Source organism: Leuresthes tenuis, unplaced genomic scaffold, assembly GCF_036924035.1.
Source record: "Leuresthes tenuis unplaced genomic scaffold, fLeuTen1.0.hap1 SCAF_5, whole genome shotgun sequence".
In the NCBI taxonomy this organism is placed as follows: Eukaryota; Metazoa; Chordata; class Actinopteri; order Atheriniformes; family Atherinopsidae; genus Leuresthes; species Leuresthes tenuis.
The window spans coordinates 17624847-17695707 of record NW_027325359.1 but is presented as its reverse complement, the minus strand read 5'-3'; the positions used below and the strand labels follow the sequence as shown (position 1 = coordinate 17695707).

The 70861-nt window shown below is 40.3% G+C and overlaps 5 protein-coding genes across 5 annotated transcripts; all 5 read left to right on the top strand.

The window, feature by feature from the left end:
• Positions 1-11068: 11068 nt before the first annotated feature.
• Positions 11069-12341, top strand: cunh11orf96 (chromosome unknown C11orf96 homolog). The gene has a single exon (XM_072386342.1). The coding sequence runs from the start codon at positions 11446-11448 to the stop codon at positions 11824-11826; it is 381 nt and encodes a 126-aa protein (XP_072242443.1). The 5' UTR covers positions 11069-11445; the 3' UTR covers positions 11827-12341.
• Positions 12342-18024: 5683 nt separating this feature from the next.
• ticrr (TopBP1-interacting, checkpoint, and replication regulator) lies at positions 18025-33424 on the top strand. The gene is made up of 21 exons (XM_072386341.1): positions 18025-18857; positions 19407-19644; positions 20038-20270; positions 21256-21490; positions 22013-22151; positions 22691-22818; positions 22998-23201; positions 23331-23476; positions 23847-23947; positions 24065-24158; positions 24508-24590; positions 25119-25340; positions 25498-25585; positions 25807-25879; positions 28350-28481; positions 28574-28664; positions 28800-28855; positions 29164-29441; positions 29661-31848; positions 32277-32402; positions 32802-33424. The coding sequence occupies exons 1-21, from the start codon at positions 18183-18185 to the stop codon at positions 32915-32917; spliced, it is 5646 nt and encodes a 1881-aa protein (XP_072242442.1). The 5' UTR covers positions 18025-18182; the 3' UTR covers positions 32918-33424.
• Positions 33425-38686: 5262 nt separating this feature from the next.
• LOC140307444 (creatine kinase U-type, mitochondrial-like) lies at positions 38687-52254 on the top strand. The gene is made up of 9 exons (XM_072386340.1): positions 38687-38969; positions 41969-42167; positions 44952-45047; positions 46457-46678; positions 47231-47316; positions 48664-48787; positions 49793-49927; positions 50261-50386; positions 51330-52254. The coding sequence occupies exons 1-9, from the start codon at positions 38824-38826 to the stop codon at positions 51441-51443; spliced, it is 1248 nt and encodes a 415-aa protein (XP_072242441.1). The 5' UTR covers positions 38687-38823; the 3' UTR covers positions 51444-52254.
• Positions 52255-57140: 4886 nt separating this feature from the next.
• On the top strand, positions 57141-63999 carry pdia3 (protein disulfide isomerase family A, member 3). Its single transcript, XM_072386339.1, has 13 exons — positions 57141-57455; positions 58382-58460; positions 58549-58666; positions 58797-58904; positions 59136-59265; positions 59399-59515; positions 60207-60332; positions 60573-60752; positions 61261-61369; positions 62618-62746; positions 62896-62975; positions 63239-63296; positions 63382-63999. Exons 1-13 carry the CDS (start codon positions 57322-57324, stop codon positions 63490-63492), a joined length of 1479 nt encoding a protein of 492 aa, XP_072242440.1. The 5' UTR covers positions 57141-57321; the 3' UTR covers positions 63493-63999.
• A 1903-nt stretch (positions 64000-65902) lies between these two features.
• isg20 (interferon stimulated exonuclease gene) lies at positions 65903-69402 on the top strand. The gene is made up of 4 exons (XM_072386338.1): positions 65903-65969; positions 66791-67462; positions 67866-68066; positions 68258-69402. Exons 2-4 carry the CDS (start codon positions 66821-66823, stop codon positions 68459-68461), a joined length of 1047 nt encoding a protein of 348 aa, XP_072242439.1. The 5' UTR covers positions 65903-65969; positions 66791-66820; the 3' UTR covers positions 68462-69402.
• The last annotated feature ends 1459 nt before the right edge of the window (positions 69403-70861 follow it).

Genomic DNA, 70861 nt, shown 5'->3' with positions numbered 1-70861 from the left:
TCACAGAACTAATCTGTTTGTCAAATTTTAGCCTGCAGTCGAACATCACACCAAGATTTTTTTATGTGTGTTTTAAAAGAAGGGGCCAGGATGCCCGAGGTTTCAGCAAAAGTGCTAGACAGTGGAGATGTACCGAACAGAATACATTCCGTATTGCTGTCATTAAGGTGCAGGAAATTCTTTCCTAGCCACTGCTTTACATCATTTAGATAGTCCAGTAACTTGGTGAGTGCAGAGCTTTCGATGTGTCTCAATGCCAGATATAATTCCACATCATCAGCGTAAAAGTGAAAGGACAAGTCACGTTTTTTTATAATCGTACTCAAGGGCAGCAAATACAGGGAGAACAGGATAAGGCCAAGAATCGATCCTTGAGGGACCCCACAGGTAAGGGGAGCTTGAGAAGAGCAGTGGTCACCAAACATCACAGAAAAGGTCCGATTTGTCAGGTATGACCTGAACCACTGGAGGACGGTGCCTCAAACACCAACGTACTGCTCCAGTATACTATTGTCTACTTTTGCAGTATACAGTACACATACACATACAGCACACCTGTATTTCCCTCTTATTGTTTGTGGATGGTGTGTCGCTGTGTGTGTCTTTGAAAAAGTCATAAGTGTGGCCAGAAGTCTTGCTGTGCTTTGCTGGGAAGCTGCTCTGAGAACAAGCTGACCCATTCTCGCCACTCTCCCAGCTCCTTTCCCCTCCTCTCACCCTTCATGGCTTCAGTTAGCTATCCTTTTTACTAATTTCACCCATGGCTCTGAGTATCTTTCCATCAGTCCTTCAGTTATATCTTCCTTGGCTGTTCTAGTCTATTTTATTCAGATTGGTCTTGTTGATAGCGTCATATGACAGCTGCCTTACTGTGTTTAACCTCCAATGGAGATCAATAGGTTGGTGCCTCCTATACAAAATTTAGCTGGAGACTTACTGGACTAAAGACATATATTTTTTTCTTTTTTTATGGACAGCTTGATAGGTATGAGATGTATTTACTTAAAAGAAAATTGAGAAGATCTTTTGACTTTATGTTCTTGATTATGAGGACAAGTACATCGTCTTCTGTTCATACACTCATGTGTTCTTACCCATTACAGTATTTTTCTTTTTGTCACTTGATATTAGATAGGATTACCTACATCTTAGCCTACATTTAGTAAATTATCTGTGCTTTTCAATATAAGGCTGTATTAGACTGTGTCCTTTGAATATGAAGGCAAGAGAAATTCTGTTTAACAAGGGGGAACTTGGTGACCCTCATTCAATAGAGTTGCTGTGTTACCATTAGGATCTGTGCTTATTTTTAATGCTGGTGGTGAGTAATTATTGGTTTCGGTCAAAACTAAACAGCTTCACAATTATCCTCAGAGATGACTGGCCTTTCCTCACATTTAGTTAAAAGCAGCCTAATATTTAATGTGTCAGTCCTTCATATTTTGATTTCAGGGCTTTGTCCTCAATTTGGTGTCATGGAAAGCATGACGTCAGCAGATCCCATAGCGTCTCTTACACTGTTATCACTATCCGCCCCCTGGCCTCTGAAGCAATGTCTTTCCGGTGTGAGTTTTAGCAGCTGGCACTAATCTAATGTCATCTCATTAATGATCTCATTAACGGCTACATGATAAAATTCTAACTGATTGTAATGCATCACCAATAAAGTAACAGTGACTGCATAGACTGACAGGCTTACAGTGCTGCAAACAGTGAGTAATTAAAGAGACAATTCTGTGACCAGGACGTCACCAATGTGGGTCCACTGAAAGCAGACGCTTATCAAAACATCACTTGCCACAAGTCACAAGACCTTAATCTGTTTTGTGAAGATTTAGGCTTAGAGACACATTTCATTCTTGGAATCAGTGGTGCAGAGACAAGGACAGGACCTCTAACTGCTAATTTATGTTGTTGGAATGTGTTGTAAAACCAGAGGTACAGCCACTGAGAACCAAGCTCAAGATGTTTGCGTAGGAACTAAATACCTTCTCCACTTGTGTGCCCTTGACAAAGTTGTTTAAATTTTTATTCTACTCTAGTTGATACTAACTAATTTCTCCATTTACATGTTAGCTATATATTATGGATAATGCAACTTTATCTCCAAACAACTGCGACTCAAACAAGTATTATTCAATAGTCAATCCACATTGAAAGCTGAAGGTGCATTGGCTTAAACTTGAAAAATATGGGCTCAGACTTACTGATACAGAATTACTATTCCAAAATAAAATGGAAATTGTAAAAGTCTTACTTAAATATGTTTATAAGACTTAAGACCATGCAGCATAAACAGACATAGTGTTCTTGGATGAAAAGCTTCCCACTCTCCAAGTCTCTATCTATAAATAACTATGTTTTCTTACTGACTGAGTCCAGGAGAGGACGGGAACTAGGCCAACCCCCAGATTATTACTGTTTATTGATTTATACTTGCATTACCTCTGTTGTTGATATTTGTCTATATTTTCACAAAGAACTACAGCTACTTACCAACTGTGGCATCCCCTATTCACCAACTCATTTTGCTTGAAGTGTTGTATTGATCTGATTGTTTGAAGACATTGATAGACTCTGATAAACAGATATTTCTTCCTGTCACCTGGTAAGTACTCTTTAAAAGTGCTTACACCTTCTCTAACAGTTTAACAGTTTCTGTGGGAGACATTAATGATGGTTCAGTGTTATAAACCATCAGAGATGTCAGATTAGAAAAGCTGTCTGTCATTGTAAATGTTCATCAGCTAATAGTGATGTCATCTATATACCATGTGCTGCACTTAGTTGTATGAATGTTAACTTTTGAAACATTGGCTGGTATCACGGTCTAGCTTTAAATAACGACTGGAAGCAGGTGGATTAGCAAGCTTTGCGTTGTCCAAAGTCCAAAAATGCCTTGAGTAGTGCCTCTAAGAATGACAAATGTACACAGTGTTTATTTGCCTGGGTCTCAAATGGAAATCTAGAATTGTGTTATAGTTTTGGTCTCTCTACTGGCAGGATGATACCAAACCAAGTGACTTTACAAGCGCGAGCTGCAGCACATGTCTCCTTAATCACTTGTACAGTAGATGTGCAAACTCACTGTTCCTCGTTAGGAAGAGGGAACATACTGTGTGACTTGACAGCTTTGATTCTGCTCCTTTCTGTTGTCCCCTGACATTTAGGTTGCTGTGGTAACAGGAGAGTCCATAACCGTGGGCACAGGGAGATTTGCTTGTCTGGGAATGTGTCCTGTGGTGTGTACCTCACCTTTTGACCCTGTGGACCTGCTTAATGGATTTTTCTCACTTTTCTCCCTGACTTATTTTCACCCATTCTCTTCATCTACACAAACTCATTAGAAGTAGTTATTTTTGCCTGAGCTTACATTTTATATCATTGTACACAAATTAGTTTCATGTGTCTCGCATTTTATAGGCTGCAGATGGTAAATGCTCTATATTATACATATTTAAATATTATAATGTTTAAAAAGTGATCTACCACAGACGAATGTGTATGTCATCTCAGATATATTCAAAGCATTTTTTGCACTTCTATTTCTTTAGTACTCATCAGAATTGTGTGTTAATAGTTCCCAGTTGTTGGTTGACCAAAGGTCTCCACAGTTTTAGCTGGCAGTTTTGTGGAGAGGATCAAGTTGGGTGACGGCTCCATGGTTCTTGATTCCTCTCTCTGCACTGTAAACATCAGATTTAAACACACTCTAAGTGCAAGATCTGTTCTCTGTTGTGCGTCTCCGTGACCACATGACCACAGTAACAGAGTAACTGACACACCTAAGGCGACAAAACAGCAATCGAATGTGAGGAAAAAAGACCGTCATGAATAGATTCAGGACACACATTAATCCAAATGACTAATCTTTCTCAGGACATTATCCAACATTTAAGAAAAAAACTCATGTTTGATTGTTTTTTTTTTTATGATGATGTTCTTTTAAGTGTTCCTTTAAACATTAACTTGTTTTCTGTCTCTTTGATTTTCTATCTTCCTCTGTCTTCTATTTCAACACACTCTTCTTGTTAGCAGTGTACACAGATAAACACTCTTTTCATCACTCTGTGTCCTGTGTCTGTGGTGACGTAACTTACAACAAGGATGTAGGGCAGTGTGACCTAGAATATATTGCAGGCTATTTTGAAATGTTTTTATAGTATGAGACAATAACGGAGTTCAAAGTGAAGTAAACGAGACTAAGAGATACCATGGTGGTAATTCTGAGAGGCTGTAATTATTCTCACAATGAACACCAGTGTGTTAGCATACTCACTATTTTAAGTAGCTTATTAGCAGTTACTGGAACACAAAACACAACTGCATCTCATGGAAATGTCATTAATTTTTCAGAATTAATCCTCTATACAGATTTTTTTTAATGTTTCCTTGAAATGACCTGATCATGGAACTAGAAAGCCAGGAGGCCTCCAAAGTCATTTGGATTCACCCTCCAGGCTACACAAATTTATGTGTAAAATTTCATAGGAATGTATCTCTTGGAGAAATCTTTCTATTTACAGCTCTGTTCTGCTGCATTTCCAAGTGTGCCAAAGAGATTAATTGTGTTGCTTATATCTGACTGTCTCATATTTTTTTGTACATTAGGTTTAGCACCTAGAATATGCCTGAATATGTTGCACTAATACAAAAGCACTTTCAGTTGTATCCCTGACATAGATATTGCATCGCCAAATACTTGCCTTGTTATGTATCAATACCAGTATGCCTGTGTGAGGGTGTTGAAAGCCAGTGTCTGACATTTAGTCTTGTAACTCTACCTTCCACATGCACATGACACACTTACATACACACACTAAGGTGCCCATATACCTTTTGCTGGCTAGTAGATTATCAATATTCTTTGTATATTCTATGTAAATGTGAGGATGTGTCAGATCACATGGCTAAGGCAGTGGTGAATCTTTACATCCTATCAGCGTAAATATTTTTCAGGTCTACGAGAATGTCGAGCCACGCAGGAAAAACAAACTGATTACTGCCAGATCGGGTCTGCCCTGAGTCATAGTGGATGTAGTTTTGTATGATGTATTATCAGAAAGATATTAGTAAGTAGAGCTTTAAAGTTGAAAGAAAAACTTTCAGAATATTTTTTAAGTATCATGTTTAATAGTTGATATTGGTCTGCTTCATATGTGTTTTTGTGTTTAAGGGCCTGTGTGTTGTAGGTAATTAGGTGGGATGACTGGAGGGGATTATTTCTCTGTTGCTTCTGTCCTTGCACCCCGCTGGATGTATTCTCCACAAAATGTCATCAGCTGCTGGATACAGGATACAGTGTAGCAAGGAAGCAGTCGGGATAACCCTGTTGGTAACTAATATGAATTTTGAAGCAGAGGAAAAGTCTTGATGTAGTTGCGGTACAATAAAGGTTATAATTGTACTGAAGGTGGCACTCAGATCCAGCCTTTTGGATGTAAAAAGGATGACAGGCAGCAAAATTCAGTGATCATCAGCAACATTTAAATTTGGATTTCCATCTAAAAAAAAGAACTTCATGAATGATTCAGTTGAATATTGTCAAGTTTTTTACTTTTACCTTACTCATTTAAATATTTCTTTCTGTCTTTTAAAATTACTTGAAAATGAATAACAAAGTGTTTGTAAAAAAAAAAGTATTCACCAGAATGGAAAGTAGATTTTCTAAAAGTTGTTTTTGCCAAACCATGTGTACAGCACGTGCTGTCTTGTCCATGTCTCAAGAAAACAAGTGATCCCAAAGGACACATACTTCCCCGCAAGCATGTCATCCAACACGTACACTAAACACGTGACTGACAGGAAAAATGGAAAATCAAACATGCATCAAATCTGTATGAAAAAACACCTTCACATTACACATGGAGCCCTGTCATATACACACAAATGTTGAAATGTCATGTGATGTCACATGACAGTTGGCAACTGTTGGCATGATCACTGTTGACCTTAGAACTACTAAAAATAGAGCAAGGGTGAATTTGCAAGGTCACATCCACAAGTTATACCGACTTTATGTAGTTATGTTTGCAATGGCAAAGTTGCATGTAGGAGAAGAGAAGCGGGATGACCTGGTCTCCATCTAAACTCCCCTGAGGCACCATCAGAGGAATGCATGACAAAACGGGGGGGGTTTAGGTTGTAGTGTCACTCCTGAAAACTCTGGAACCACACTGAAGAACTGTATGAGGTCACATTTTCAAATGCAATAAAAGTTGTCACCTCGGTGCGACTGATCATGCAGGGAATGTTGTACATGCCACTGTTGATGGCCCTGAAAGTTAATATTAGTATGTATGGATGACACTCAGGTTTGCCCCTGAGTTTGCTTTCTGTTGCCTTGCCTAATATGACATTAGCTGCTGTAATGGATCATGATATGACTCGCCTTCCTGTGACTCATCACCCTGTTTTTTTGTGTGTGTTTAAAGTTAATTTGATGGTACTGGATGTTTGCATTATGATTATCATCCTCTCAGGTTTGTAATATTTGAAAGTCATTTATTTGTTTTCGTTCACTTGTCCGTCTCCTTTGAGGCAGTGGTGAATATTCTCTAATAGTGAACTATCCAATTACTATTCATTCATCTTTCATCATTCTCATGACATTAATGTATATGGCAGCAGTAGATTTGACCCGTAGCAGCTACCTCTTTGGAAAGACTGCATAGTGACGATGCATAATGACATGTAGTATGATAACAGCAGATACTACATCTGTTTCACTGTCATCCTTATGTCTCTCCCTGCTGTCTGGTGAGATTTGTTCCTTTAATTTATCGTGCAAGTCGAGGTCCTATAATTTAGCTGCCTCTTTTCTCTCGTATTAACCTTTAACTGGATTTCAAACAGGTTCAGTGAAGCTGCCACTGGAAATGACATAAGTAATTTCTGCTGCTATTCTTTTGTTTGTTTTTGGCTTTTTGTAGTTCTTTCTTCTTACATAAGCATGGTTTTGCGATTTCTGATTGGTAGTGAGAAAGTGTGTCTCAGCACAGATAATCTCATCAGACAGCATCTGACCTGTGTCACACTGAAAAAACCTGAAAAAATTATTTCAGCTGGAGTGTGAACCGAAACAGCCAATCTACACCAGCCCTGACAGCAGTGACACTGATAAATATAGTCATTACAGTAACAGTTGAGATGACGTGACATGTTGACTGGGGTGTTGCTGGGATTGCTGATGAGTCTGTGGTGTCTTTTGCTTGTCTGCTCTGATTCTCACTACATATAAGGCCAATCCTATGTGACCTCCTGTGACCAATCATCATTTTGTCTCATCTGCAAACAAGGCCATTCCCCTTTCTTTCCAGATACATATGTTTTTATTAACTAACATGACTACAGCCCTGATAATAGTACATTTAGAGTAAAGAATTATTAATGTTTCTTAAATAGCAGTTTACTCTTTATTAAGCAAATAATTGGATTCTTCAACAAAGTTTTCATTGAATGACTTTTCTAGTTTTGCTCCCACCACAATATTTATTGACTTTGTAATGATAAGAAAAGTCAGTATAGTTTTGAATGTTCAATATTTGTATATTACAAACTCAGATTTACTTAACAATTTAAATACTTAAAAAACGCAGAAAACTGAAAGGGATTTAGTCATCAGCCTCAAAAGGAAGCCAACCAGCAACAATATTGCTAGGCTTGAAATGGGTATATTCGCCAGTTTTGAACCAGAGTTCACACTGTGTCAGTTATCAGTAGAGCAAAGATTAAAGCATAAATTTTGGATGTTTGCTTGTAAATCAAATGCAACCGTATTCTGTAACAGGATTCTTAATTTTGCGAGCAAAGTTTGATAAAAGGAATGAAAGATTTATGTGCATAAATATGGTCTGAGATTACAGTATTAAACTTTTGATCCAATTGACTGCATTGGCTATGTTTACATGCTGAATGTTTCCTCAGTCTTATTGAAATCATTCTGATTAAATATTCAAATATTAAGTGTTTTAACATGCCTCATAGGAGGTGTAACTCATTCAGGTGTAACTCTTTGGATATGTTAGAATTTGGCCAGCCCGTTAATCTGTGGAACATCTAACAAAAGAAGAAGAGCTTTCCCACCTTACTGATAAATTTGTATTAATTTAGTTGAAGAATATGTGCAAGGTAGAGACGTATTGTACCTGTAAACAATTTTTGTTTTTTCTGTGGCTCTAAATAACAAAGCAGCAAACTCAATGGCAGACAAGGTTTTGTCTCCTGCTGTCACAGTCTGTGTTTACTGTCAGAGTGAAAGTGGTCCTTTTCTCCTCCTTCCAGGAGTCTGTCGATGAATGTTCAAAGTTAAGACTGGTGGGAGTTTCTGAATTTCAATCTAGGAATCATTTACTCTCTGAACATTTCTAAGATAATCCTTAACTTTTTTAATGTATCAAACAAAAAGGTTGTTTCAAGGCTTCATACACTCCTCACTCCTCATGTCACCTTATCCCCAGATGTTTCAAGCAGGAAAAACATATTTAATAAATATCATATGCACATATGGTAACATTTTCCTCTTGAGCAGATTATCAAAAGATATACACCACCCCTCTCAATCTCATTAAGAATTCACTCTGATTGAGCTGAATTAGTTCTCCTTGATCTAACTGAAGTGTTTACATGACCCATTTTGTATTGTAATGATTGGATTATTATTCAGCGTACCACTAACAACTAACTATAATGAAAAGTAGTTACTGACCAATGGTTTTAGCCAGAAAAACAGATGTTGCTTATCTTTTCTCTCCCTGTCTGCCACTGCTTGTGTTTGTCTATGGAAACAGTGAAAAACAGTCACAGGGTCTTCTTGTGTCAACACTGCTGTTATATGGGAAAAAATCACAACCCAGCCTTTCAAAGAAATCAAAGCATACATCATTTGGTACAGAAACAGAAACTACACTGACTCACACTTCCACATCACTGCATTTTGAATGCAAAAGAAATGTCAGTTCCCCGCAAATGAGATGGATGCCAAATCTGTCATGGGAATGGGATGTAATATCATGTTGATGCCAGCACACTCTGAAGGCTTTTAGGTTAGGCAGTCAAGTTGCCAGAGAATACCTGCCCTTCTCGGCATCTTTCAGCAACGAGTCTGCATGTTGTGAACATCTATTCGAGTCTGGTGTATTTGCTATGTAGAAGGTACAAGGTACTCTATCAAATCATAAGTAGTTTTATTACCTAATTCCAACAAAAGAGTTCTGTTGCTTAATCTTAACCAAGAGATTGGAATTGTGATGTCTAATGCTAAAATGAAGTTAAAAATCTCTCCTCATACTGGAATCAAAAGTCCATCAGCTGATTGAAAGCTGGATTATACCTGTTGGATCTCACATGTGTACCCTGTTAGAGCAAATTTGATGAAGGTCAAATGGTAACATGAGAAATGTTTATACTAATTATCTTCTTGCTGTGAGGCAACAGCACACCACTGTGCAACCTTTTTGTTAATATTAATTATGTCAATTTAATGGTAGTATTTCTTTTTTTGTCTTAACTGGTTTCAGAACTGCTGTCTCAATGCCAAAAAGTCCTTCTTTACATTTGGACAATATTCAGTTCAATTAAATACTTTAAATAAATTATCATTATTAAATACTTTATCGACAGAAAAGGAAAATGTATTGCTGTGGTATTGATTATTACTAAAGATTGATGCTATTGTTATAGATAGATAACAAAATAAAAAGTAAATCAGCTGACAAACGTAGTACGTTGAAATGCAGCAGAGAGGAAAGTGTGGTAGAGATCCTCTAAAGTACCATCAGTGGGTTATGGTGGTGTTTTTGTAGCTTGGCAACAACTTAGCACACAATGTCACACACAGTATTAGTAGGTAACACAGGTCAACTCTCTCTCTGTCTACAGTCTCTGTCTCCCCATATAGTCTTAAAGCTAAATAGAGTGATGTTAGAGTTGTTCCTGCAGCCATGTCTCAATAAAAAAAAAATTGACCTCCTGATATTCCTGCTGTGTCTTCATCAAGGGGTCTAAGCATGTCCATTTTATTTGCCAGTGATCTCAAACTTCCCATGATCATACAGGGAAAAAATGGTTTAAACTTCCACCTCATTTTGTTCTGGTGCTGCATCCTAGACGTCTCCTCTTCAGCTCATCTGAATTCGGTGTCTTATTCCAGACATTACTTGGGCTTTGGAAAGCTCAGCTGGCTGCTTCAATTTTTCCGTTGACACTGTTATGCATCATAATAAATGGAAGAATTGTCAGAGTTACCAGTCATTCCAGCAGCACAGCATCCAAACCACCACAGAAAAATGCTCAAGAAATCTTGTGAAAATGTGAAAATCCATCTTTCTGCAGAAAAAAAGCACATCAGGAAATCTCAAGAAAATGCAAAGAAAGATACAGAATGTCCAGAGCTGCTGCTACAGGCGGCCTGCCTCTGGGACAGGTCCATCATATGTGATATCAGATGTATATGTTTATATGATATAAGTTCTCTCTGTTCTGCGTGTGCAAGTACGCATGTGCAGCTTCCCGGCGATGATATGTGAGACTGATGTTGTATCAACACAGGGACTGTTATTTTTTTGTGTTTATATATTTACAGTATTAACACTGTAAGTGGGCCGTGTTCCTTTTCAAACACATGGGAAAGTCCTCAAGCATATATATGTTTAAATATATATATATGTGTTTCTAGTACATCTAACTAATAAACAAAGCTGATGGCGAGTAATATACTACAAGCTGGTTCAAATTGTCATTGAAGGAATTTATGACTGGTCAGCATACCTACAGACAGGGCCATCTCAGCTTTTGAATCTCAGCTTAGTCTCCCAACCTCTCAATCCATTTTTTTTCCAATATCTTTATCTTTATCTCACTCTCAAATCTCACTACAAATCTATCAAAGTCCAAACACCCCCTGTACACACAGATACTGTCTTTTCACGTGTTTATTTTGAGGGGCTGACTGCTACACAGGCCGGAACCATAATGGAGAGGGAAAGAGGGGAATGGGAGGGACTTGGCAAGCACAGGGAGTAAGAGAGAGAGAGACTGAGTGGGTAGTGAGCTACTATAAAAGGGAAAGCTGGAGCTGCTTGTGGCATTAGCTTCAGCGGACTGAGACTGACACATACAAAACGATAGACAGACCAGAGACAGCGGGCACCAGCAGAGCTGATACTCACTGAGGTGACAAGAGAAGAGACTGACAAGAGCAGCTCAAAAGCAATTCTTTCTTCAAGACTAACATTCTTCAGTGTGGCTGAGTTTGGAGGTGCGTGGACTGGTTGTTTGACTTGACTTTGGATGGACTCTTGCTTTGTTGATTCTGACATAAATATTTCTCTTCAAGTTGGACAAGGCTCTTAAAAGAGCAAAGCAAAAGAAGCTTGAGACTGTTTCTACGGAGAGAAGAACTGAAATTTTACGTTAGATTTATTTTCACTTATCTTCTCTTCTACGATGGCTGCTGTGCGTCCGATGGCTATGGAGGCCTCTGGCTTTCACGTCCTGTCAGCTCATCTTATGGCCTCAGCTATGGAGGAGTTCCCCCAGCAGCTGCCTGTCCCCAAGGTCCCAGCAAAGGGCAAGAGCCGCTCTCGCCGACCCCGTGAGGCTCGCTTCAAAACACAGCCTGTCACCTTTGCTGAAATCGCAGAGGTAGAAGAAGAAGGTTCCTCTCCACTGGAAGAGGAGAGGGCACGTCGCTCCTTTTTGCAGTCCCTGGAGAACCTGCGGCGGAGCACACAGACCCTCCACTGCCCACCGGCTGCCCATTGCAGCTGCACCCCCACACCCACACAGACCAGCCTGGACTCCAGCGACTCCGACTCCACTCAGTGAGGTGTTTGACAGACCCATCTCTGGGCTCCTAATTTCTCCACCTTACCATGACGCCGCTTCAGACGGCGGCCAACTGAACTGAACAAAACTGGCCTATCCACCAACCTGCCTGTGTGTGTAAGCTGCTGCTGTCATACAAAAGTCTGCATTTAGTATATACTAACATGTCAACCTACAGCTTGAAAATGCACTGTAAAAACCTCTACGACCGGCTGGTTTTACTGCTGTACAGACACGATGTGTGTAAACGTAGCTGATGACGCAGTAATGAACGCACCACTCTTCAAATGTATTCCTTTTCTACTGTAGATGTCGGAGAAAAACTTGAAAGATGACAGATAGATGATATTTTTCCATTTTGAAATTTTATTGCTATATTTGTTTCAATCCAGATTTTTCTACTTGTCATTATAGAAAAGACTGATAAAAATATTAGTATTGTGACTTAATACACTGTAATTATGTTGACTAAGTCAAATATTGTGAATTAAAAGTGACCTGGCTGTCACTGAAGCGCAGCGTGCCATCGCAAACCTTTGTCAAGAGTCTGAACTCTTGTTTTCCAGCTTCATGCTCAATGAAATTAGTGCTTTTGCTTTAATTTCTGAACAGACATTGCTTCTAAATGTCTTTATTTAATTTATCATTTTCTCCATAACCAAGTGAAGGCATAGACGTGATATTTTATTTCTCTTTCTGATTTCTTGTCAATTTGACTTTCAAAGAAAATGATAACCTTTATACTTTCTGTGTGTTATACTTTATACATATGTTTGTTATATTTGCTTTAATAAATATTTTCAAATATGTTGGGTCATTTCCTCTGTCTCAGGTTTTTGGTTTGAGGTGTACTTATATGAACCAAAGACAACATGACAATAAACAAATATAGGAGAAACTTGCACAACAATGGCAAGACGTGCAAAGGTCAAAAAGCTTGTTATTCTCCACAAAATGTTGAAGCATGACAGAGATAGTGAGGATGGGAAAATATATTCCAATCTCAAAGTCTTGAGATAAAATGCAGAATGTAGATACAGAGAGGAATGATGAATAGCTCTGGCTGGCTGTGCATCTCCAGTGTTATTGTTAAGATAAGCTGATGCCTGACCTCTGTGCTCACATTCAATACTTGACCTGTGTCTGCCTCTTTGCTGATGACGCTCTTTTAGTAATGGCAGATTTTCAACGGTGTATTCAGCCACAACAACCTTGCGCCTGCTGAGAAAAGTGCCTCATGTAGAGCTACTGGAGAGCAACCCTCCTGCTGCTAATAACCCCCCTGCTCTTCCACTTGGTGATGAGTAAAGCACGATGACTTCCATCCAAGTACGACTCAGCAGCGAGGTGCAGATAGAGACAATGCTTCAGGGGTCTTAGTTGAGAATCTGCTTCGGTTGCATGCAGCTTGGCTAAAATTAGACTCCAATCAAGTGAATGTTGGATTTACAGGAAGTAACAGTTAGTGTGACAAGCAGATTAAATCACATAGGGGAATAGATCAGAGATGAGCACTTATGAGACAGAAGGGGATTGGAGTTACAGATGGTATTAGTTTTTATTTAGTATTTTTCTTATTTCTGACAGCCTTGCCCTTGATACTTTCTGATTGTATATTCTGTTGACCTATTCTAAATTGCAACCCTTGTTGAGTAAGCTCATTAAGACGTTTTAATAGATGGTAAAGTTATTGCTAGACAATGAAGATGAAGGATTTTGTCAGCCTTTTGTGTCTTCTTCAGTAATAGCTGCTTTTTTCTTTTAGTGTGTGTAAGAAGAATCACATTACCCTTTGCTTGAGCAAGTAACCACATTAAGTTAAAAGGCTTAGACAGTCCCGACCCTGCTGCTGTGTCCGATGTGAAATAAAACATGACTGCAGTTAATGACAGCCACTTCCAGTTATGCAGCCAGTGGACAGGATGGACAAAAACCAGCTGGTAGCACATGAAAGGTGTCCATACCTTCCGTTATCCTTTGCGCAAACACACACATTCGTCATTGTTTTTCTGGTTCTCGTAGAGCTTTCATCCTTAAGCGCATTCACAATTACAGTGTGACAAATTACACAACGACAGAACTAGCTGCGTCACTGAGAAAAAGTCTGGCACCACATACAAAAAAAGAGGCAAGACAATCGTATTTATCGTGATTTTTTGGGGTGACAGATTTATCTGGTACATATAGCAACCTTCTACTCTGTTTCTTTGGTAACCTATTTTTTTTTATCTTGCAGAGGTGATAAAGGAGTGTGCACAAGCATCACTGAAACATAATTCCCCCCAACAAATCTTATAAATGAGGACACTTCTGTTAATTAGTTTCACTATCTCTCAACAAGGCATAGGCTTAGTTTTCTGATGAGCAATGTTTGTTAGAGAGAATGATTATAACCCAAACTTAGGCTCAGAAGTGTGAGTCTTTCAAATGGCAAGGAACTTCCTGTACACTTCTTGCTTCAAAATTAGATGAATGACTTTAAAAATGTAAAGAGTTACCAAGCAACAAAAGTCTGAAAACTTTTACAAAAAAATTTTTGCTGTTTCAGCCTTTTAATATTTGGAAAAGGGACTAGACCTGACTTTGCCCTAAAAGCTAACACTTAAATCTTAGAATAAACAAGAAAACAGCTTAGAGGAGTTCAAAGGGGGATCCTTTGACCCAGTGATGTATACAGTGACTGGCAGATATATGACAGATATAAGAGCATGATAGGGCAATGGTCTGATAAAGACAGCAAGAAATACATGAAATTAATTGTACAGACACCAAGTTCTGTCAATTGTAATATAATATAATAGAATAGAATAATATAATATAATAGAACATTATATTTGATAGTTAAACTGACTCAAAATTTGGAGCTCTAAGTGTAATGACAATATGGGCGAAGCCTAAGGAAGGTTTTCCTTTTTTTTTTTTTTTTTTAGGTTGATTTAATTTCTTCTTTTTTTTATTATGATGTTTTTTTTGGAGGGGGGTGTAAACGTGTAGTGCAATCCCTCTAAGTGTAATTAGACCTGATTTAAGCCACAACATGTCAGAAATGCCAAAGCTGCCTAAGAAATGAAAGAATTTTAAAAGCAGTCTGTTTTCATGTGAACATTGTGTTGTTGTCTGTAAGCAACTGATTGCAGATCTTTTAGTTAACAAATGATTATTCATTCTTTTTATTTAGTTAGTTAATGAGTTTCCTGCTCAGCGTTATTCTTGTCAGTGTCTGCACACTTAAACTCTATTATCAATGCTTTCACGGGATGACATATTCTATTTTGATTTGTATTTCAGATCTTTGTAGATCATAATTGGATTAATTTAATTTTGAAAGCGCTCTCAAAAATGCCACAACATCTATTCTGTCCCTAAAGCAAATACGTAAGGTCTCCCAAATAAGAAAATATTTTTTCTTGTTACTGATGCAAACAGAAACCACAAGACTGTGGTCTATGGGTACAGGGAGGTTTTATTTTAGGACATAGAGTAAAGAAAACGTTCTGATGGCAATGAATGAAGACTGTTCCACTTCAGTTATGTTAAAAGGACTTAATTTACATCTTGGTTAGACTATTCGAGTGATGTGCTCTCACAGGGTGGTGAGTATGAGTTATATCTGGTACAGCATTTAATGTGGGACAAGAGTCCTCTTTACCATGTTATAAACAGCCACTCAGTTATTCCACCCACAGCCTAGAGAACACTGTGTTAAGCAACCTGTTTGTGGTATTATGTGTATGCATTGTTTTTCATCTTGACCTAATTGCAATTTTATGAATCAGCTAACATTTACAGCACTGGCTGTGTCGTGGGTGCTTTCCTGTTTGGTGTCCATTTAAGTACAGCTTGCACCAAATTAGGTGCTCCGAGACTATTTAAGAAAACACCTTTAAGAAAACGATATGTGACTTTAAATCTTTGGGTACAATGAAATGTAACATTAAACACAGTGGAGTTACCTTTGCAACTCAGATATTGCATTAACATTTAAAGGCAGCATAAATGCAACAGCAAATATGCTTAGGTTTATTAGTATTAAGATATAAAGCTGTATCCTGAACTGAAATGTCAGCCATACCATTTTAGAAAACTAGGGTATCCTGTCTGTATCCTCCAAAGTTACATCTAACTGAAATTGTTTACCAAACTGTGTCTTTTTGTTTTAATTTCTTAGTCAAGGTTTACCATAAGCATCCCTGAACCGAGTTATGTAAACATGAACCCTGACCCTTGAACAGATTTGGGTCATCATAATAAGACATATAGATAATCAATTGCACATGCATATGCAAACAATATTTGTTCATCCACAGTGTGTATGTTAGAGTGTGAGCTTTCTTTGCAGCTGCACACACCCAAAAGCATCTCTATCCGTCACTCCTGACTTGAAGAAGCAGCAGTCTGTTGGGACAAAGTAGGCAGAGTCTAGAAAATTCAGCATGCACCTTTTTATTTATTTATTTTAAAGCCTTATTTATAACCTGGGTACCTGCCCAGTGTGTACCCCTCCTCTTGCCCTAAGACCTCTGAGATAGGCTCCAGTCCCCTCTATGAACCTGAACAGGATGAAGTAGAGGGTATACAAATAGATGGATATCCATCCATCTATTTCTAAGTTCTTCATCTCCCTCTGGTGTTGTAGAAAGGAAGTTATTATGAATGCTGGACCAAAAGTGACCCAAAAATCTTCTCTTGCAGTGTTCTCCCTATTTCAGTCTTAAGTGATGTTGCCCAAGAATTTCAGTAATAGCCATTTCCAAGGTTTTAACAAAGACACCTGCAGTAATATATCTTATTATGTGAACGCTGACAATATACTGTAGACACACTATATAAACCTGTGACTTCATTTAACAGCAATTATAAATAATTCATGCAATAACAGTTATTTCTGAAGAGTTGCAAGGGCTGCTATCGTCTACACTCAAATATATTGATATATTAAAACATTCATGTCATTTTTGCCTGTGTGATGTAAACACAGTAGATTCTACTCAGCCTGAGCCTTGGAAAGCCAGTGAGAAGCCCCAGACTTCCATATCAAAGCCTAGCTCTGAATGAGTGTTCTTCCATTTTAGGCAGTGAGAGACAAGAAGGCGAGGATGCCAAGCTCTTTCTCACTGTTTTACTTGGCACAGCAGAGTAAGCAAATAATCACTAGCGGACCAACATGAAAAAACTTTTATCCTTTTTTGTTTCTTATTTTCATTTCTCCTTAGAAAATACACAGAAAGAATCTGGAATTAACTACTACAGTACTTAAAAAGTCTAATCCATCAAACTTTTTATGAAAGTCAGGTGCCAGTTTACCCATGGTTCCCAGTCCTAAAGATTTCAAAATCTGTGCCCAATGTGTCCCTTGTTATTTGCAAGTGTCTTTTATTCTTTTAAAGTCAATTTTCTTAGTTCAGACTTTAAGTCATACACATACATGTTGAACATTTATTATAAATGGAACATTTTTGTCTATTCATAAAATGTATCTTGTTTGACACTTATTAGTCTAATAACATGAGACAACATACACACACATATGTGTGTGTGTGTGTATGTGTGTGTATGTATATACATACATACACATACATACACATATACATGCACATATATATACATGTTTATACAGGGCAGTTAACTAAAATACAAAAAATAAATTCTAAAAAAAAAGATTAGTAAAGTATAGATCAGGTTTGTTGCTGACATTTTAATGTTATCAAAATGGTGACATGCAGCTTTAAAAGTTAAATGCAAACAGTACCTGTCAATCATTTAGTCCCACCTATTCCTATGTCGTATTTCATAAATATGGCAGTCCATATTTGATTGATGGAAATGTTATCCAATAAAAACTTACGGAAAATATTTGGCCAACCTTACGCTTTATTTTTATACCAATCATATTCGCTTTGTTACACATACTGACGAATCAGAGTGTAGGGGTGGACTTTCGTTGAAGAAGCGCGAACGGTTAAGGACAAACTGAAAATGGCGATTGTGGAGTTTAGGTATGCGAGGAAAGTTGTATGAACTTTTTAAACACAGTCAATATATAAACAAATCCGGGCTCGTTTGCTCTATGCAGTAGGTGTTATGCTATTTCGCTCACTGAAGAGAGACAAAACTTTAGCTAAAGCCAGTTTGGAACTCCAGTGCACGTAGTTTGCGTAGCGATACTCTTAAGCAGGTTGCAATTAGCATAGAAACATGAACTGACGATAGCATGTAAGTTCAGTGAGTTGAACCAGAATTATTAGACTACCGAGAGCGTACTTGGTTTATATTTGACCAAGACGAATCTGTTTTCATGGCATATCGTTGAGTTAAGGGCTTTGGAGCCTGTCGTTGGGGACTTCGCAGCTAACGATATGGCTTTGCACAACTTGGTTTTTGTTATTGATATCGATTGTGAAGATCACGAGTCAGGTGATCGTCTGGAGATCAGGAACCAATTCATAAAACGAGGAATATTACACATTCTGTTGCATTTTGGCTACACTTATGGCTTTGAGAAAGTGCGCTGGGGCTACAAGTTCTTTCAGTCAAAGACTGGTCGCAATGGCAGCATCATATCCAAGGTGTCGGACTTCAAGGAGCTTCGTTACAAAACATATGAGGACTTTGAGCAAGAGTTTGAAGTGAGATTCGACGTGAAGGATAAAGTGTGCCCTTCTCATCAGAACCAACAATCCAGCCAGTGTGTCTCAGTTCACAATGTTCTTAAAGAAACTCTGCTGGACTTCCAGTGGGACAGACCTGACATCACGTCTCCCACTAAAGTGACCCTGAGAACCAGGAAGTCAGGTCGAGGTGGAAAGCTCAGACTGTCACAGGAGGATGACATTTCTAACAATGGGAGAAATGTTGTGTTTGTTGTCTCGCAGTGTCCACTCTCTGGGACACAACTTGTGGACTACTTATCGTTAAAAGACGATTGCCTGCCAACAGATGTGACAGAGTATATTCTATCTAAAAGCCTCAAAGAGATGCTGGTTCAGCGACAAGTTGTCCTCCACTGGATTGACAGTAATTCCCATATCCAGGTGAGTACAGCAAGGTGTTCAGTAGTATTTAAAAGGAAATCATTAAGCCACCTTTTTATAAAAAAAAAAAATTTAAAAATCAGGGCTTACTGTAAGAAATATCAGAGTCAATGCTTTTGTATAAACGAAGTTAGTGTTTTGAGAATATTGGAACAGCAAGCGAAAGCATTAGTGTGCATAGTAGAAACGCAGCTTTTGAGGTCAGAAAAAAATGAACCAAATAGATTTGGATTTCTGTTCTGACAATCAGGAAAACTGTCAAAGATATATATTTTTAAATCCCAATATTTGGATTTAAAAAATGATCAGTTACAGTTTTCCTGATATATATAGAGAGAGATGTGCATCAGGGTCTAGAAAGTTTGCTTACTCCCCATATTGATGAAAAGGGGTCTTTTAAAAAGCTGTATAATCAACATATTTACCCAAACTTACACCATAGTCTCAACTCTGTATGCATTTGGTGGTACATTTTGAAACTGCTGAGAACATCTGCCAAAATCCGTATTACAACGTTATAAGCAATAGCGACTGTTTGTCTAATTGCAGGTTGGGAAGTGTGAGGACTACCTTGGGTCTGACAAGCTATCTCAGGTCCTAGCTCAGGTGGGGGGCAGAGTGATCCCTTTCGTTGCACTTTTGAACCTATGCTGTAATCAGCAATCGAACTCAGGATTCACGAGAGAGGCCTTTGCATTCAAGTCCAGCATTGGATACCTTCTGTCTTCCGAAAGGCTCTATCGCCTGTCTTTTCCAGCAGTTGGTGGTGTTCTACGGTGGGACCAAGGTTGGTGGCCTAAGATCATATTTCTTTAAAGTCTCTTACAGCAGTCTCAGGCCTGATAAACCGATTAAATGATTATAGACCATGTTAACTTTAGAAAAGAAAGAAAAAAGGTACAAATGAGGTGATCCAGCCCAGAATTGTAAGATTTGAGTCATTCAAATAAAAATCACAATTCATCAGCTGATCAAAAATTGATCTGTAATGATTCAATGCACCATGAGTACACATGAGATATGTTACATTTAAACATGAGTTTAAATGTAACATATCTCTACAACTCGGTAGTGTTATGAGATGCATAATTGCCTGGACAGATGAATGAGGAACATCAACATAAAGCTGAGAATAACCTGCCATTATTGATTTGTGCGGGTTCATTTTTCATTAAACCAGGACATGTGATGCAGAGCTGTGGTGTCACGCTGGAGCCAGTCTCTCGCAGACAGAGGCTTCTCCAGGAGTCTGTTGAAGTGTGTCTAAAAGGAGTGCTGCAGGGCTGGGATTCCTCATCGCGGACGCAGATCTTCACAGAGTCGTGGGTGCTTCAGGCCTCCAGTAACAGTGACCAGGAAGCTGCTGCCTTCCAGCTTCTCTTAAAGGAACTCTCTGCTCTTGGACTTCACATGGTGAGGCATCCAAACAAAGTAGTTCTGTTTTACACAAGAAAGGGTCTTAAATAGTGATCGTTCTTAAGTACAGTAAAGGCTCTGTTTTTGTGTCAACCTTTTTTTTTCCGTTTCTTTAGCAGCATGTGACCACAATGCAGATGTCGTCATCAGTCACACACACCCAGCAGCTATTACTAGATGATAGTCATTCTAGATAACTTAGTTGTTTTTGTGCTACAGACACTTCTTATCCAGGTCAAATCACAAATTTGAGTTATGAATAATATCAGCACAGTAAACAGACGCAAGATGTCAGTTCAAATACTTAAGATACAATGTTGTTAAGAACGTAAATAACCAATTCTGCATGATAAATGAGAGTCTTCCTGTGCTTTGTGATTAGCATCGTCCAGTCCTGGATAAGTCCAGATCGAAGTACGATTAGACTGGAAATACGCTTGCTTTTTAACCTCTCCCGCTGAGAACCAGCTCTGTTGTCAGCATGCTGAGCACACCAACAAACTCAGGCCATACAGAACCTTCAGATTCGCAGGATGTAAACTGATAGCATAGAAGCAGCTATTTCTCCAGCCGTAATCAACGGAGTACGTCAGGTTTTCATGTCAGTCTTTTGGGGCCAATAGGCAAAGCTTGCTGGATGGATCAGTGAGAAATGCCCATACTTTTCAGTTGAAGGTTGATGTAAACAACACAAACTGAAGAACAGATGATTCACAAGAAAATCTAATGGCAACTTATTATCCAAAACTAATCCCTTTAGTTGAACTAGAATCCTTAAAGAAATTGTTATGGACATCTTGTTTTGTGTCACTCTAAAGTTGACCGTTTTTAACAGGGTGTAAAATATCAGGTGGTTGTACAATGTATTTGCTTCTGGAAGGTGAACAATTTACAAAAACGTGAGGTACTTTTTGGAAGCCTCTGTCTTTAATGTCTCCTGTATGCAGTTACTGACGCCACAACATTTTGCTTGTTCTCACAGCTTGCTGAGGTGAATGACAATGGGTCGGTGTGTTCGGCAGTTTTCTCCCCACAGTCGCACTCCACAGCTCTGCTCACCATTCTCCAGCCAACGGTCGTTCAGCCTGACCAGCTCCCGAGGACAAAAGTCATTGTTCCCGTCACAGCTGAAACCTCTGCTGACCTGCCAGATGTCGTGAGCAGTGTTCTGGGAGTAGTTTACGATATCATGAACGAGGATGGTGACGGCATCAATGGTAGGAGTTAGAGCAAGGCTAACATACTAAGATATATTCGTCTCACTGGAAATAAAAAAAAATCAAAAACTGAAAACCCCAAAAACCTTTCAGACAGTTAAATTCATTACTTTGTTGCAGCCCTTTGAGCAGACATTTGACCTTTTTAGTCTTTTTTACAATGATTATACAAAAATCTTAGTTACAAATATGTAATATTTTAAGCTAGAATCAAGACACAGCGCTTATATATGATGCTTTTTGTAAGATGATATCATGGCTGTAAAGTCGGTGACTTCTCAAACTTTGAGTTTGTATCAGACTAGAAAATCTTTTTTTTCTTTTCTTCAGTTTTGATCTCGTCACTCTGTCAAAGTCTCAGTGTGTGTGAGTGCTGCAACAATGATCGGCCATCTTTGCCGTGAATATCTCAGGTTCTGTTCGGGGGGACTTTTGGTACTTTGCCGAATCCTTGATCGGCGCCGCTCTCCGCTTGTTCCTTCGACTTGTTTTCCGTAATGTTTGCTTTTGTTTATTCCTCAGACAACCTAAAGGATCATCCGATTCCTGAGTGGGCTCTACAGGAGTTCAGCCACAGCCCTGTGACAACAAGCATGCTGGAGACTTGGTTCCCTCAGTCGGATCAGTCAGGAGTGAGCTCTAATTTAATGGAGTCGCTTAGGTACGGCAGCTGGCATTCCATGCATTTTCTGTTGAATGTACAAGACAAGACGCATGTTAAGACCTTATACTAAAATGTTAATAGACAGAGCATTTGCTTATAATTAGCATAATCTAAATATTTATTCTACAATCCTACAGCTTCATTAAGTGTATCCTGCTATAATTATGGCTCAAATTACAGCACAAAGAAACTGCATCTACACCACAGTTAGTACTACAGATGGTGTTCTTATCACATATGAACAAGTATCTATTGCTGCCTGGCTTGATTTTGTGAATTTAGTCAATTCAGTTAATCTTTCTCTCACTCACACACACACACACACACACACACACACACAATACTGATTTCATCAACGTTTGACTAAATGAAAGGAACAGTCCTCTTTTACTCCTCCCCCCATGCAAACACAAATCACTACTAAAGCTGCATGTTTTAAATGATCAAATGTTTGTTAATTTAAAAGTAAATCATAAAAGGTGACCTTTTTTTGAAGGGAAACAAGACACTGATGACTGCTTTTTATAATGTTCCAGGTTGCTGCATGCGGTGCCAGAGCAAAGAGAAGAGGAAGAGTTGTCTGTTGTTCAGCAAGAACTGATCAGTGGTCTGTCTGAACTTTACAAAACATCGCAGGACACAGTCAACAAGAGGGGCAAGAAACGTAAGTGATCTGCTTCTCGTGTGTGTTGATGAACAATGTCATCATCAGACGGAAGTTGAATTTCAGATATTTGGAATCACAGATCACACTTTTGGTTTCTATTTCAACAAGTTTTCTTCTCTTACATTGTTGACAAAGGATCACTTTTCCAATGCGTCGTTTCTCGCCGTGACCTCTAGGTGGCGCCCACCGCACACCAGTGAAGCAGAAGATGAAGACAATGAGCCGCTCTCTGCAAATGCTGAATGTGGCACGGCTGAACGTCAAAGCCCAAAAGAACCAGACTGAGACTGAGCAGCTCGGTACTGAAGGCAGGGCCGCAGAGCGACCAGGGAAGAAACGGTTATGTGACAAGAGCAAATCTGGGGGAGCGAGCACCGTCAGTGAGTGCCTCTGTTCAAACATCATAAACTGTCAAAGCATACGTTTAGTTGAACGATCTCTCGAAATGTCAATACAAATGTATTTTAATTTACAGAGACATAAAATAACGAGTCATCTTCCTTTCTCAGGTTTCAGTACTGAGGCGGAGCTGTTGGCCTATCTGAAGACCTGTTATGACAAGACTGTTCCAGAGATAGACTCATCTCTCCTCGTGGGTGTCAAACAGCTTCTCGCTGCTGTAAAAACTTTTCTTGCGGCAGAATCGGACTTGGAGGTGAGAAGTGGTGGCGTTTGAATGCTTGTGGAGATTTGGCAGGATGACATGCATCATTGCAGCAGACGGTTATTATCTGGTTATTGATATTTCATACTGAATACATTTACTGCATGATGTGGATAAACATGCATTTTGAGTATGTAAACCTTAATTGTCAAAATGTGTATTTTACCTGATTGTTAGATTATTGCAAATGAAATGGTCCATTGTATGTTTGATTTATTTATTTTTTTGTTTTTTATTTTGATTTAGGAAAACTTGAAAGATCAGATGTGTAATACATAGAGCTGATTATATTAAAGGCCAATGAGGCAGTTGAACTGTCTCCTTGACTTTCTTGTCTAAAAATGTATGTCTTTGTTTATAGGTGAAGACCTCCATGTTAGTCCAACAGCACCTCCTTAAGACCAGCAAATCAGTGAGACAGCTCTATAGCGCAGCTGCCGATGTTGACTGCAAAGTCAGAGAGTGAGTTTGACCGAGTTCTAAGGGCCCTTGCTGAAAAGTGCCCATATCTTCCTTGAAAATAATTTAAGTCTGTTCTATTGTCAAATTCAGTCGGTAACAGTGAGTTGTCTAATCTAGGTGCCAACTGCAAGTCGTGTTGAGGCTGGAGTTGTGCAAACTTTTCGCTTCAAAGCCGTCTGACTCACTGGATGTCGATCAGATGGCAGAGGAGGTGAGCTGGTTGAAATTCTGACAACAACAACATGGATTGTTGGATTAACACATTTTGACTTGTACCCTTTCATCAGGATAACCATAAATCACAGGGGAAAAAACGGTATATTAAATAAATGAAAATTGAAAAAAAGAAACAAACAGCTTGCGGCACACTCGGCTGCTTTTTGGGCCGACAGTAGACGAAGTGTGACGACCATCCAAACTGAAATAGGACTTATTTTATTGCCTCCGCCTAATGTGTCGAGCCAAGCAAGAATTGTTTCGGTATTTCACTAATTGTACAATAAAGAAAATATATTCGGGGTGTAAAGTATAAACAAATTCTGACATATTGTCTTCACCAGGCAGCTGAAATGCTCCGAATAATCTCACTAACCAAGGACCCAGTTTGCCTGGCGAGGTTCCTTCAAGATGAGATCCTCCCAGGGTAAGCGTCTCCGAGTCAAAGAGTGAGACTCTTTTTTTCGTATTGAACTGACATACAGCAGATTAGTTGACAAAAATAATTCCTTTGGCTGATTGACTTGAGTTTGCTCGCACACATTTGCTTACATGTGTTATAATAGAATAGAATGATTTTTATTGTCACTATACACAAGTACAATGAGATTAACAGTATAGGAAAAGTATGAGTATAAGAAAATCATCCTTATTAAATCTGGCTCTAGATCAGTTGGGCTACAACCTAGGGTTGTCACAATAGTAGAATTGCATGCTTAATACAGGGAAGCAGCCATATGAAGCTCTGCTTTCATCAACTGTAATGCTACATGTTTCCATCTGCGTTACAGATGAAGAATTTGATCAGCAACAATTTCCAAAAGATACCACATTTTTCCTTTTTTTGAAACTGGAAATGTCAGAGTCAAATATTGCTTTACAAAAAGAATAGAATCATTAATAATAATGAGTATTGATTGAGTATTGGTTTAAGTTCCTTTCTGCATCATGGCAGGTTCCTGAATGCTGTTCCCAGAGTGCTCGCAGACATCTATCACAGTCTGGGTACTCAGCTACCTGAAGCACTCGTGGCTGCTCTGCCTGCCGACTTCTTCAGCGATGAATCGGTTGCCAAGGACAGCATTTCCCCTTCTGCCTCCTCACCTCCCATCTCAACGCGCAGCCTGGTTTCAGATGGCCTGCAGGACCTGCGAAATCGTTCAGCCAGTAAGAGGAGGTGAGGCTCTACAGTGTCTGAAAGGGCATCGTTTGACCATGAGAGGTCAAGAAGAGTCTGAGATCAGAAAGCCTTAAAGATTTGAGTGAGAATGATGACTTACCTGTTTTAGTCTTTTATTAAGTGTTTGATTCAAGTTAGTTTGTGTCCTTCGCAGATGTGGGATGCTGACTCGGCATCGCAGTATGACTGAATCTTCCCAGAGTCTTCGTCAAATCGAGATGCCCAAGAGGACGACAAGAGCAGTAAGATAATGACTCACTGCTGTTTTATCTCCGTCTCATCATTGCTGAATTTGATCAGTTGGCATGTAAGCTGTTAAATGTATTACTTTGACCGTCTGATTTCTGCAATGCTTAGACTATGTTTGGGAACTCAGCCACCAAATTAAGTAACCTGAGATGGCATTTGCACATGTTTATTCGAGATGTCGAATCCCAGTGACTGTTTATTGTGTTTTTATTAGTCCAAATCCACGGTCTCTGTTGCTTTGGAGAAGCCTGTGACAGACCTGCAGCCTCAGAAACAGGAAACACAAGGTATGTGTACAGTTTACTTTGGGCTGTAGCATCAAACAGCTATTTGCTGTGTGAATATTTAGCAGTTTAACGATGTTCTTACCACAGAGGCTCTTTCTCTCTGTGTGTGCCTCTTAATCGGTGCTTATGAGTGAGCTTGCTTGTGACTTGCTTCTGGACATTACGGAGCGAGTGAAATTCCAGGTTTTCCTCCTGTTCTTTGGCCAAAAAGTCCCCCACAGAAACAAGGCAGATTCCACAAACTCTGGTATTTCAACTATTGTAAACTCCACAAGCTGCTTGAAGGACTTGGTTGGGTTTTACTTCTGCTTTTGGCTTTGCTGCCTATTTATTGTGACACGGACTGATTGTTTAAAGTCATAGAGTAGACCTCTTAATTAAAAAATACCAGAGTTCCCCTTTAAACCGGAACCACAATGTGTAACAACAGACATTGTGAGGAGCTTGAAATAATTTTACTCTACTCTTGAGCAAAAAGATGCAGTGAAAACCTAAAATAACTTTGACTGAAACTAATACAGTTCACTCCTCTTTTACCAATTAGTTTGCTCCAGATGTTACAGTAGCTGTAATTTTGCCAAAATACAGTTAATCTCACTGTCATGACAACCCCAATCTATCTGCATTTTTACCTCTCCTATAAAAAGAAATGCACTATATTGCCAAAAGTATTCACTCACCCATCCAAATAATTGAATTCAGGTGGCCACAGTTGTATAAATCCAAGCAGACTGCTTCTACAAACATTTGTGAAAGAATGGGTCGCTCTCAGGAGCTCAGTGAATTCCAGCGTGGCACTGTGATGTGCAACAAGTCCAGCCATGAAATTTCCTCACTACTAAATATTCCACAGTCAACTGGCAGCGTTTTCTACTGTTGTTTTTGGGCGACCTTAGTCTAGTCTTTGTGTCAAGCTGTCGTTTTAGTTTTTATTAGTTTTCGTCACGTTTATACTCTTTTTAGTCGACTAAAAGTCTGAGCATTTTAGTCTTATTTTAGTCAGAACCTATCCGTGACTATTTTAGTCTAGTTTTAGTCAATGAAAATTGTATTTTAGTCTCTTTTTAGTAATGCAGTTCTGTTCAACCCAGTCAATATAGTATAACTACCTAGTAGTAGAAATTTTCTTTTAGTCAAACCTATTTCACAATTCAAACAAGGTTGTCTTATTGTTATATTTTTGTTACCTTATAGACTCAAGAATGCATCCATTCCAGACACGGAAGACGCTCTGATTTGAATTTCCAACATATTTATTTTACCAACCAAACATGTTAGAAGTAATGAACGAACCCCGGCTGGCCGGCCTTTCTCTGTGTTCGTTGGTTGTCTGTCAACCCACCGCAGCTGCATCTTCTAAATAATGCCGCGAGCGAGTTGAGAAAGGGACGTCGCCTGCGACTGTGCCGTGAGACACAGGAAACAGAAATACTACAAAATAATAATAACGAGATGAAATAATGTTATAACATTTCGTCTCGTATCGTTTTAGTCGACGAAAATAAAGACACATTTTACAGATTTTGTGAACCTTATTTAGTCTCGTTTTAATTTGTCAACAATATTGTATTATATGTTTAATTCTAGTTATCGTCATATGACCAACATTTATGTTGCGTCTCGTTTTCGTCACATGATAAAGGTTCGTTGACCATGATATTTAGTCAGAATTTTCGTTGATGAAAGCAACACTAATGGTATCATAACAAAGCGGAAGCGATTGGGAACGACAGCAACAAAGGCACAAAATGATAGGCCACGTAAAATGACAGAGCGGGGTCAGCAGTTGCTGAGGCACATCGTGCGCAGAGGTCGCCAACTTTCTGCAGAGTCAATCGCTACAGACCTTCAAACTTCATGTGGCCTTCAGATTAGCTCAAGAACAGTGTGTAGAACAGTAGCGTGGAATGGGTTTCCATGGCCGAGCGGCTGCAGCCAAGTCATACATCACCAAGTGCAATGCAAAGCATCGGATGCAGGGCTGTAAAGTTGGACTCCAGGGCAGTGGAGACGTGTTCTCTGGAGTGAGGATGAGTCTGGGTTTGGCGGTTGCCAGGGGAATGGTTCTTGTCTGACTGCATTGTGCCAAGTGTAAAGTTTGGTGGAGGAGGGATTATGGTGTGGGGTTGTTTTTCAGGAGCTGGGCTTGGCCCCTTAGTTCCAGTGAAAGGAACCCTGAATGCTTCAGTTACAAAGAGATTTTGGACAATTTCATGTTCCCAACCTTGTGGAAAGCTTGCCCAGAAGAGTTGAAGCTGTTATAGCTGCAAAGGGTGGGCCGACGTCATATTAAACCCTGTGGATTAAGAATGGGATGTCACTTTAGTTCATATGCGTGTAAAGGCAGATGAGTGATGGTGCCATAATGGTGCCATAATTCATTAATGTGACTTGACTTCTTGAAAGTGGAAAGTGAATGCATCGCCAAGTTGCCATTTGAGTCTTTAACACACGATGTACTGATCCGCAGAGGTGACCAAAGTTAGGAGAAACCTGTTCAACCAAGAGATTGTTTCCCCCTCGAAGAAAGTCAAACTGCCAAGGAGCCAGTCTGTCTCTGCTGTGGAAGGACTTAAACGCAAGCGCTCGCATGAATCTGAAGGTCAGTGGGTAACATTCACATTTCTTTTAAGACTGGTTGTTAAAGAAGAAAAAAAGTTTTTGTAAAGTTTCTGCTCAACACTCTCCTTTCAGAGAGGCACCAGCTTCTTACAAAAAAGGTTTGTGAGACCCCCCTCCACAAGCAAGTGTCCAGTCGCCTCCTACACCGTCAGAGGATGGGAAGGTATGTTTCAGTTGTTTAGGTTAAATTATTATAATTTTTAAACGAGCTTTTTACATTAGGCATAGTTGACAGTAGATGAGATGCAAATTAAATGTATTTAGTCATTTGTTGAGATTTCTATATGTTTTCCTACAGGAGCTCTGACCTTACCGAGTGCATTGTGGAAGAATCACCAGTAAAACCCAGTGATGGTATTTTATTCTGTTTGTTTTTTCATGTATTTATTTATTTGATCAAATTTGGGTTAGAAATCTTGCAGGAATCCAGAACAATGTAAAGGAAGATGATAAATGAAGGTCGATGTTTTTTGCTCAATAACTTAGTTCACCTGAGGACAAAATAGTATTATTTATCAACTTAAGTATGCGTTTAGCAGCCAATCATTTATAAGATATATTTAATTTAAAGATAACATTGAGTTACCCCAAATAAAAATACAATTGAAGCAGTACTCCTTTCTATAGATATATTTTTTCTTGGTGTTTTGGTTTTGTGTCAGATCTTAGAAGGAGTCCAAGGATAAAGAAGTTTGCGAGAAGACACTCGAACACTTTCTACTCAAGTTCTCAACCTCGCTCCCGCAACCTGGACAGGGCTCTTTCTGCATCCCAGCTTGCACCTAACGATGGAAAAATCTGTGAGGTCAGCGTGAAAACAGTTCGGTCTCCCATGCGTCTTCTTTTTGGAGCTGCTGGTTCTCCCATTCGTCCGTCCGACCAGTCCGTTGGAACCAGGGCCACCAGGTCACGGCTGTCTACAGACTCAAGTGTCTTTGAGGTAACTTTTCTATTCACTTATGTGTTTTTACTAGTATCACAGATTAATGTATACACACCTAAGGCTTTTAATCTTTGTTTGTTAATAAAATATTCAGGTTGCTGTAATCTGCAGCTTCTCTGCTAAATGCTACTGCGTCCTACAGGCTGACCTGTAGGATATAAGCACACATTCTAACATTCTGCATTACCTCAAATTGAAATATGTTCTTTCTTTCAGAGTCCAAATAAAACACCAGCAAAGTCTCCCAGCAGACGCAGCAGGACTGTTCCTGGGATCTTATCTCCGAAGACATCCAGGACCCCTCAGACTCCCAGAACACCAACAACCCCACCTTCATCCAGGATGCGCATTTCTTCTGTGACAGAGAGTCCTACAACAAGCCGCTCTGGACTGTGGATGTCTCTCAGGGGCAGTCCTTTCAGATCGCCACCCATAGAGTCTCATGTTGTTGAGACTCCTACGAAGCTAAGCCCTTTGAAGGGTATTCTTAGGACTCCCATCAAAACTTTAGAGCAACCCAGTTGCTCCTCTGGGTTATGTCAGCTCAGCAGCCCAGGTATCAGGACTCCCAAGAAAAGTGTTACCTGGTCTCCTTCTCCTCAGAAATGTAGAGTGCTGGAGAACAATTCTACTTTTAAAGTACCAGAGTCGCCCAATACTGCATCTCCTCGTTCTCTGAGACCGGTGAAAACGCCCGACAAGCTCAGCAGTGCCATCCAAAGCAAAAACACTAAAAGAGACATTTTCAAAACCCCAGATAAGTTTTGTCAAGTGAGTCTATTAAGGATGTGTGAACAAACCTTTGCGACTCCAGAGAAAAACCTGAGGTCATCTGAAAAACCTAACAGGACTAAAACACTTGAAAAGTGTGGCACCGTTTATGATCTGGAAAAGCTTTCTCAACAATCCACACAACCTTCAGACCAGCGGATCTCACCTCAGCTCAACACTGGAAGTCCAGCCAAGACCCCCAGTCCTGCTCACCAGATGGTTACTCGATCCGGACGAACCCCAGGCAAAAGTGATCCAGCACCTGCACCACATGGCAGTGCTAATCATTTAGAAAGCTCAGGTCCTTCAGTAATGTCTCCAGCAAAGTCATTGTCAAGAACAACGTTTTGCCAAGGTGGTAGAACAAGTAGACATAGCTTAAGCTCACAGTCTGGTGAGAGTTTAACCTCTGAACTAAAGAATACTACAAAATCTGCTGAGAACCTTGTGGACAAGAATGTGCAGTTACATACCAAAGAAGAGGTGCCGGCTGAGACCTTGCAGTCATCAGAGACTGACTCTAGTCTTCATACAGAATCACAGGAGTTTGACTCTTCACGTGGTAATTCTGCCACCACAGACGACGATAGTTTGGACATCGTTGATGCTGCAGTTGTGAATACCCAGTTTAGTGGAGGCCTTAAGATGAACATTAGCTTTACAAGGAAACCTTCAGTGATTAGTGAAGACTGTGTGTCAAACGCAGTTTCTCCTAAACGACATGTGCCATCCCAATGCACCCCTGCGCGGAACTACGGCTTCCGGCAGACCCCTGACCGCCAACAGAGAAAAGCTGCTGCTCGTTTAGGATATGGAAATGATTCCCCTCGATTTTCAACCCCAAGAGGACTCGCAGGACCCAGCAGACCAAAAGGCAAGGCTACTTCAAATGCTCTTACGTATCAAGTAGAATTGGAAATGCAAACATCAGGGCTTCCCAAGCTCAAAATCAAACGCACAGATTCTGTAAATGCAGATGACTTTTCCTCGGATGGAGGTCCTCGATCTGGAGGTCAAAGTCCTTTAGTAAGTGCAAAACCTTATACAGAAAGCCCCTTGGCTTTAATCTCCAAGCACAGGGATCCTGGGTGCGTCTCGCCATCCGTTTGTGCTCATGTCACCCCAGCCAAAAGCACACCTGGAAAAGGGGGAAGTGTCCAAACTTACATCTGCCAGTCGTACACTCCTACACAGCATCCTGCAGCAACAATGTCTCCAATGGCAACTGCAGACATCATTCCCCTGACTCCTTCTCCTCAGAGTGTGGGGAAAGTGACCCCAGACAACCTGAACAGCTGGCCTCGTAGGAAGAAAGCTCAGATTGGTGTGCTTGGATTCAAAGAGCGTGGTCTTAAAGGAGAGCCTCAGCTGGAGGAGTTGCTGGAGGAGGCTGAGCTTGGCGTTAGTAGGTTGCAGGACTTTGAGGACACTGATGAACCCTCAAGTAGCAAAACAGAAGAAATTGCTGTGACTTCCAAACAGTTACCCTCAGTTGGAACAGATGTGTGTCCTCTTTCACCTCTGGAAGACTTGTACTGGATGGAAAAGCTGTCTGAACAGACTGGCTGCTCTGATCCTCAGAGAGTTCAAGAAGAAATCCTTTGGACCTTTGAAAATGAAGACAAGGCGCCAAGTAAGTATTTAAAAAAGAAAGGGTTAATACTTTAAATTAGATTTAGTACCACTGTTAGTTTAGTATAAGTTTTTATCATGCTAGAAGGTATTTTTTTAACACAACTAACTTTCTTGCAAATTGAAGATCAGCCGTCAGGCACAAACTTTGTGTCCACATTGGTTTCTTTTCAGGATATGATGCACAAAACCCTGTTTTGTTTAGATAATTGAATAATATACCGTCAGAGTTGATCAAGTCAGACTGCATAGTTGAGTTTACTTAGATTTCTGATGTGTTCAGCATTCATAGAGCAGGAAAGTTGCCATGATTGATTTTATTTCTTCGTGCTTTTATTTTTACAGTGATTCCATTTGTTGACATAAATTTAATTCATCATAAGGCAGAATTTTAGTAAACTAACTCCTCTTCACTCTGCATTTTGGCAGTCGCGACTCCTCCGAGCTCAAAGGCGAGAAAGCCGGTGACAGCGAGTGGGATTTTGGCCCTCACTCAGTCTCCATTTTTGTTCAAGGGCAAAACGAGATCTGCTCGTAAAACCCCTCTTTTTAAAGGTATGTTGTGTTTTTTGTTTTGCTTGTTTTTTTTTCTTTAACACCAGTAAGTTAAAATCACTATTTATGATCGACTAGTATACCCTAACCTTTCAGAATATGAAATATGTGGGATGTGTTTCAACTGAGACGTTATTAGCCCCTAAATGCATACTTCAGGCCCCCATTAATAACCCTTTAAAGATGGGTGTTCATCAGTCACTCTGGCAATCGTATTGATGTGAGATGGTACTGTCTGAATAATTTTGTACATGTGTTGTAGTTTTGTTCCGTTCAACATGAGCCAGTTGGTCAAAGCTTTAGCCTAAAGTGAAGAAACTGTCCGATGATTTAAATAAATGTTTTATCTTCTTACTGCAAGTCGACTAATCATGTCTATTTATTATCTGAATGTTACAGATGAAGCTGCATCAGGGACGACAGAAGCAGAAGGAGAGGACCACTCCCCCTTCAGACAGCCAATCAGACACTCAAACACAGGGAAGACCCACAGCAGAAAGAGGCTCCTTCATTGACTAATAAGGAGAGGAAAAAACACAAAAGACCTTCCATTCTGTGTTGTACTTTCAAGTTTGCAGTTGCCTTTTGATGGTATATCTGAAAGTTTTTTCTCAAGCATTACTTGAAAGGTTTTCTGAATGAATGAATGTCCCTTTCAGTCTGCTCTGCTAACACTTTTCATCTCTCCAGTGGCTTTTCTTTGATCAGAACATTTTGAATTAAGATTGTAGGTTGCTTTAAAGCTCGGTTTTAAAGGTGACACTTCTGTTTTAATTATTTTTATTATTTTGAAGCTCTTGTTTCCTGCCTTGGTCTTTTTGATGCTTAAACCTCGTCCTTATTTTTCAATGTAATTTGCTGTTTTGAAATCAAGTCAGAAGTTGTTCATATGAAAACTATGAAGATATATTTATTAATTTGTTGTTTTTATGGATTTACCCTTTTATGTAAAAGGGAATTTCTTATGACTGTTGTAAATATGTTGCAAAAGTTTTGTAAATAAATATAAATTTTCTTAATAATTTGGAAGTCTTTGAAGCTCAATCGAGGCATTCACCTGACTTCACCCTTGAGGTTTTCTTGAGTGTGGCTTCAGTAAGTTTATCAGTTATCAGCAACTGTGACATTTCTGCTTTGTATTCACCTGACTTTTCAAAGGTCGGCACACTAAAACCATAAAACTCTTCACCTGCTTTCAGTACGCTTAACATTTAAAACATAGATGAGACAGCCTACCCTTACATTCTATCTTTATATGCTAGCCCATACAGACTGGTATTTCCTTGGCTTCTAGTTCTACAGTGAGAAACCTTGGAGTTATTTTTGACCAGAATTTATTATTTGACGCTCATATAAAACTGGTTTCTAGGACTGCCTTCTTTCACCTTCGTAATATTGCCAAAATCAGGAACATCCTGTCTCAGAGTGATGCAGAGAAACTAGCCCATGCATTCGTTACTTCAAAACTGGACTACTGTAATTTACTGTAATAATCCAGTTTTAGCTTCTCTTCATTGGCTTCCTGTTAAATTCAGAATAGAACTTAAGATTCTTCTTCTCACATATAAAGCTCTTAATGACCGAGCTCCATCATATCTTAAAGACTTCATTGTGAGATATTTTCCCAACAGAGCACTTTGCTCCCAAACTGCAGGTTTACTTGTTGTTCCCAGAGTTTCTAAAAGGTAGAGCCTTCAGTTATCAGGCCCCTCTCTTGTGGAATAAGCTGCCAGTAAATGTCCGGGAGGCAGACACCCTTTCCACTTTTAAGATTAGGCTTAAAACTTTCCTTGTTGATAAAGCTTATAGTTAGGGATGGCTCAGGTACCCCTGAAACATCCCATAGTTAAGCTGCTATAGGCTTAGACTGCTGGGGGACCTCATCTGTCACACCTTTCCTCACTCTGGTGCTTTCTTTTTCCCCCTGCTTAATTTCTCAAATGATATTATGTACATGTGACATTATTGTGGTTATTAACTTGTGTTTCCCTGTTCCAACAGGTAGTCTTTGAATGGCGTTATGGTGTTTTTTCCCCCCTCTTTTCTGTCTTCTCAAACCCCAGTTGTTTGAGTTTTTTCCTGTTAAAAGTGAGTCGTTCCTTTCCACAGTCGCCTCAGGTACGCTCAGGATGGGAGATTGGACTGAAGACAAGTTTTGGTGCAATCTGTTGGCTTCCTTAGCTAGGATATTGTTTTTGAATTGGTTCTCTCTGGATACTCCGGCTTCCTCCCACCGTCCAAAAACATGCATGTTAGGTTAATTGGTGACTCTAAATTGTCTGTAGGAGTGAGTGTGAGTGTGACCGTGCATGGTTGTTTGTCTCATTTGTCTCTGTGTGGCCCTGTGATGGACTGGCGACCTGTCCAGGGTGTACCCCGCCTTTCACCCGATGACCCGCTACCCAACCGACGGATTGACAGTATAGAAAATGGATGAATGAGTTGAATTATTTTGAAATGAATTGATTGGATTTCATTGGATTATGATTACAATTAATTGAATTCCAGTTTTCTTGAATTGGACTATATTATTTAAGTGCCTTGAGATGACAATTGTTGTAATTTGGCTCTATATAAATAAAACCGAATTGAATTTAAATGAGTCATTGCTCTCATAGGATTTAATGACTGTTTGAATTATATAATAAATTATGTCAGGACTGGCTTTCAAATACTCCAGTTTCAGCTTAGTTGATCTGTCTTGGCTTAGTACAAGATTGCTGTATAAATATAACATCTTAATGGCTAGATTTTGAAAACATATACATATAACAAAATCTTGTCCTGGCCCTTAAGTCTGCTCTTTGGTAGCGGAAAACCTGAAGTTTTCTGAACAAGCTTTGCAGCTCAAGACACTGCAAAGCTTTCATGGTCTTCATTCAATAATTGACTAAGTTTTTGACGTTTGGGAGCAGTAACAAAGCAGCTCACGGATGCAAACAGATGACTAATTGGTAAGATGCGTGTACGCTTGACATGTTTTTTCCTCAGTGTTAACGTTGCACAGTGCTTTAGTGCATGCATCTGAACCTCTGCTATCAAAGGCCATTCGAGGGCCTCCCTCAACAGCTTTATGGCGTAAATGGTGGTGTGTGGGCTCATAGTGAAACGCTGGTGCTGTTGATAAAAATGTGTTTTATGTTACTAATGAAAGTCCCGATTACATTTATTGTGACTTGGAGCAGCACAAGTGCGGTGAATACATTTCATAGGCACTTAATGTACTAAAGTATGTGTTTCTCATTTAGATGTACTTTATCTTGCTGGTGGCTCATTGCAGCAAAAGTATCTTAATCTAACCCATAGGGTTATACAACTGCTCGAAGTATATCCAGTTGTTGTGAACCAGTTCCATCTCCTGTTGGAAAGCGATGTGAACTTTGTTCCACGTTCTTTATGCTCACTATTTCATCTGTAATCCGCAGATTACGGATTTGTCTTCCATAAAGAGCTCAGGCCCTGGATATAAAACAGTATGTTCTCAATCTTATAACAGGTGACTGTAAATCTTGTTGCACAAATTTGACTACTAATTTAAGATAATTTATTCCAAATTCTAAAGGTTTTTTTCCCCTAGCATTGTTCAAAGTAAGGCATGATAAATCTTAAGAATTCTATGCTGATTGGAAGTTGCATAATTCAAATAAAGTAAGATGTGAACGTGACCGGAGGTATGTATATTTAAAGATTTAAGAATTCCCTTTTATACTCAATTAATTATAGAAATATGCTATCAGTTTATTGTCCGACATTGTGAGAAAATGCCTCCTTGCACAAGGGCGTTGAGAGTTCAAAAACTGTCTTGTGTTATCTTCAGTAGTAATCGATGTGTACTCGATTTTAAGAGGGTGTGCTTCTTATTTCCCTTTAAATCCAAATCAGCAGTGACTCACCGCAATGAGGAAGTTGCAGTAGTTTTTTTTATGGTATGAATGTCTAGATTGACCTTGTGTTCTTATTACAGAAAAACACACTTTTGCCCTCATCTGTAAAAAAAAACAAAAAACGAGAAGAAGTGTACATGCATTGTGTTTTAGATTGTTGGTTTATTCGCGTGGTGTGAAGGCTTGAATGCTGCAGCCTATCCCAACATTCTTAAGCATTCTTTCCACGCGCCTCTCCACCACTGTCAAGTTAGAGGAAAAAGGCAGAATTATTTCCTGTACAAAGCTGATTTAACCCTCAGTAATGTTCCTTTTATAGTACTTACTAAATGAAAATGGCAAGAACAGGAAAAAACTAATGGGAAATTATGGGACCCCGAACATTTTAAATATTGGTCTATAAACTATAGTATATGATCAGTTTTTCAGTGTTACCACAGCACATCAAGCTGCTCCGCTCACAAACATTACTCCAAGTGGTGCACCATTCTCTGTATACAGGGTTTTATTAGTCATTTTTGGCCCATGATCTGAATCCAAATTTAAATTAAGCAGCTGTTTGATGTGAACCATTCACAAACATACATCTTTAATCTTTCTTATTTTAAGTATACTGTTGATGAGCATTCAACTTAGTTGAAGAAGAGCATGAAAAAGACAAAGTGTGTGCTGTGTTCAGTCAGAGGCTTCTTCAGCACCACTGCCAAAAGTACATCCTTTTGGTCATCCACATCAGTATCGCTACACAGTGACACTTATGATGCATTAAGATATATATACACTACTCACAAAAAGTTAGGGATATTTGGCTTTCGGGTGAAATTACAGGATGAACCTAAAATGCCTTTGCAGGTGAACTTAATGTGACAATCTGTAAACTGTTGAATGCACATGTCCAACTGTTCAATGTTTCAGTACGTTTTGCACAAGTTGCTGCTCTCTAACAAGGAGCTTAACGGCAAAATTCCCAACAGGTTTTTCATCCATGAATCGACCAATAAATGTCCTGGTTCAATTAGAATTGGTATTTAAACAGTCCTCCTCATCATGCTGTTCACATTGTGACATCATGAGACAAAGATGACACCTAACAATTGATCAACAGTACCTCGTCATTGCGAGGCTTCAAACAGGATGTTCTCAGACGGAAGTGGCCACTGTGCTTAAAGTGTCATCATCAGGTTGCAACAGAGAAACAGAGACTGGAGGAGTCACAGAAAGGCAAAGAAGTGGATGTCCTTTGTTGAGCAGAAATGATGGCCGCCAACTATGTTGGAGACGTCAGGGAGAGCGCTATGCATCAGCCACTGTTGTCACCAGACGAGCCTTTGGTGCTGTTACAGTGTGGGCAGGTGTGTCTAGTCAGTATGGAACTGCCCTACACTTTGTGAATGGTACAGTGAAAAGCCCATACTACCTGAATAACATCATTAATCCAGTCATTGTGCCCCTGCATGACCAACACAGGCCTAAATTCATCTTAATGGACGACAATGCTCCAGCTCATCGAGGTCGCATCATTAGGGAACGACTGCTGGAGACTGGGGTACCTCAAAATGGAGTGGCCTACACTTTCTCCAGACCTGAATCCCATAGAAAACCTATGGGATCAGCTGAGTCCCCGTGTAGAGGCTCGTAACTCTGTACCCCAGAACCTCAATGACCTGAGGGCCGCCCTTCAAGAAGAGTGGGATGCCATGCCTCCGCTGACAATAAGTTAACAATAAGTCGACTTGTGAACAGCATGAGACGTCGTTGTCAAGCTGTAATTGATGCTCAAGGGCACATGACAAGTTATTGAGACATTGACATTTTTTGTTGTGGTATACCCACCACTGTTGTTGGCTTTTGTTTCAATAAATTGTTTGAGATGAGGGAATCACCAGTGCATGCTTCTACTTTCATATACGGCATACATATATCCATTTAAAACAGACAGGAGTCAGAGTATTTCATGAGTGATGACAGATGCTTGCAGCACTTTAAGGTTACCAGTTTTTTAACTTTGATACGTTTATTTGACCTACGTCTATCACTTGCCACACTGATATGACCCTCCTCTATTATATATAAAAAAGCAATTCACAGCTACATGTCAACCATCAGTTTTATTCAAGCCAATAAAATTGGTAGCACTTTGTTTAATCACCCAAAAAAACTCGGCTGTTGTGAATCAGTAATAGAAGTGCTGATTGAAAATAAAACGAAGTAGGCCTGATGTGTTCAGAATGTGCCAAAATGAAAGGTAGAAAAAAGCAAACATTTAGTTCGAATAGGAAAAATGAAGATGCAGTACTTCATGACTTTTTTAAAATTTCATTTTATTTTCTTTCTTATATTTTGAAAAAGGGACAATGCTTCCGGTGTCGCCCTTAGTTTCTCCGTCCATCTCGCCGTCCCGTAGTTAACTCGTCCTCCTCATTCCGTCAGAGGCTCTGCATCACATACGCACCCATCTACCTGCTCGTTCTTCCGTCTGGAGGAAACAACGCGTCTTTCAAACAGCCACTTTCAAAGGAATAAAAAAAAAAATAATTATGGCTAGCAGCTTCACAAGAATCCTGTCCTCCAAACGAAACGTCGGGATCCTGTCGTTGGTAGGAGGCTCCGTAACGGCTGGATTTCTGCTCCACCGTGAACATGTCAGCGCCGGAACGCCCGTGCGCAGGACGTACCCCGCCAGGTAATAGGTGCTATTTTAACAGCTTCTGTGTCCCATTAACGGTTTCAAAACACTTTCTATGCATTTACAGTAACAGTTTGGAAGGATGTAATATTTTTTTTTAATTTTTTTTTACCAGAGTATGTGTAATGTCATCCTTGTGAATTTCCAATACCATAAAAAAGTGCAATATAAGCTAATGAGGGTGGAGGGTGTATGACATTTTTTTAAAAAAGAAAAGAAAATGGTTACTTTTGGTTACTCGCAACCGCTTAAAAGTCCATTATATTGTCATTAGCACGATGAAACCTTGTTAGTTGAGAACTTGGAAGAATGAATGCCCTCTTTCATATCGTATGAGCATTTTACACAGCGCCATTATAATGAGTTGTACTCCGGCCATTAGCAGATCACTGAATTCGTAAGAGCTTGAATAAGGGCAACTGGACTCCTTTTTGGACCTGTAGGACGTTTCACCTCTCATCCGAAAGGCTTCTTCAGTTCTGAATGAGGAGGTGGGGAGTATCAGCTTATAAGCAGAGAGGGTCACTTGTGTCACTGAACCCCCCCCAAATAATTTCCATGTTGTTAGTGACATTAGGGCGAGTTTTGGCCACAGGATCCAGGGTGTGAATGGTTGTGAAGCTGCCTGGGGAGGAGAGCCACTGCTGCATTGTAGGTGCTGGGAAGGTGACGCTTGAGACCACCTCCTCTGTTCAAAGATGTTTTTTCCCAGTTTGACAATAGATGGCTTCCTTGACTCCTCTCTCAAACTATCTGTCATCTCACAAACTTGGTTTCAAATGAAAATAAATGGTGCAAACTTGACACAGTGACCAAAACTAAATGGGAACGACCACAAGCAAAAGGCAGAAATCTCCATCATGACACACGCAGCGATCACGAAGACACCGTTGTTTCATAATCAGGTCATAAAACCAGAGAACGACAGAATCATAAACCGTGTGGCTAACTTCTATCACATTACTAATCTTGTCCCTTCTACCGTTTTTTTTAGTAGCGATTTGGCGGATGGACCCCCACAAAATTCAAAGCACAATACAAAATGGAATATGTGGGTGTAATGCAAAGATCTAACATGGCTGTAAAATATAGCTCAACCTATGTGGAAAACTGAATTAAGCCGAGGTCTTATCTCGGCTCATAAAAGCAGATACTATAACAAAGAGCTGTGTATCCTTTCTAAATGAATAGAAGGTATTTCCCCTGAACCTGACTTCAAAGACTGAACAGTTGCTCCTTTACCAAAACTTGCATTTTAATGGAATATATTACTGTATGCTGATGCATGGATACGGAATAATGGGATTAAAAGACAATGCAATGAGGAAGGATGCGTACGTGCTCCGTGGCACAGCAGCATGTACTGTAAAACAGCATTGCTGTATGCAGCATTAGTGAATCATTATCTGCTACTTAGATATAAAACTCCAGGCATATATGTGTTTATATACAGTATACATATATATATTTATACACCCGGTATATTAAAGAGCACTTGCAGTAACAAAGTCAAATATAATATATACAAATATTATTTCTTCTTCCCATATTTTACTAATTTTTGCATTTGGTTTATTTGTGTGACAGAATTATTAGTCCACATGCTGCTAATTTTGATTCACAATATTGGAGCACATTCAGTGTTGGTTATACAAAGCAGTCAACCCTGTGTTAGTGGCCACCATCTTTCCTGGTGCAGCAAATTTTTTGCAGTGATAATAATAATTATTGTAATTTTACAGAGATTCCACCACTAAGGCCTGACTTTTTTATTTTATTTGGCTCTCTGGTATTGTCGGTCCTATCCGACAACCACTGACTTATTATCGATTATCTATAGTCTTCAAAATGAAAGCTAAGAAGTAAGAGACACTTTTGCCAGGGTCCATTCAAAGTATTCACCCTGCCAGGAATGGACCTAAAAAATTGTTCAGACTGGTAAAATGAAGCCTAAAGAAATATATTTAAAATTCCCAAAAATATGTATTTTTCATACATAAAAAGACTACAAAGTATTTTGTGCAAGTGTAATCCTTTTTATTGTTATGCTTTTAAGTCCAAAATTAGGATCCGCTGCTGCCACTTACCTCCTTGAGTCACGTAATTAGTAGGTTTCAGTTCAGTCATGTGCAATCTAAGAATCTGTGGGTGTATATATATATATATATATATATATATATATACATATATATATATATATACACCTGTTATGAAAGCCCAAGGGGTTCTCCAGACAGATGAGGGGCAAAGTTTAGGGTTGGCTTATTGAAAAATAATACTATTAATGATGCAAACTCACAAACCAGGCAAGAGACCAAATGTAACCCTGAAGGAGCCACAAAGCCTCACAGCAGAGATTGGAGCGTCTGACCAGAGAATCACTTTAAGCCCTGTACTCCAAAAAGACATTTAGAATAAGATAATCTAATCTAAAGAGACAAAAGTGTAACCTTCCAGACGTCAAGGAAAACGCCGTGTCGACCCGAGAACGCCATCTCCACGGTGCAGCGTGGCAGTGATCATCATATCACAGGGATTGTCTTTATCAGCAGAATGTGGGACAGCTGTCAGGATTGAAGGACAGATGGACGGTACTAAATACAGGCACATTATTAAGAATGGAGGTAAAAAACGCCATTTCTGAAAACCCCAAACATAAATTTGAAGACAGAGATAAGTAGTCTTTCACTTTTCTTTTGATAACCCAGCTGTATTTATTAAATACTTTGCTACTGAAGTAACACAAACGTAGATCTGTATTCTCCACCGGGATCAAACGCAGACTGAACATAGCACTAAATGTACGCTGCCTGTTGCTGCAGGCGGTGAGTACGTCTGTTGGCGTTGTTTGCAGCAGGCTGTCACAGGCTTGACCCCCTGTTACCTGTGTACGTGCCATGTGAAAAGTTCCTTCGGTGAGTCACTCGCTCTGCGTCGCAGTTAACCTACGAAGATCAATGCAGCCGTACTTTTATCTACCGTTTTTATTTGTGCAGTGCGGAGTACCCTGACCTGCGCAAACACAACAACTGCATGGCCAGTAACCTGACACCTGCGATCTACGCCAAGCTGTGTGATAAGGCCACTCCCAACGGTTACACGTTGGACTTGGCCATTCAGACGGGTGTGGACAACCCCGGGCACCCCTTCATCAAGACTGTTGGCATGGTGGCGGGAGACGAGGAGTCCTATGAGGTCAGACATCATCGTGCCTTTTCATACATACACGTGCATCCTTACAGATGGTGGGGGTGATGTCGTGGTCCCTGAATTGTTCACAGGCTATGGCATGTTTGCAGGGTTTGCCTTTGAATTTTTGAATCTCAGTCAGCCGGAACCTTTCAGTCAACCAGGAACTGTGACTTATCCGCTCAGACTGTATGACTCAATCAACAAGCCTCCTTTGTGAGCCTATACGGAAGCTTTATAACTAAACGTGCCAACTGTATAAAATGATGAATTTTGGTCTCCTGATGCAGAACTGAAAGTACATTTTGAGCTGCAGTGTATCATTTTATCAGACTATGTAAATGGGGTAAATGAATCAATATCAAAATACAACGGATAATATGTGCAGTTTATGTTGACACGCTAATTATAGTAAAAAGTATGCTCTATTTAAAACACACATAATCCTTAAAACCATAAACAAACCTCATGCCAAACTGGGAATTCTGCTCAAACCCTTTTCAAAAATAGCATGACTAAATACTGCAGCTTAAATTTTGAAACCTGTCCTGTTATAACCAGTTCTGTTTCAGGGGAAAAAGGTGCTTCTGTACCAGGGAGGCAGAGTTTTAAGCTAGGACACCTCTTTTGGGATGTTTTTAATGTCTGACTCTAATGAGAGTCGAACTACATTTCCATTTTTACTGCCCACTTCATTTAGGAGCCACAAAAATATCTTGTACCTCTGATAGAAGTCAGCTGGTCTCGTTAATCTGATGCTAACTGTGGGTCAGGGCAACCAAAGTGTGAAGTTTAAGGCTCCAGACACATGGTCACAGCTCTAAATGTCTGGGCTGTGTGTCACCACTATTTCCCGCTGTTGATTTGTGGGAGTAATTCTTTTTCATTGACCAAAAGGGTGTGGTATTCCTGTTGTATTAAAGTAGTTTTGGAAAAATTATGACTATCCAGATACAGTCACTGACCCACCCTTTTTTGCATGATGATCCACCACTCTTGCTAACGTGATAAGGGGTGAGTTAGAAGCTGAGCAGGGGACTGACATCTGACTGACTGACAGCCTTCCTTCATTCTTATCTGACGCAACTCAGTTTGTCAAACTAGACTGCAGAACGGCTGAATAAAGGTGGAAAACGTTTCTAGAGCAAGTTGGTGCAGATTTCGGTGTATTTTAAAAGCTCAGAAGGCGAATCATTTTTCTCTCGACTAATTCTCATGAGCCTCCCATTGTTTTTAGCAACTTTTAATAGTTTGTCCAATCTGCTTAACTTGGTAAATCTTCTGAAGAGTTCCTGCAGTTTTCAGATCAAGTATCTCTCAGCCTTTGCGTGATCTGTCTGTCAAAGTCGGTGTGTTAAACCTTCCCCCTGCGCCACAGTTGTTATCCCCATTTAGACCTTTGAGACATTTTTGAGATTGTCGTAACTAAAGTTCAATTCATCATCAACAGAAGCCTCAGCTCAGGTATTGTGCCGCCTCATTTTAAACCTGCAGCAGTGCAGCCTTAAAAGCTTCATCTGGACACTCTAACAGTCCTTTTAAAAAGTGCTTCGGTTTTAAAGCCCGTCATGGCAACGAAACTGCACTTCTGATTTTGAAAGACTTATTCATGCTTTCATCACATCCCAGCTGAACCACCGCCATGCCCTTTGCATCGGTGTGAGCCAGGCCTCTCTTTCAGGGCTGCAGTTGGTCCAGAATGCTGCAGCTCATCTTTTAACACAGTCACATAAGCCTGAGCACATCTTGCCAGCCTTTGCCTCCCTTTACAAGCTCCCTGTACATTTTAGGATTGATTTTAAAGTTTTTGTTATTGACCTATGTGGGACTTAATGGGCGAGCTCCTTTGTTGCTTTCTGACCTCTTAGAATCATATGTGCCTTCTCAATCACTCACATCCACCGATCATTTGCTTTAAGTTGTCCAAAGGTCACCTGAGACCACCACAGACGAGAACTAGCCTTTGCTGGTTTAGTGCCAAAATGATGGAACCAGCAGCCGTTGCGTGTTCAGCAGGCTTCAACACTTCCTGTTTTTAGGTCAGTTTGATTTGCTTAAGCTATTGTCTTTTTTTCATATATATATATATATATATATATATATATATATATATATATATATATATATACACGTGGGCAAAATTGTTGAAACTTTAAACTGACAAAAGTGATAATAAATAAAGATTTACTGAAAATGAACCAATGGAAATCAGACATTGCTTTTGAATTGTGGTTCAACAGAATCATTTTAAAAAACAAACTAATGAAACAGGCCTGGACAAAAATGATGGTACCCCTAGAAAAAAATTGTTAAACTAAGGTGCGTCCTCTCATTAGCATCACAGGTACAAACTTGTAATCAAACCTGGTGTCTACCTCACTGGACGAGCCAAGGCCTTGTGGCACTCAGGGGGATCACACTTAATGCCGCTTCTGCATAGCTTCAGTTTCAGTCTGTGGTTGTTGAAGGGATTAGAACACTTTCTGAAGCATTTACACGGATTGATGTCTCGATGGTTTTTTTTCATTCGCATTATCTTATTGTTTTATCGCTGATGAAGAGTTTTTAGGATTAAGTTTACTCTTGAGATGCAGTCGGTTTTAGTGTAGTGGTATTAGTATTTAGATTGATATCTTCCTGTAATTACCTTCCCCTCGAGGAAAGGATTGGATGGAGTTGAAATGATTCTTCTAAATCAATCGTCTTTACCTTCGATAAAGACTGTGTGCTGATATTAAGAATGTAACACGCATATCAAGGCTTTATATGACTCTTTATTCTTTTTTTTAGGTGTTTGCAGAGCTGTTAGACCCTGTCATCAGAGAGAGGCATAATGGCTATGATCCCTGCAAAATGAAGCACCCAACTGACCTGGACTCAAGCAAGGTATTGTAAGATCGATCCTATCTCCACGGCTCAGTGTCACCAGTTGAGAATGGTTTAACTGGTAATTTCTGGTTAAGGTGGGACAGAGCTTAGGCTTCTTTGTAGTTCTTTAAGCTTCTGTAAGCAGATGATCCAGATAGTGTGCATGGTACTACTATATAGTTATAACAATTTAAAAAAAGATATGGGCACTGGTTCATCTAGAATGAAAATATAATGATAATATTAATAATTTGAGGGGCAGGAAGGACTGAATCCTGTTAACTAGTAATCATCTGGAGGGGACTTGGCATTCTATTGTTTAGGGGAATACGGACAGGGTGGCTTCACAGCAATCTAAGCGTGCACTTTGATTGTTTTTTGGGCATATTTAGGAAGTTGTGCTCAAACTGGATCATTGAGCATTTGAACATGCAACTGTATATCTGAATGCTGGCGAGCAATGTTGAGGTGGAGATTTTAAGTTTGAGATCAGAGTTTTGAAGTGTCAGTTACCAGAGAGGGATTTAGGACGCAGATGCAGGGTCTTAGGGTTCAAGATGGTTTTATTATCAACACAAGACAAGATCACAGCGGCACTGCAGGGCGATCTCCCGCAGCGCAAACGAAAAGGGCTATAAACGCCTAAGCGCTCTCCTCCGTATCTACGAGGGAGGAGGAGCGCGGCTATGAAAGTTAACAAACTTAAAATCTCTCCACAACGGGAGGAAAACCAAAAGCTATGAACTCTTAACAAAACAAAGTCACGCTCTCAAAGTGAGGCGGAATAAAACAAAGGCGCACTCTTGAAAAACAGAGGCTCTATAAAACTTTAACTTTAACTGAAAGGCTCTCCTTTAACGGAGGCGACTATGAATGGTTACAACGAAAAATCACTCCGTGAAAATGGAGGACAAACAAAGCTATGGAACTTACCGTGACAATAAATAAACTATGGCTGTGGAATAAATTACAAGGCAAGGTGCGCTGCAGGAGAGTCGCTCACTGCAGGCTCGTGGGATCTGTGGCAAACAAGACAAGGTGGCTGGTAGTGACACTCGAACAGAGACAACATACTGGCACAGGTGGAAACACTTGGAATCAGGGAAGACAATCAGACGCTTGACACGGGAGGAAGGGCAAGATACCTGAAACGAGAGGACAAAATTAGTGCTTTTTCAAAATAAAACAGGAAATGACGAGACAAGACATGGAACGGAAAATAAACCGTGACATGAAGAAGACCACTACAGCGTCTGAGCATCAAAACAAGGTCCAATCAAAACTGTCTTGTGTTTAAAGACAGTAATGTAGCTCCATATTTTTTATGTAACAACCCACTCCACTGAACTCACGCCGTTGTCCAATAGCACCTTCTCCATTGCCACATGGAAATGCTGTAGCTGTTTCCATTCATATCTTGGTTTCAGATCCACTCGGGTCAATTCGATGAACGCTACGTGCTGTCGTCCAGGGTGAGGACGGGCCGCAGCATCCGAGGGCTGAGCCTCCCCCCTGCCTGCACCCGGGCGGAGCGCAGAGAGGTGGAAAGGGTGGTGGTGGATGCCCTCGCCGGTCTGAAGGGTGATCTGACTGGGAAATACTACAGTCTTACCCAAATGACGGACGCAGAGCAGCAGCAACTCATCGATGTGAGTGGTGCACAGATGGTTGTGTTTATTGTATGTTCATATAATTGATATGTTTGAACTTAATGTGGTAAAACAGTATTTTTCACCTCCACAGTCCTGGAGTTTTCATTTTCCCAGATATGTTTTGAAAATTGAATCAACAACTGGAGTTACAGAAGATATAAAATGCATTACCCATCACATTGCACTTCTATAGCATGCCAGTTTAGAAAACTGATACTTTTAAGCTACTTCAAAAAAAGCCAGTAGATTGAAAGCCTTCTTTGAATGTGAATAAAAGTTGCCTACAGGAAAAAGTGAGGGGGAGACAGTTTTATCACAAGTGATCAGAAAAGGGTTTGTTGTGGCTGCAAAGGCATTTTTCTCCCACTCACAATGAGTCAGATTAACCAGATTAGCTCAGAAGTAACAAAATGCTCTGTGAGTGTTTTTCGAAAAGTTTTTTTTTCCCACGTTTGTGAGGTCTAGATCCCAGAGATTCAGTCTGAATAACAAAGTGCGGTCCAGTTTAAGCTGTGTATGAAATACCTTTTTATCTGTGTGTCCAAACAGGACCACTTCTTGTTTGACAAGCCTGTGTCCCCCCTCCTGACCTGTGCAGGCATGGCTCGTGACTGGCCAGATGCTCGTGGTATTTGGTAAGCCTCCACAGTGCTCGCCATGTTTTAGAGTTGTTGAAAACAGCACGTGAGAACGAAAAAAAGAGTGCGAAAGAACCGGTTGGTGGCGTATGTAATGATGATCATTTTCTCCTTTGCTGGACAGTAGTACAAAGTTGTTGATGCAGGTGTTCAAGATCGTTATAATGCTTTATCACCGAAATTCTGCATTTAGCAATTTCTGGCTCATTTTTAATTTTCGAATAAATGTTCAATTAAAAGCTTGTTTGAAAACCTTTTAGTCAGCTTTGTAGCACCAGTGATGTAATCACTGCGTTGCTATGCTGTGGTGGAAGCACGGTAACGACCCAGGAATAACCCAGCTCAGTTTGTCAGCCAGCTGAAATCAATCACCAGCCTCCCTCTTCCCAGCCTCTCCTTAATAATTCACCTTCACTTCACCCCCCCATCGTCTCCTCTTTCAGGTGTTCTGGCAGCTTTCTCTTTCTTTGGCTCTCCTTTATCTTATTATTTTTTTTTTAGCCTTTGCCCAAGTTTGCTCTGCTTTTTTCTCCTTTTTGGTTATTAATCCCACCTCCCTTATAACACCACCTTTTGTCTTACTTCTCTTTCCTGTTTTGTATTTATTCCTCTTTTTTTTTTTTCCTTTTTCAATCTTGAGTCACTGTATTTTTCCATAAACAATAGTAAGGAGGTCAGTGTGGACAAAAAGCCTCTGTATTGGCTGAGGCTGGCTTTGTGTTGAACATCATGTGTCCGATGCCAGGAGGGAGGTCATCAAATTGCAGACTTTGTTTGACTCTGAGCTTTAGCTTTAGCTTTAGCACATGAGGAAAGGTTATGGTGTGACCAAACTTTTTTAAAAGGCTTTATTTGCGATTGTTCGATTAGCTCCCATTATCTTTTCTTGAGCTTTAGCTTTAGGACAAGTGGGAATTCTGACCTTGTTTTTGCACTATTCATTAATATTCGTCCTCTTAAGGAGTCAGTGCCCATCATCCAGAAAAAGTAGAAATATGAAAATAACTTTCCAATCATTTTTCTCCAATTTTTGTGGATTTTACTTCCTGTTATCTGCCTTAAAAAGCATCTAGTTCCTTTAAAGTAAGTCAGTATTTATTACTGCTGTGCAAGGCCGAGACTATCTGCAAATGATTTGTCACACAGTTAAAAAAATGCATGAGAAATGGGTGAGGAAATAGGAGGGATAGAAACTCTGTGCTTCACTGGCTGCTGCATTAGAATAAACGATGCTGCTCTGAGTTTCTCCACTGATCCTTAGTCACTATGATGAATGGCTGAAGACAGGCCCCTAACTCCCGAGCAACAGTAATGTATGGCTCAAAATAACTTCCCTCCATCCAGGCACAACAATGACAAGACGTTTTTGATTTGGATCAATGAGGAGGATCACACCAGGGTCATCTCCATGGAGAAGGGAGGCAACATGAAGAGAGTCTTTGAGAGGTTCTGCAAGGGCCTCAAGGAGGTAAGACTGTGTTTAGGATGTTATGATGACTACATATTGGTGTATTTAGAGATTTCAGAGTAGAGTTAGCTTTTTTTCCCACTCAAAATATGTTCTTATTTGTGCTAAGTGAAGAAATGAACTTGTAAAGAAATGCAGTCAGTCAGCAGCATGGCTGTGCATGATTTAATGAAGGTAGTAGATGAGCCCAGCGGTAGATTATAGTGGACTTGTTGGACTTTCCCCAAAGGGGAAGGCATAAATACTGTCCAAAAGCATTTATTTAAGTGTCAGGTTTGGAGGTTGTTGTGTAGGGAGGACCCAGATGCAGATAATTCCAAAAAATAAAAATGGATTTATTTAAACAAAAGGAAGACAAGGCGCGGCTGAACCGGTTAAACCAAACACATTAAACTGACTATGAAAAACTAACAAAACAAAACGTGGTATGAAGCATGACAATAACTAAATTATGGCAATGCACAAACCTGCCGTGAGAATAATGACGGTGAGGATTTCGCAGCGACATCAAGGGAACCTGGAAACTAAATACTGTGGGGAGGTGACTGGTGATGGAGTGCAGCTGAGAACAAAACAGGTGATGTGGATGAACCAAGAGTGACTGAGCGGAAAACAATGGCAAAACTAATGACTTAACAGAAACCCAAAAACCTAATGGCATAACAGGAAAACCAAGAACTAAAAACATCACAAAGCCAACAGATGTGACAGTAAGGAATGCTTGCTGAAGCAAAAACTGCTTCCACAAGTCTTCATTTAGCCTGGAAAAATAAAAGCCTGCACACAGATTAAAAAACACCGTCATTTATCCAAGACATCAAAGTTTGCCAGTAATAACAGAGCAAAGGACATGCAACATATCACTGCCCTGTTGCTCACTAGAGGTCATTTGATTGTTATTCTAGTGAATAGCTTCCCATTCTTTTATGTGTCAGTCTCGAAAAAGAGAGAAAAAAGGATCAAATGCTGCTAACTGCTCACTCTAAGTGATGGTCAACCACTCAGGTGGAGCGTCTGATCCAGGAGAGAGGCTGGGAGTTCATGTGGAATGAGAGGCTTGGCTACATCCTCACCTGCCCGTCCAATCTGGGCACAGGGCTCAGGGCTGGAGTCCACGTCAAACTGCCCCTGCTGAGCAAGGTAACAAGAAAAAGATTGTGCTGTCATCTCAATCTGTGTCATCTGCAGAAAAGACTCAAAACAGACAAGCAGACTTGTGTTTTTATCACTTTTAGAAGCTGCTGTATTAGACTTGTGTGTGTAACAAATGTGTTTTCTTTCCATCGCATATTCTTAACAAGCTGTTTTTTTTGTTTTTTTATCGTCTTACATATGTATCCAAATTGATGACAAATACAGGTTTAGCATAAGAAATGTTTGAAAGATTCCTGGTACAAAAATTCCCATTTCCTAATGCAGTGATTCGTGTTTTGTCACTCTTTTGAACGATTTCTGTCCCCTACCTCCTCGCAGGATCCCCGCCTCAGTAAGATCCTGGATAACCTGCGCCTTCAGAAGCGAGGGACAGGTGGAGTGGACACAGCAGCTGTGGGCGGTGTGTTCGACATCTCCAACCTGGACCGCCTGGGACAGTCCGAGGTAGGCAGACCTGAGTAGAAAGGCCCAGACGTGCGAGCTGCGTGGAAAATGAAGGATGTGGATAATTCTTCTGTTTGATGGAAGATTCCTGTCAGCCAGTAATACATCCCTGTTGTTGATGTGAATTAGAGCTGTAAAAATTGGCAAAATATGAGGTTTGACAGTTCTTTTATCCCACTATTTTTACAGACTATTACAGTACAACAGATCAGTTTGTGTACTCGCACACTTTGATTACATGGAGAGCAGAGATGGCTCTTTGTGGTCTCTGGCTGGAGTGCTGTGTACTGAAAATGTCTCCTCTTATATTCTTACTGTGTCATACCATTGTCTGACTCTGGGTGTTGCACGTTTGGAGTGTGTGGATCCCTCAGTGCTGTGCAGGGAAACTTTCAGGGTGGGCTCAGTATGCAAAGAAATGAGCATGGATGGGTAAAGGGGCGAAGCTGAAACAGTACAGAAATGAAATAAGAACTGAATTCCTCTTTTAGCCAGCTGAAGCAGATACTCTGCTTAAAGTAAGGTGAGGGTGCTTTTCACAGCCATTTTTAAAAACAACAATTCATCACTACACTTCATACAAAACAGGTAGTAAAGAGGAAATGAACCATCCTTTGTCTTTGGAAAAAAAAAAGCAGAAGGTCTCAGTGCTGTTAAATAGTTTTTAGAAAACTCATATGAGACAATGAGAAAAATAATGCACCTTCTTCTTTCCTGAATGCGCTCAGATCTTAAAGACATGAATAAATTCTCTGCTTTGAACAATGATGTTAAAATTGATCTGATTCCATTCTTTCTCATTCTTAGATAATTCACATTCAGTAAAAGTTCAAGCATGAAAACTTAAATAGATATCATAGAAGCTTAAATGTCCCTCTGAGGTGGGAGGTGTGTGTAGAAAACATGAAACGGCACTAAAACGCGATGTGTGTCTCTCCCTCAGGTCCAGCTGGTGCAGACAGTGATTGATGGCGTCAACTACCTTGTTGAGTGTGAGAAGAGACTGGAGAAAGGCCAGGACATCAAGGTGCCCCCACCTCTTAAGCAGTTTAAGTAGACACTGATCCCTCATCTTTGCACACAGTCCTCTGGGCACACACACATGCACAAACACCCCGCTCTGTGCCCATAGATATGATAAATATCTATGTCATTTCCTCCTTTACTACTACAATTACTACTCTACTACCTATTCAGTCACCTCTCCCTACACTGCAATCTACTCTTAATACTAATTTAATCAACATATGTTATTTGTAGCCAAACTGGCTAAAGCCAAATAAGAGTCCCTGAACTTGGCTGTATTAAATACAGGACGTTGAAACCGTGCTCTAAGCTCTGATTCTAATCTTGCTCTAAAACGGCAGCAGTGAGTTATTGGGATGCAGAAGTCATGGGTCTGTCTCTGCATGGCCAGAAAGTTTATGTGGCTCTGCTCCTCATCCCAATACACCCAGCTTCTCTCTGCCTCAGTGCTTTCCTGTCGCATGTCCTATACTCAGACCACCTCCACACACACCCCCCACCCCCACCCCCACCCCCCCCCCACTCCTGTGTGTTGGTTGCCTATATCTGGTGCTTGTGAAATCCATCCATTTGTGCTATGCTCTCCATAGTGGACTGCCTATACATAGTATCTTCACCATAATTTTCACCATTTTGAGTGGATTTGAATGTAAATTTACTGAAAGAAGACTGAAGAGAGAGGATTCGTATGTCTGGTGACACACTGGTGTCATATTGATATGTTGTAACACGCCGGCCGGGTTGGGCTCTGTACTGTAAGCTCCTGAAGCAATATCATTTGAGCTATAACTGAATGTCATACAGTAATGTCTTTTATTAAAGAAATCATCTATTTAACAGTACCGCCTCCTCTGTCTGTGTCTTATTTATCGACGTAATGTTGCTTTTTTTTGTTTCTGTTTGAGGTCGGTGAAATTCTCCGGTGTCCCAGGAGTTTTTTTTTTTTTTTATAAAATAGAAATCCTAAGCTTTAAGTATCCATGGTAACTAAGCTTTCAGGTCATGATAGCGATCAGCATAGTTGCTTAGTGCCATGTGACAATGTTTAGTCAGAGGCGTACTAAAGCTGGACTATGCTTAACAGGTGGGTACAGTGGGTTTTTATTTCCACGTGGACACGAGACCTGAAAATCGTAAAAATGTCTCTTCGGCTGCAAAAACAGTCTGAGTAGATCTCAATTAAAGGATAGAGCTCAGTGTTTTCCTTATGAACAAAACCTATTTAAAGATTAACACTAAATTAGTCCTCGTAATAGGAATCCTGTCAACTTATTTACAGTACTGTCTGGTTCTCTAAATTCTGATTTCTCTTTTTCTTGGTGACATATTGCTCCTATTGGAACAGTTTATGTACAGTCTTTTCTTGGGTCTTATGTTTCCATATTGCGATACATTTTCAGTGCAACACGCTCCCCTGCAGCTTTGAATAATGAGTGGCTCACAAGAATCCTTGGCTTTGAATAATCTCCATCAAATAATGCTCTTTTCTGAGTAAACGCTACGAGGCCAAGCCATTTTAGGGTATCGTTTCCACTTTTATCTGGCTTGTTCCGTGGAATATTTTGTCAAAATATCCCATGAAAGTCATCCAAAGCTCCCCAATGAATGGCTTTATACTCAGACTTTAATCACATGTAGCAGGGTGCAAACATTCAGCATTAAAACAGCAGCAAAACACAGAAACGTGTGCACGTGAACTTGAATGCGAGTCTTTGATTACAAAGCCTGAAGACGTCAGTGTTTTCTCTGCTGTGCAGGAAGTCTGTAACAACTGCTTTGTCCCACTGTCAATGAATGGATATTTTTCTGTCGTGGTGAAACGGGCAACAATTTTTCCAGTGTTTTGGTCTGGCAGCTGACGGGACAACACAGCGTTCAGTGTTGTTAGAAGACACAGCAGAGATGTCAAGTAGGTAGGTGTTGTGAGGCATTAGGAATCTGTTTCTCTTGGAGGATCTGGAGGAAGGCTCTGATGTCCTAAATACACTCGCATTTCCTCCTCCCTCACTGTGCGTCTCACGGTAGTCAGAGCATGTCAGCTGCAAAATGCTGCGAACGTCCCCTCTCTTCTCCACCTTGTTCCAAATATGACTGAGGAGCTGGCAGGTTGTCATGGCAACCACTTCAGAGGCAGCGGGGCTCCGACTGGGAAGGGAACAGGCTTTATGGGTACTGAAAGCAAATCTCTGCAGCACAGATGAGTGCTGAACATGGCACAGTCGAACAAAAATAGATTATTTTTCTAGAATAAAATTATGGGTTTTTTTTAAGCATTAAAGCATATTAAAGCATTAAATTGTTTTAAAGGACACCCCTCTTTACTCACACAAACACATTTTCACCAAACTTGTGCTGACTTTGATGCTCGACTCTTCTTCTCCACTCGAATAAAACTCAAGTGGGTGCTCCTAACTCTTATCTGTCCGATTCTGTTGTTCCCATCTCAGCAGACAGTTAACAGTAAACAGCAGCAGGTCTGAAAGGAAGGCAGCGTGGGTGTAAAGGAATAGCCAATCATCAGTGGGTCTGTCACCCGTGAGCCGCAGAGATGAGGGAGCCTTCTGAGGTATTGTAGGTCTGTTGAAGAAACAAAAAGCTGTTTTATGTATACAGTAGCATGCAAGAAGGTCACATATTTCTTACTGTGCATTGCGAATGGAATAAAACATACGCGGTTTCCAAAAGACACATTTTTTGAGTGAACCGAAACACTGCAGAGCAAAGAAGTGCCCAAGACATGATGAATAACTATCAAACTGAGCACAAGAGCCATAACGTCATTACCACAGCGAGAGGCAGAACCGCCTGCAGAGAATGACCGACCGGTAAGCTGGGGTAAATATGTTGGATGGGAGGAGCTAAAGAACCACAGGAGACCGAAGAGGAACCATTTCCCATTGAGGATTTACAACTTTTTTTAAGGGTCATCGTCCTTCTGTGGAAGGCATCCTCTGATCTTCCCTCCAATGATAAAATGTTCCCCACCCCCGTGGTTGTGTTGTGGAGAAAAGATGCAAGCCCAAAGCATGAGAAGTTCACAATTAGAGAAGTGTTCCCTCCATGAAATTCTGCATATCAAACACAGACTCGCTCATTGCAGCCAACAAGTTTCATTTTAACATCTTCAGTTTATAGGAATGGTTTAAAAAACATACATTAGTTTTGGTTAAATGTCCGTTACATCCATCCATCCATTTTCTACACCCACTTAATCCAGTTCAGGGTTGTGAGGGGGCTGGAGCCTATCCCAGCTGCCATTGGGTGAGAGGCAGGGAACACCCTGTATGGATTGCCAGTCCATCACGGGGTAAACAGATAGAAACAAGACAAACAGCTATGCTGGCTCACACTCACCCAAAGGATCAGTTTAGAATCATCATTTAACCTTGCATGCAAGATTTTGGATGGTGGGAGGTGCCCAACACAGCAAGGCCCCAACTGAGATCTGTCTTTTTCTGTTAAAATTTTATGTGCTGAATTTTATTTTGAAGAAGGAAAGTTTTTTTTTCTACTGAAACTCCTTAATATCAATGGATCATTTTTTATTTAATTTTTTTTATGCATTTCATCTCCTCTCCATCTTTTCTTCCATCTTATCTATCTTATGTGTCATGACAGAAACTTGCTTATATCTATATTGAAATCATATCAACGATCCCTTTCTGCAACCGAACAAAGAATGCTGCTCTGTAAAGGTTTGATTATTATTTTTTTTTTGTTTTATGAAAAAAACAAAAATTACATTTTACATCTAGTAACATGATCTAACTCGTAACTTATTCAAATAGCAGCGGTACCAAAGTACGCTGTGCATTTCCACTGCAGTGTGCAGAGGAGAAACACAAATCTTTCCAAATATCTGATCAAAGACACTGTTGAGATGTTGCTTTCTTTTCAAGAAGAAGTCCTGAGTAGCATGTAGTAGTATGGATTAGAGCAGTATCTGAGTATATCTAAAATAAATAGTAATATGACACTTACACTTCAGTCTGTGAGAGGATCTGTCTTATCGGAGAGCTCTATCTACTGGCTGTGTGATGCACCTGCAGCTATAGAGAGCCAAAGGGAAACAGGCCATTTCTCAGTTGCTTTCCACACACAGCAAGTAACTGTGTCTCAGATCACGAGACCTGAATTTGCTTCTCTGTCCTCGTAAGTAAGACGTAAGTAAAAATAAAATATGCTAAGTAAAAATATGCTGCCTCAATAAATACTTTCTAATACTGCACACATGATGTGAAATAACAAGGAATGACAACCGGATTATTTGCCTAGATACCTGTTGGTTCAGCCAGATTCAGTTTACTGATAAGAGCACACATCATTTGAGCACATTGTAAACAAATATAATAATGGTCTTTCTGTAGTCCTCATGATAAACTGATCTTGGTGTCATGTATATACTTGTCATGTCATGTATATGTCATGTATATACTTCATGTATTTTCTCACAATATTAAAACACTTGCTGGCTTTCTCGAGATAACAAATGCAGCCCTAATGACAGTTATAGACTGTGCTTGTTTGAGTGTGGAACATGGACTTATAATTCATTGTATAATTCTCCTCATGATTAAGACAGTGTTGCAGTCCTTGACTGACTGTCAAATAATCAAGTAAAGGGGATAAATGTCGATATCAGTCAGAGTTGTCATCTGATCACACTCGTGCACACATTCAAAGCTCTGGGCCTAAGCAAGCACAGAACACTGGAACAAATGGAAAACAAACTGGGATAATGACTAAGAAAGGGTTGATATTATCACCAATGACTCTGGAACACTAAATTCTGGTGACTTTTGATTTTTCCACAACAGCATGGCACAACGACTGCACAGACCTGCATATCAGCATGGTGATCAATGTGCTTGACCTTTCCTCAAACATCTGAGCTAAGGCGGGACTTAGTTTTGGAACACTAGAGCATCGACTCATTACAACATACAGTATGGGCTGATGAATATGGTTAACAGTGCTGGCAATCTGTCTGAAGTTAATTTAACTATGGTAAGCTATATTTGACCAGAGATGGCTTTCAGGATAAGAACTACGGGGATTTGAGTGTAACTGGTTGATCAATGGCTCAGCAGGAAATTAATCTGCAGCTGTAAGACAATCAGTTAATTCAGTCATCTTTCCTGCAAGTCTTCTTCCAGTTTCTCTGCTGTGAACATAATTACCCTGTTTTAATAACGGATGTATATTACTCCTTGTAGAAAATGTCATTCTATAATCAATTTGATTTAAAAAATGTTTTTCTATAACAAAAATAATAACCCTTTGTCCCATTATTTTTGTAAAAGGCCGCTGCTTTTCTCAGTGTTACATCGTGTTGTAGATCGGGTGATTACCATGGACATATTAGAACTGGCTTTGTATTAAAATGAATAGTTGCAATATTCGTGATAGTTTAGTGCTTTGTTGATATCTGGGCTCAGCAGGTGTATTTGTCTGACAAATAAAGAAAATTTATTCATATCTGTCCGTTAAACATTCTGAGTTGTTAGCGCTTCATGAATAAGAGCTCCAGAAACTATTAACATAACCACTTCCGCGTGTGAGAGAGGGGTTTTGATTTTCCCGAGTTGTGATTGGTTGGTAAACGTCGAAGATTTTATTTGCTTACTTTTCATTGGTTAATTAAGGCAGAGTGACACTGTGAACGGGCCAATGGCAGGATGCCACACTGTGGTTAGGAGAGGTCCCTCTGCTTGTGAACGTCTTCAACGCCTCCATCTCTTTCTCTTTCTCTATCGTCTCGTCCGCGTCGGCCCTATTCGGCTATCTTGCAGTTTTGGCGTTGACGTCGCTGAAGAGCTGAAGAAGGGTCAGCTAGGGACCCCATTTGCAATTCACGCTTTTTTTTTTAAACAAAAGTAAAGAGACTTGTAGCAAGTGCAGTGTATGCGATGTTGAGATTGATCTTTTTGGCCGCTGTCGCCGGGTTTACTCTGGCCAGTGATGTGCTTGAGTTCACGGATGACGATTTTGAAAGCAGGATCGGTGACCATGAACTCATTCTTTTGGAATTTTTTGCGCCTTGGTGAGTGACTTCATGTTTTCTTCACAGTCTCTGAGCAGTGGCATTTGTTAGCAAACGTAGAAAACGCTATCGCTAGCTTACTTGCTTCTTGGCGGAGTGACGCTCGCTTGCAGAAATGGTTATGCTGTGAATGTATCCCAGTTTAAGAAAAAAACAGCAACACCACTATGTATTTTGTACAATTCATATTTCTGTTTGTCGTTAACATGAACAAAGTTTATAGTGTAATTTTCCATCTTATTGGCTTTGGACCAAATGTTAGCATGTTCGTTAGAGGCAGAAAGACGAAAGCTAACTTGTTGTATTCGCATCAGAACCGGTGTTTCAAAAACTGTGATGGTTTAATTGTACATGTATGTTTAAAGATTAAAACTATTTCAATTACAAGGTGTGTATTAAATGTCAATATCGTTTTCTGCGAAAGCTACCTGCGAATGAGGCTATGAGGAAGTTAGGGGGTGTGTCCTTTCATTGTTGTAATCATCCGATTGGTTAGTGAAGTTTTGGTGTCCAACTCTGATTGGTTCAAAAGAAGTGTGACGCGCTACCAAACTTGAATTCCGTATATAAAATTTAAACTTGTAGAGCCTAAAAGTTAAACACTTAAGACAAATTTTTTAACTTTTTTTTTCCTGGTGGGATTTCAAATATTTGCAGATTTTAGTTAATCAGAGGAGTTTGTTGATTAACTGTGATTAGATCGGCATAGAGTAATGTATTTATTTAGTTAGTTAAATTTGACTTATTTTTAGTCCAGTGAATTTCTCTCTTTCTTATTCGTTAAACTTTTCATGTATTGAATGACATCAAAGGTATCAGATTCCATGCAGTAAAGTTAGTAGATCTCCCCGGAGGCTCTTCACGAGCTTCATCCTGATGTGTAACTTTCTCTGCTGTTTGACTGATCCATATCCGTTATCCTTTAGGTGTGGTCATTGTAAACGGCTAGCACCTGAGTACGAGGCAGCAGCCACACGCCTGAAAGGCATTGTCCCAATAGCCAAGGTATTGCATAATATACTCTACTTTGGTGATGTTTTTTGCACTCTGACCTGTAGCACTTTAGAAAGTAAATTATTTCTCTTTCTCTTAGGTTGACTGCACAGCCAACAGTAACACATGCAGCAAATATGGAGTCAGTGGCTACCCAACCCTGAAGATCTTCAGGGACGGAGAGGATTCAGGTCCATATGATGGTCCCAGAACTGCAGGTATTCGATTCCTGTCAGATATCGTGAATCTTCACAAAGATAATTTCACATATTTCTTGGACTGTATGGGGATCCTTATGATTCTGTAACCCCTCTAACTTTATTTTTTTGTTGTTGTTGGTCTGTGAAGATGGGATTGTCAGTTTTCTGAAGAAGCAGGCTGGCCCAGCTTCTGTGGAGCTCAAAGCTGATGCAGACTTGGAAAAGTTTCTTTCAGATCAAGATGCAAGTGTTATTGGTGAGTAAACTTCCTCATTTCGGTGAATGCCTCCTCCGGCAGTCGGTTTCATTGTTTCCGAGCTATTAATGTTGGTGATTGTAAATAAAATCTGGTCACAGTTGAAGGGCGAAAATTTACCGCAAAATATAATCGCACTTGACAGTCACAGTCACAGAAACACTTCTGGGATGTAGTTCTTTGTGAGCAGAGTTGGTGAGAACTGAACCCTTATCTGAATGTCTTTTCCAGGGTTCTTTGCTGATGACAAGAGCACAGCACAGGCTGCATTCCTGAAGGCAGCCAGCACCTTGAGGGACAACTATCGCTTTGCCCACACCAACTCTGAGGCCCTTCTGAAGAAACACGACGTTGATGGAGAGTGAGTAGATCTCTGTCTTGAATAGTCTATAACTAACAGCTGCATGATGTCATCAGTGTAGCTGCTGTTGTGCAGCAAGATTGCGGTGATATGTTTTTATATATATATATATATATATATTTTTTTTTTGCAGGGGAGTCATCCTGTTCCGCCCACCACGTCTCAACAACAAGTTCGAAGACAGCTCAGTGAAATTTAGCGAAGATAAATTCACCCACAACAAAATCAAGGGCTTCATCCAAGACAACATGTGAGTGTTCCAAATCCTGTCCTCAGTGTGCATAGTTGTGCACTAATTAGACGGCAGAAACAATAGTTGATTTTATTTCTGGGCACTGTATATCTGTATGAATGATGTTCTTGGCAGTGGTAAGACTCTCTGTCTCTCTCACGCACTGTAATGGTGTATATTTGCACACATGGCTCAGTGCCAACAGGACATTTTAAGTGTCCTCTCTGCAAACAGTCTTTCCATATCCAGTTAACATGGTAAGGGGAACAGCCAAGTGGGCTAATGTTTTGTATTTGGTCCTGCTGAAGAAAAATATTAAATAATAAACTTGTGTAACTGCATTTTGAAGCTAACTAGATAATTTCTTGTCATTATGAAGTGGGTGGGGAGTAAATAAGGTACTGGATGTCAGGAAGAGGCCATTAGATAACCCAAGAGATCAGGCAATAAAAACAAATTCTGTGCAGATGAGACCTTAAAGAATGTGTGTAACTCCACCTAAGTAATACCATGGAGAAAACTGTAGACTGCTTGTGGTTTAGCAGTGCTTCCCACCAACTGTAATATGACAAGAGGAGCCTTCTGTATACCGTTATCCTCATAGTCGAAGATAACCGTTTTGCTTGTACGAATACATCCGAGTGTAGTGATCAGACGCTTGAGTGTTTCTTTGTAATCTGATTCAGTGTTCCTTTTATCTCCAACTCAGCTTTGGAATCTGTCCCCACATGACAGACGACAACAAAGACCAGTTGAGGGGGAAAGACCTGCTGGTGGCTTATTACGATGTTGACTACGACAAAAACCCCAAAGGGTCCAACTACTGGAGAAACAGGTTGGTGTTTCTTAAAGCCTTCCCTGGGGACTGCACTTTGCTCAGCATTAGGCTGTAACTATTGACTCTTCTAGTGTTTATCTCAAATCTCATCAGTTGCTGTGCAGCACTTTTTTTTTTTTTTTTTTTTCTTGTGTGGAGCTGTGAACCACACTCTAAGAAACTGTGTGAAGGCAACACCTGCTTTCTCATGGTATTGTCTTCGTTTTTGACTGAATGAATCAAATGAACATCTTTCAGGGTGATGAAGGTGGCAACAAGCTTCCTGGAACAGGGAAAGAAGCTGAACTTTGCTGTGGCCAACAAGAACACGTTCAGCCATGAGGTGTCCGAGTTCGGCCTTGACAGCTCAGGAGAACTGCCTGTGGTGGCCATCCGCACCGCCAAGGGAGACAAATACGCCATGACTGAGGAGTTCTCGTAAGTTAAGACCAGTGGACACAAAGTTGCACTTCAAGCACCAAAACTCTTGGCTCGCAACATACAGATAATAAGTCATTAAGAACAACACCCTCCCAATTCAGCTGACTGTGAAAGAAAGCTGGTTGCTTTATATGGGAGGTGCCATTGTGTAACGAGGTAAACGCCACTTCACCTGGGAAGGAAGTGTTGGTCTAATGCATATTTGGGGTAGTTTAAAGTTTAAACGCATGAAGTTCACTGGTTTTGTCAACCCACTGCAGGAAAGTGCTTAAATATTCTGTAAGTGGTCGTCGGTGGTAACAGTTTTGTCATGCTTTCATGTTTGCGAATCTTGGGGGGTGCAAAAAGATGAAAGAAAACTAATCTACAAGAAGTGGTCATATTGTACAGCTTAGACATTAGATGATTAGAGTCTAATGATTAGAGTCTTGATCGTCTCCAAGTAAGACATAAACCTGTTTTGCTGTGCAGCCCAGCTGACTTTTATCTCGTGTTCTCCCAACAGTCGAGATGGAAAAGCTCTGGAGCGTTTCCTGCAGAACTACTTTGATGGCAAATTGAAGCGCTACCTCAAATCAGAACCCATCCCAGAGAACAACGATGGACCTGTTAAGGTGAGATGAATCTCAATTCCTTCATAAACCTGGTTAAGACTACTTGTTGTTGTTGTGGTTTTTTTTCTTATTATTTTTAAGAATTGAGGACACGAGCACAACAACTTGTGCACAAATTGTTCTTTATTTGTTCCCACTTCCTCCCTTTGTGGAGCTCAGTGGCTTCAGTTTGTTTAACACTTTGTGTAAATAGACGTGGGTGATTTATTGAGTGCTTCAAGCAGCTCTTTCCGACACAGCGATGCACACTCGCCCCTCTCTAAGGGCTCTAACTCCCTCCCTGCCAGGCTTCGCCACTTTAAGCTCAGCTCGACCACAGTGACTCGCTGAGATTTTGCTTCACAACATCTGCATGGAGGGAGTACAAGTTGTTAAAGGATTTTCTATTGATAAACCCAGAGAGGGGTTTGTAGCATTTGCTCTCCTTTTAAGCATTGCGCTCTTCCCGTAGTCTCTGGATCGCCAAGTGGTCTCTGCTTTATGTGGCTTGTGAGTTGGTCATCGATCCTTTTCGTTTAGGTTTTCTTTTCCAGTATGATTTAAAGTTTGAGGTAATTCAGTGTTAAATGATGTCTCCAGAGTTTAGAAGCAATGTTTTGGTTTGATTATGGTTCCAGGATTTGCAGAATAATTGTGCTATATTTAAAGGGGAAGTTCGTGTTTGTTTTTTTTAAACCTAGACCTTATTTCTGGAGTGAACAGGGCCTAGACAATACAGCCTCTAAATAAGGCATTATCTGTCTTTATTTCACCAATACTTTCAGATGAATTAATGAATGAATGCGTACTATTGCACTGTTAGCTCATGCCCCATTCACTCCCGTTATATGGATATACGCGCATCTCGAGACTTTCACTAAGCTGTTATTGGTGAGTAGATGAATGTATTTTATGCCAGAAATAAGGTTCAGGTTTAAAAAAAACAAAACAAAAAGGAACTTTAACTAAAATTAAGCTGCCCTGTTCTCAACCCATTTTGCCTCTTAGCTAAAGTGAGATTTTGTTCTTTTTACAGTAGTTTCATTCAGTAGAGTTGTGCTGACTTAGTAACAACAACACAACCATTTCCACAACATGAGGTTTGGATCAACTGAATACTCTTAGTCGGGCAAACAAAATGCTCTGCTTCTGAAATGCTGCCAGGGTGGTCCGGAACAAACGCAACGCTGCTGTGGTCCTGTTCTTGGTGGCATTTCTGGTTAATGGGATTTAAGTGGTGAGACCGTAACATGTCTGGTACGTCTTCAGGTTCTGGTGGCTGAGAACTTCGACTCCATCGTCAACGACGACAGCAAAGACGTGCTGATTGAATTCTACGCACCTTGGTGTGGACACTGCAAGAGCCTGGAGCCCAAATACAACGAGCTGGGGGAGAAGGTAGGGACAGAAATCCCGACGGGCTGTTCAGAATCTCCCCAAATGAGGAACTCTCCTGAATCGCAGCGTCATTTTATTACCTTGCACAAAGGTTGGCTTTTTTAAATCAACCTTCTTGCGCTGAAACGGGTTGTTTCCTGCCTCAACAGCTGGCTGATGATCCCAATGTTGTTATTGCCAAGATGGATGCCACAGCCAATGATGTGCCATCTCCGTATGAAGTCAGCGGGTGAGTCATGAATCACAGAATGGTTGTTGCTAAGGTCTCTGGTGTCAAAATGAAGACACATTTTGCAGTTGAACCTAAATTTATGCCTCGGCACAACAGTCTGAAGGTTACGTTTTGATGCATTGATGGAAAGATGTTTGTTTTTTCATTTTAAGGGGTAATTTTTAGCCTTTTTACCGTCATTTGATAAAGATTGTCTGACAGTACAACATGACCCTCCACTGAGGTAAATTCTTTCCTGTCCTCAACCTTTGCCTTTCCAGTTTCCCCACAATCTACTTTTCTCCAGCTGGACGTAAGATGAGCCCAAAGAAATATGAGGTGAGTTTCGGCTCTTGTTGACACCACCAGACTGACCCTATGTCCGCACTCTGCTGATGACCCCGTCCTGCGGTTTTCATTGCAGGGAGGTCGTGAGGTGAGCGACTTCATCTCTTACCTGAAGAGGGAAGCCTCCAACTCGTTGGTGATGCAGGAGGAGTCCAAGAAGAAGAAGAAGAAGAAGGAGGATTTGTAGATGGAGCTATAAAAGCTCCAAACAGGAACTCGACACCTCCCCCATACCAACAGGAGGAGGAGGAGGATTGGGAAAGAGGAAGAACTAAATTATATTCCACGCTTAGTGAACTACAGAATGCTCTGAAGCCGAAGTCTAAAAGACGCGGCCTTCCCTTAGGTCCTCCGCTGCTCTGGGAATACTGTGGAGAGGTGGTGGCCAGGGTCTGCCCGATGTTTAAATACAAATTTTTAGGGAAGAGGGGACAACTTTTGAAAAATTGAGATTTCTATTTCCTCCGGTCTGTCTACTACACCTCAGACTGATGCACTTTGGTTTGACACCAGTTTCCGGTCATCTGTCAATTTATTTTTGTTTTGTTTTTGTCATCACAGGGGCAAATGTTTTTTTTTTTTTTTTTTGTTTTTTTCCGTTTTTTTTTTTTTTTTTTCTTGTTTTGTAACTGGTCTTTGTTTTTGTACATTTGGAAGGATTGTGAAAATAAAAAGGCCCACAAAACCAAAATGACCTGATTGATCTGATTTGTTTTATTCTTTCATGGCAGGTAAAATGTTTTTTTTTTTTTTTTTCTCATTGAGTGGGGCAGGGACTCATAAAAGAGAAGAGGATAAAAAAACAACTCCAATTTTCCTAGAGACCATCATGTGATGTCTGGACTCCAGCTAAGTTTAAAATCCAATGTTCCATTAATTCCGCCGTGAAACAGAAAATCTTAACATTAGAGGCTTGAACAGATGAATAATTGTCGTAATTTTTTTGAATTTTTTTTTAACTTCAAAAATGCTTAAACTGAGCAAATTGTTCCCATAACAATGGACAAAAATGGTTAACTTCATACAGTATGAAATGCATCAAATTAATTATGTCAGACTGATGTCATTTCAGATATGGGGCGGAAGATTTTGAGTGTGTTTCAGTTTTATTTATATAGCACCAAATTACAACAAATGTCATCACAAGACACTTAAATTATATAGTCCAATGAAATTCCAATTAATTAATTTCAAAACAATCCAATTCATTCATATATAGAGCCAATTCAAAAACAATATCCTAGCTAAGGAAACCAACAGATTGCACCGAAACTTGTCTTCAGTCCAATCTCCCACCCTGAGCGTGCTTGTGGTGACTGTGGAGAGAAACAACTCCCTTTTAACAGGAAGAAACTTCTGGCAGAACCAGACTCAGGAAGGGTGGTCATCCGCCTCAACCAGCTGGGGTTTGAAAAGACAGAAAAGAGGGGGGAAAAACACCGCAACACCATTCAAGAGATACCTGTTGGAACAGGGAAACGTTAAGAACCACAATAAGCGGTAAGGGCCGTGATTGGTCCGCTCAGAACGTAATTTCCGATAACTGAAGGCTCTGCCTCCCATTCTACTTTTAGAAACTGGGAGCGAATTGCTCTGTTGGGAAAATATGATTATGTGATAAGAATAAGAATATGTGGGATAGTCCAATAATAAAGAATTACAGTAGTCCAGTGGAAGCATGTATGAAGTAAAAATAATCAGTCCAAGCACAGAACCCTGAGGAACTCCATGACTTACTCTGTGTGTGAGGAAGATTCTTCATTTACAAGAACAAACTGGAATCTATCAGATAAATATGACTTAAACCAGCCCAATGCAGTTCCTTTAATTCCAATAACATGTTCAAGTCTCTGTAACAAAATGCTGTGATTGATCATATCAAATGCAGCACTGAGATCCAACAGGACAAGCACAGACACAAGTCCGCTATCAGAGGCTAAGAGGGGATCATTGGTAACTTTCACCAGTGCTGTTTCTGTGCTATGATGCACTCTGAATCCTGACTGAAACTCCTCAGACAGATTATTTCTATGTAAACGATCATAAAGTTGAGCTGCAACTATTTTTTCAAGAATTTTCTACAAAAAAAGGGAGATTGTACATATGTCGATAATTAGCCAACACGCAATAAGTAGGTTTTTTAAGTATAGGTTTAATTACAGCAACCTTAAAAGTTTGAGGTACATATCCTGTCAACAAAGACAGATTGATCAAATCCAATATGGAAGTGTCAATTATGGGGAAAACTTCCTTGAACCGTCTGGTTGGCACTGGGTCTAAGGTACAAGTTGATGGTTTAGAAGAGACTATTTCTGTTGTTAGCTCAGAGAGATCAACTGGACATAGGCTGTCTAAATACAAATCAGGTTCTAAAGATACTTCTAAATCTGCTGCACTTGATGATACATCCGTGATAATAGTGGGAAGGATTCCATCAAACTAAGAACCCTTAAGCTGAAGTTTGTTTAGAAATGACAGTTTCGATGATGTAGATATTTATGTTCGATGATGGAACAACTGTTTTGCATAATAGCGCAACCAACCTTTAGGGGGCGACTCTGCTGTTCTCTAGCCAAAATTAAACGAAGAAGAGAAGGAGCCAATCAGGTGTAGTTTAGAGGGAATTTGCCCAGACGTGTTCAGCTTCCACACGTGCAGCTGAAGGTATGTCCAATTTTTGTAGTGTTCTAATGTGAAATCTTTGTTGTTGTCATTCCATATTAACACGCACATATTTTGACATTATCTCGTCAGATATTCTTACCTGCGACACAACGCTTTGCCTTTTTTTTTAAACATGTTTTTCTTAAGCTAGCAACGTGTCGCGTGTTTTTTTCGCTTTGTTGTGCCAAACTGTTTAAATATTTAACATTTACAGTAAACTTTGGCTACAAATAATATCAAGCGTTATATAAATTACCGACTTACTTTATTTCCCCGTAAACGTTGGAGTCACTTAGGACTGGAGGTTCAGCTCGTCATTCGCGTTGCTGTCGCCTTCACTGAAAGCCACGGCCTGTTCAGATGATGCCGGCTTTAGAGTCAGACGTTTCTATGAGTTGTTTGCATATTGTATATTAAATTACCACTAGAGCCTATTGCTAGTATAAACAAAGCAGATAGAAGTAAAAAAAAAAAAGTGATCAATGAAACATGAAACTGGAGGGATTTTAAACGGAGGTTTGCCACAAAGATCCTGTGGTGCACTGTCATGGTGTCGGTCACCTGCCCCATAAAGTGAGAGTTATGTCTCAGTCTTAATTTGATCAGTTGCATCATATTTATTTGGATTGTGTTTGTTTGTTTCCATTAAAGGTGCTGTTGTTCCAGCTGTAGTTTTGCTTAGTTTTTTTTTCCTCGCATTGCGCTAAAAAGCAAGTTTAGCAGCAATCTCGGTGACTAAAAGCAGAACGTTTCCTTTTCTTTCAAAGTGAGTGTGTGAATATTAACAGTAAGTATTCTGCATTTTGGATTTGTTTCCTCAGATATGATCACAAGGCCAATTCCAATGCCTAATGATGGCAGAGCTGTCGAAAAGGAATAAAAAAGCCTCCTCACGGGGGCTTCTGGGGAACTACAGATATCTGTGCAAGAAAGCTATGCTGATTACTGCCATGGAGAACGCAAGAGCCAGGAAGAGGCACCATCATAATACAAACTTCAACAAAAAGATGGGAAGAATAGACACCCCCCATGACCCACTGGATACAAATAAAGCAACAAAGAGGGCAAAATTGAATGATACGGAGCTGCAAAATCAAAGCACTTTAAACTCCATAAGCGTTGATGCAATGAAACATGAACCCTCTGCATCGTTACCTGACCACTACAGTTCAATGACAGCCCTGAAAGACAGCTGGGAGGTGGACAGTGGTTTCTGCTCTGAAGCCAGTCCTCCAGCCAGCGGTCGGAGCTCACCGTGCCTCGGCTCGAGCCCGACCCTGGTGGTGGCGTTGGACTGTGAAATGGTGGGGACGGGGCCCGGCGCACGCTGCAGCGAGCTGGCCCGCTGCAGCATCCTGGACTATCACGGAAACATCTTGTATGATAAATACATCAGACCGTGCCAGCCCGTCACCGACTTCAGGACTCGCTGGAGCGGCATCCAAAGGCATCATCTCCACAACGCCACGCCCTTCGTTCAGGCCAGAGAAGAGGTGAGGCCTGCTTCAGCAGCTGGGTGTCTGGTTTCGTCATAATCTTGTCCCATCTCATTCTTCTTTACAGTCACTGGACATGTTTAAACAATGATTAGAAATGCTTGAACTTGGATGACATAACAGAAACATAAATTAAATTTGCTTCCTTAGTTTCCAGGTTGCTGTTGGTGTAAAACTAGTTGGCAAAGTAAAGAAATAGAAATGAATTTCTATGGCTTTGCTGGACAAAAGTTGTCACTTGGCTGCATATTTAGCTCACTGAGTTTGGAGCCTACCTTCTGTTAGAGGTCCCAATAAACACACGTACACAGAAATCTAGCGCTTAACAGAAGAAATATCCTACATGATGCCCGATGGATAATATCCTGTCTTTTGCACTTGCTCGGCTTCTCTCCTGCAGATCGTCAGAATACTTGAAGGCAAGGTGGTCGTGGGCCACTCCATCTACAATGACTTTGAGGTGCTGGACATGGTCCATCCAGGTCACATGGTCCGGGACACAAGTACAACACGTCTCCTCAGCCGGTTGGCGGGTTTCCCTCGCGAACGCTGCCTCTCCCTCAAAATCTTAGCCAGTAAGCTGCTGAACAGGAAAATACAAGTGAGTGTAATTGGCATGTTTGTACCTCTTTGACTCTTTTTGGAAGTGAAAATAACGATGGACTACTTTCACGAAACATGTCTGAGAACTGATACAATATTCAATATGTCCCTCCCCCCCCCAATTATTTTGTTGTCCTCCTCTGCTTTCTGACAGTAGTGACTTAAGGTTTTGCATGTTTCTCTGCCCAGGCTGGAAGGAGAGGTCACTCGTCAGTGGAGGACGCTCAGGCTGCCCTAGATCTCTACAAGCTGGTGGAGGGTGAGTGGGAGCAGGACGTGCAGAGCAAGCTGAGAGACGACGACGACGATCCACACGAGCCGAGCTTTGCCTCGTCAAACCACTACATGCAGGACGAGTACTGGCCTGATGACGTCATAGCAGACGGTCAATGAGGGAAATATTTAAGACCGTTTACGGGGGAAATGCCTTAAGGCCTCAATGCATGATGACGCACAGACATAAGAGCAGGGTTAGATATTTATAAGTAATGTGAGTGGAAAAACTTTGGATAGAAGAAGAAAGCTGATCTGAAAGGGCGTAGGAGTAAATTCAACGTGTGAATAAAAACACTTTAACTTATTACTGTTAACCATGTTAAATGCTATCAAGAGTTGTTTCAGCATCTTTTTTTGCTGTAATGAAAGATATGTCTGCAGTGGCATTCATGATCAAGTTACGATGTTCCAAACTTGATTGTTTATGGAGTGACGAGTTGGTGCTGTTACAGTGGGGGCTAAATGATTTATGATTTGCAGAGTTTGCAGTTCTCTAACCCTGTCTGTGTAACTAAGTATTACTCTAAAGAGGAATATTCCAACATATACAATAGGCCTTGATGCTGTCATTTTTAAATTACAACTACAGGCATGTCTTAAAGCAGCAGCTGCTTTTAAGACAGTCACTGTATTAGAAACGAAAAACATTTGAGAAATTACTGGGGCAACGTTTGATTCTGCGGCGTTGAACTTTTTATATGTTAATGAAGGTCCATTATTCCAAGCCTTTAAACACAATTGTGATTAAGCCTGTCAGGTCCATGTAACTCTCTCTTGTCTTTGGCAGTGCACCAGACTTTTAAATCTGGTCTCTGATGACATTCCTGCATTGTTGAACCAAGAGTAAATAGAGAGGATAGACCTAACTATGTAACAACAGTTTGTGTTTTAACTCACTGCCAGAAGAGGGGGACAAAAGTTCTTGAAATGTTGGAATCTCTTCCCTGCATATGTGGCCTCAAATGTTTCTAATGTCACGACAGTTGTGTGTTCAGATTTGACGCAGTGTTTCACTACCTCTGAATGTAAGCTGCTCTTCAGTTTCTAAATAAAAAAAGAATCATGTGAATTTTTTTTTTGTGTGTGCAAAATACAATATGTTAGCCATAGCTATATGTCCATCAGTATAGAGTTAAAGTTGCATTGAGCTGCTAACAGGCACAGATTATTTATACATAAAAAGATATGTAAACACACACATCAAATAGTTTTTAATAAACTTTAAGATTTTAATCACACTCATGAGTAGCTCTGAGGTTGAGGTTGATGCCAGCTAAACTTTGCATTATAACACCTACAGAGAATCCAGTGAAATCTGTCTGTGGTGGACAGAGCTGAAAATGTAGTGAAATTACTGAGGGACTTTTCTGGAAAACTTTTTTTTTTTTTTTATACAGTGAACAGTTTGTCAGCTGGAAATTAAAACACATGACATACTCATCTGTGAATACCTCGATAGCACAGAAGCTTGCCTACAGATTTCAGAGCAACACGTGGAGGGTCAAGCTTATTGAAAACTTAAAAACTCCAATCATGGGCATCCGAGTTGATTCACTGATATAACAGCAGCATTGTCAGCAGCAGTAGCATTAAATGTGACGCCACGGCTATAACGGTGCTGCGAAATGTTTTGGGAATTGTCCAAACCTGTGAGTAAGAGTTAGTCACAAATACTGGATCAGTATGTGACCTCATCTGATGGCACCATGTCCAAATGGGCTACCAAATCCGCCTCTGTAAGGTTGCGCTGACCTAGTATACATCTATTTTTTAAAACGTCACACAAAGAACCGTTTTCTTTTGTTGAAGTACTGAATTGCCGCACAGTTTAATGCTGCTGTTGTACATCGGTGTGCACGGTGCAAAGTTCTACGTGTGACAGCAGATTAGGATGCTTTAAGGTAAATACAGCAACAAGCTGCGGCTGTTGTTGTGCATTTTGGGTTTCAGTACTTTCTCACTGAAACACACACACACACACACACACACACACACACACACACACACACACACACACACACACACACACACACACACACACACACACACACACACACAAGCTGAGGGCACAGATCAGGCAACAGTCAGAGAACAGAGCGATGCATTGTTTGCCCAATCCATCTAATTTAGTTCCCCAAATCGCTTTATTGAGCTGATCAGGCTCGATTTTGCAGATTACTGGCAGGCTGCCTGCTTCTTTGTCATTGCATCAGCGGGAAAACGTACGTCAATAACGCTCGAACATCCAGGGTCAGAAGGGGTAAACGGGCAACTTCCAAATATGAACTTCACAAAGCTGGCTGAGAGCGCGCTCAGGCTGCGCTCTGTTGGATGAAGAGGAACGTGCTCGACGAGGACATCAACAAAAAAAAGATCAGATGCAAGTTCAGAAAGCTTCAGGCTGCATTGTACAGTCGTTGGGTGAAAATCATTCAAGGAACCGGTAACATAACATGCATTTTAGTTAGATCGGTGCCATTGTGTGTGTACGGAAGCATGTTTTTTACTTAAGGTTAA

Bases quoted from the DNA above. Each gene is read 5' to 3' on its own strand.
- cunh11orf96 (XM_072386342.1), top strand. From the start codon at position 11,446: ATGGCTGCTGTGCGTCCGATGGCTATGGAGGCCTCTGGCTTTCACGTC.
- ticrr (XM_072386341.1), top strand. From the start codon at position 18,183: ATGGCTTTGCACAACTTGGTTTTTGTTATTGATATCGATTGTGAAGAT. The intron at 23,477-23,846 runs GTGAGAAGTGGT...CTTTGTTTATAG, and splicing joins CGGCAGAATCGGACTTGGAG to GTGAAGACCTCCATGTTAGT. The intron at 28,856-29,163 runs GTATTTTATTCT...GTTTTGTGTCAG, and splicing joins ACCAGTAAAACCCAGTGATG to ATCTTAGAAGGAGTCCAAGG.
- LOC140307444 (XM_072386340.1), top strand. From the start codon at position 38,824: ATGGCTAGCAGCTTCACAAGAATCCTGTCCTCCAAACGAAACGTCGGG. The intron at 38,970-41,968 runs GTAATAGGTGCT...TTATTTGTGCAG, and splicing joins CGCAGGACGTACCCCGCCAG to TGCGGAGTACCCTGACCTGC. The intron at 45,048-46,456 runs GTATTGTAAGAT...TCTTGGTTTCAG, and splicing joins CTGACCTGGACTCAAGCAAG to ATCCACTCGGGTCAATTCGA.
- pdia3 (XM_072386339.1), top strand. From the start codon at position 57,322: ATGTTGAGATTGATCTTTTTGGCCGCTGTCGCCGGGTTTACTCTGGCC. The intron at 60,753-61,260 runs GTAAGTTAAGAC...TTCTCCCAACAG, and splicing joins GCCATGACTGAGGAGTTCTC to TCGAGATGGAAAAGCTCTGG. The intron at 61,370-62,617 runs GTGAGATGAATC...GTACGTCTTCAG, and splicing joins ACAACGATGGACCTGTTAAG to GTTCTGGTGGCTGAGAACTT.
- isg20 (XM_072386338.1), top strand. From the start codon at position 66,821: ATGATGGCAGAGCTGTCGAAAAGGAATAAAAAAGCCTCCTCACGGGGG. The intron at 67,463-67,865 runs GTGAGGCCTGCT...TCTCTCCTGCAG, and splicing joins TCGTTCAGGCCAGAGAAGAG to ATCGTCAGAATACTTGAAGG. The intron at 68,067-68,257 runs GTGAGTGTAATT...TTCTCTGCCCAG, and splicing joins TGCTGAACAGGAAAATACAA to GCTGGAAGGAGAGGTCACTC.